Source organism: Molossus molossus, unplaced genomic scaffold, assembly GCF_014108415.1.
Source record: "Molossus molossus isolate mMolMol1 unplaced genomic scaffold, mMolMol1.p scaffold_m16_p_2, whole genome shotgun sequence".
Classification (NCBI taxonomy): domain Eukaryota; kingdom Metazoa; phylum Chordata; class Mammalia; order Chiroptera; family Molossidae; genus Molossus; species Molossus molossus.
This window is the reverse complement of record NW_023425355.1, coordinates 46,704,025-46,776,113: the sequence shown is the minus strand read 5'-3', so window position 1 is coordinate 46,776,113 and position 72,089 is coordinate 46,704,025. Positions and strand designations below refer to the sequence as shown.

Genomic DNA, 72,089 nt, shown 5'->3' with positions numbered 1-72,089 from the left:
AAATTTCATGTAAGATGATTTTATTGTAAATAAAACGAATCACTGATAATATTTTGAAAAGAAAGCAGATCAAAAAGACCTTACAGTAAGCACAAACAAAAAATGGCTATAAATATGATCTAGTTTTATTTGAAAGTGTTTATAGCAAAGTTAGAAAACATATGTACTATTCTCAATGCAGATATAAAGAGAAAGAACCATTAATATTCCATTCAAGTGGTGGCTTTTTAGGTGTATAATTAATGACACACTCCTTTCCATCTCCCCGCCCCCAGAATTGTTGTCTATGTCCATTGGTTAGGTATACATGCATATAAGTTTTTTGGTTTATCTCATCCATTCCCCTTGCCCCCTCCCCTGAAGTTTGTCAGTATGAACCATATTATTTTCTATGTCTATGGGTCTATTTGTTCATTAGCTTATTTTAGTCATTATATTTCACAAATAAGTGAGATCATGTAGTATTTGTCTTTCTCTTATTGGCTTGTTTCACTTAGCATAATATATTTTGACAATGCTTAAAAGTCTTAAATATTTTTATGCCTTTTGATCCTTTACTTCTATCATTTTCCCTTGGAAAATGAATAATTACAATTTAGCTACAAGGATGTTCAGAGCAGGGTTAAGTATAATAGGAAAAAAATCTATCTAATGATATGAATGTAGTTAAAGAAACTATGTAATGGCCATACAAAGAAATATATTATGCAGCTACTATAAAAAATTATGTAGCCGTGGCCGGTTTGGCTCAGCGGTTGGAGCGTCGGCCTGCGGTACAAAGAGACCCAGGTTCGGTTCCCGCTAAGGGCACGTACCTTGGTTGCAATTTGTCCCCGGCCCTGGTTGGTCGTGCGGGTGGCAGCCACTCAATGTGTCCCTTCACATCGATGTTTCTCTCTCTTTCTCTTCCTCTCTCTCCCTCCCGCTCTATCTGAACAAAAAATGGAAAAATGTCCTCGAGTGAGAATTAAAAAAATATATATATATATATGTAGAAGCGAGCAAATTTATTAAGATGGAAAGATGCACCCTATAGACTTAGGTAAGAAAAATTTAGTTTTTTGCATATCTTTATATTTTTAAATATTTATCTATACCAAACTATATGTAAGTGTTGAATGGCTATATACAAAAATGTTAATTGTATTTATTATTGGGTGGTATCATTGCTTTAAATATTTTTCATTCTAGTGATTAGTGGCATCTAATTTTTCTGAAGTGAATGTACAGTACTTGTATTAAATTTTTATCTAAAAAAATACCCTGAAGGTAAGGGAAATGCTTGAACAAATGAGTAATTACAACATACTTATTAACAATTCCATGCTGATTTCATCCCTGAGGCCTTAGCCCCAAGTCACTGAAATTTGAATGAGTGTATGAATTTTAAAAAAGGTTGTAGAATTCATTCCAGTTTTTCCATTTTAAAGAGAGCTAATGTGAAGATAAGGCCCTGTATTTCATTCTGGATAAATAAAACTCAGCAAGAATGTAAATAAATATATGGCACAAATATTCTTAAGTAATTAAAAAATTATTTCTCTGTTATTTGAAAATACACAGTGATTAAAAAAAAATATCCCCAGGTAACAAGATTGTCTTATTATTTTTCTGCAGTGTCTTATTTTTTCTTAAGATATGAAAGTCTTATTTTCATATCAGAATATCTACGTAGAAACAGTCAGCATGGCAATTTGACTGTGGTCTACTCAAAACACATACACACCTTCTTTGCTGAATGATTTAGTCTACTGATATGTTTGTAAAGATTTTAGGACTGTATATAAGCCTATTATAACAACAGCGCCAAATTTCTTTATTAAAAGATAAATCTATACTATTTTATTTTCTAGAAATAACATGAAATAACAATGTTTCAGCACTTTGGCATCTGCTGCAATGCAGATCTGCATTGGTTTTTAAGAAGCGAGAATTTCATGTAGCTGTCCAATTTTCCCAACACCATTTAGTAAAAAGATTGACTTGACACCACTGTATGCTCTTGCCACCTTTGTCAAATATTAATTGAGCATATTGTCTTGGGTCCATTTCTGGGTTCTCTGTTCTGTTCCATTGATCTATGTGCCTGTTCTTGTGCCAGTACCAGGCTGTTTTGATTACAGTAGCTTTGGAGTATAACCTGAAATCTGGTAATGTAATCCTTTCTACTTTGCTCTTCTTTTTCAAGATTGCTGTGGCTATTCAGGTCCTTTTTTGGTTCCATATAAACTTTTGGATTATTTGTTCTAGTTCTGTGAAGTATATCATTGTTATTTTGATGGGGATTGCATTGAATCTATAGATTGCTTTGGGAAGTATAGACATTTTAATCATGTTATTTCTTCCAATCCACGAACAAGGTATATGCTTCCATTTTTTTATATCTTCCTCTATTTCTTTTTCAATGACGTGTAGTTTTTTGTGAAGAGATCTTTTACTTCTTTGTTTAAGTTTATTCCTAGGTATCTTAATTTTTTTGTGACAATGGTAAATGGGATTGTTTTCTTAGTTTCTCTTTCTGTGAGTTCATCATTGGTGTATAGGAATGCCATAGATTTCTCTACTTTAATTTTGTATTCTGCTACTTTTCCAAATTCATTTATTAAATCTAGTAAATTTTTGATGGAGTCTTTGGGGTTTCCTATGTACAATATCATGTCATCTGCAAATAATGACAGTTTCACTTTCTCCTTTTCAATTAGGATCCCTTTATTTATTTTTCTTGTCTAATTGCTGTGGCTAAGACTTCCAGCACTATGTTAAATAAGAGTGGTGAAAGTGGACATCCTTGTCTTGTACCCATTCTTAAGGAAAATGTTTTAGTTATTGCCCATTGAGTATGATATTGGCTGTAGGTTTTTCATATATGGCCTTTATTATGTTGAAATATGATCCCTCTATTCCCACATTGCTGAGCATTTTTATCACAAGTGGGTGTTGAATTTCGTCGAATGCTTTTCAGCATCTATTGATATGATCATATGGTTTATATTTTTCATTTTGTTTATGGTGTATCAGATTTATTGATTTGAGAATATTGTACTATCCTTGCATCCCTGGGATGAATCCCACTTGGTCATGGTGGATAATTTTTTTGATGTATTGCTGGATTGAATTTGCTAATATTTTGTTAAGGATTTGGCATCTGTATTCAGGAATATTGGCCTGTAGTTTTATTTCTTTGTAGTGTCTTTATCTGGTTTTGGAATTAGGATTATGCTGGCCTCATAAAATGAGATTGGAAGTGTCTCATCTTCTTGGACTTTCTGGAATAGTTTGAGAAGAATGGATATTAAATATTCTTTGAAAGTTCGGTAAAACTCCCCTGTGAAGCCATCCAGGCCTGGGCTTTTGTTTTCTGGGAGTTTCTTAATTAGATCTTCAACTTCTTTTATTGTTATTGGTCTGTTCAAGTTTTCTATCTCTTCCTGGTTCAGTTTTGGGAGACTGTGTGTTTCTAGGAATTTGTCCCTTTTGCCTACATGCAAAAAAAAAAAACAAAACAAAAAAAAATGAAGCTAGACCACCAACTTACACCATACACAAGAATAAACTCAAAATGGATAAAAGACTGAAATATGACTCATAATTCCATAAAAATCCTAGAAGAAAATGCAGGCAAAAATTTCAGACGTCATTCATTGCAGAATTTCACTGATACATCACCTAAGGCAACAGAAACAAAAGAACAAATGAACACATGGGACTACATCAAACCCAAAAGCTTCTGCACAGCAAAAGAAACAACTATCAAAATGGAAAGGCAACCCGCTGTATAGGAAAACATCATTTCCAATGATACATCAGATAAGGGTTTAATTTCCAAAATATAGAGTACTCACAAAACTCAACACAAGGAAGACAAAGAACCCAATTAAAAAATGTGCAGAGGACCTAAAGAGACACCTCTCCAGACAGGACATACAAATGGCCAAGAGACATATGATAAAATGTTCAATGTCACTAACCATCAGAGAGATGCAAATTAAAACAACAATGAGGTATCACTTCACACCTGTCAGAGTGGCCACCATCAACAAACCATCAAACAACAAGTGCTGGGGAGAGTGTGGAGAAAAGTGGACTCTAGTACACTGCTGGTGGGAATGCATACTTGTGCAGCCACTATGGAAAACAATATGGTGTTACCTCAAAAAATTAAAAATTGAACTGCCATTTGACTCAGTGATCCCACTTCTAGGAATATACCCTAAAGAGCCTGAAACACCAATCAGAAAGAATATATGTACCCCCATGTTCATAGCAGCACTATTTACAATAGCTATGATCTGTAAACAGCTCAAGTGCCCATCAGTAGACAAGTGGATAAAAAAGCTGTGGTACATATACACAATGAAATACTATGTGGCTATAAGAAAGAAAGATTGCCTATCCTTGGAGACAACGTGGAGGGACCTGGAAAGTATTATCCTATGCGAAACAAGCCAAGCAGAGAAAGACAAATATCACATGATCTCACTTATTTCTGGAATATAATGAACTAAACAAACTGATGAACAAAATAGACCCAGAGACATAGAAGTAAGGGACAGACTGGCATTCCTCAGAAGGGGGTGGGAGGGAAGGGATTAACCCTAGAACTTATATGCGTGTGTGCATAACCGAGGAACATAGATAACAAAACTGGGAACAAGGTGCGAAGGGATAGGAAGGAGGGCATCAATGGGAGAAAAAAAGGAGAAACATCCGTAACAAAAAAATAAAATATAAAATATAAATAAATAAAATGTTAAAAAAAAAAGGAAGTGAGAATTTCAAAGAAACATAATTGCTACTGCCTGAGGGGTGATGGTTTATAATAGGGAGAAAATGGAAAATACCTGTAATGATGAGAAATGGAAGTAGAAAGAATGATACAACTGGAATCTTACTCTAATATTTATCTTTTTTGTAGAAGTCAGCATAAATTAGGTTCATGTGGATTTAAGCCCAGTGGACTATATTTTAAGGTGATTTGGCTATATAGTAGCCCCATCATAGGAATTTCAAGGGCAAACTCATATTTGGAAAAAATGCCAATTTAGATCACTGTATTTACTTTGCTTCCTTCCATTTTTTTTTCTTTCTCGTTGTTCTTTCTTTTTCCCCTCAGGGCTTGTTTAGCATCAGTTGTTGTATGAATCACACCAACTATTAATAATATTAAAGGCATCAATTTGCATATCCATAGACACTCAATAACCTGCAGAATTCAAAAGCTTATAAATTAAGCTTAAAGAAACATTTAGGTTTGAAACTGTCACATAATTAAAGCAAAAGTATTTTTCCTTGAATTATCAAAAATATCAGAATAATTATCCTGCTTTATTATTTTTTATGGCACTCACTTCCTCCAGTCTGATGCTATATCTTTAAATTTGTTGCTGTCTTTCTCTTCCTGCATCAATATAAACTCCACAAATACAAGGAGTTTGTCTTTTTCTTTGTTGTAACCCCAGGACTTAGAAATTTCCTGGCATATAGTGGGTAAAAAACAAATATCTGTTGAATTACTTTTATTTTCCTTTTTAAAAAAATAATGGATAGTAGTAGGGCTATATTTATTTTTGATTGGACCAACCTTTTAAAGTTTGATCAATATGTTTATACTGTGATTACTTTTAAATAGTGAATGTTGAATTTATCCCATTTGATGGTAGCTTACGTGGTCAGAAAATTGTGCAAATGATATTATGTGTTCTACTTCATTCCCTGAATATTTATTGAGCATTTGGTATGTTTCTGTTCATGTGATAATTGCTGGAGATTCAAGGGTGAACAAAAACAGTCCTCAATCTAGAGGTGAGCACAATCTAAGAACAGAATTGTAAAGAAATGGTTTTGATATTATGCACTATGTGTGAAAATAGGGACATGCCCAGAGGGCCTTGGGAGTACATTGAGGAGTTAACTCTGATTCTGAGGGTTGGGCATCAAGATAAATGAGACATGGTTCTTTGTCCTGAAGGTGTTCACAATCAAGTGAAGAAGATAGACACATAATTATAATATAATTGCTCTCTATTTTCTATTAAATATATAAATCTACTACTGTGACACCATCAAGAAAGTAATAGCTTTGCATTAGAAATTAGAAGACTTTATGGAACAGTTAATAATTTGCATTATGCCTTGGGTTCACTAAACACAATGAGAATAGAGGGTAGGATGGGAAGTAGCATGAGCCAATGCATATAAATTAGAGTATATGAGGTGTAGTGGAATGGTAAGGAGGCACAGAAATTAAAGCTAGAAGGGTGGCAGACAGATTATGAAGGGTATGGCCTACTATGCTAAAGAGTTTGTACATTATAACTTAAATTATAGAGATATTGAAGATTTAGGTCCCCATTACTATCTAGTTTTAGTTCTCTGAGTTGACTTGGTGGTGTTTATTCCAGGTTTATTTAGCTCTGGGAAATGAATGTTTTACCACCAAAGCATAGAGAAATGTTTAAAAGCCAATTTATCGACAATGGTAAATGTTTCTGCCAAAGTATTGGAATGCTTGTTTTCACCTCTTGCTTGAGACATCAAAATAGGGTCACAAGGTTACTTAGATAAATAAAAAGTAAAGGAAGGTTTTGTTAATTAAGGAGACAAACCTGTAATAACTAAGTAAAGTCAATGTCCTGGCAAATAGTTGTGTTCAGAATGTAGGCACAATTCTGAGGAGTTGGCTTGATTTGACTTTCCACTGAGTTAAATGACTTACTTGAGCCCTGACTCCTAATTCCCTTCTAGTATGTAATCCAAGAGTCTACATTGCATTTCTCTGTAATTCAAAAAGACTTTTGAACATTAGCAACCTTTACTGCTTTGTATAGATAATTTTTACTAGGGCTGTGAGAGGACCCAGGGTATTCATCCACTAATCATTTCAGTTTACATTTTGTTATCTTTATTGTTGAAAGTATTACAGGTGTCCCCTATTTCCCCCCCATTGACCCCTTCTTCCCCAGTCCACCCCCCTGCTTTCCCCAAACTATTTTCTGTGCCTATTGTTTGTGCACATATCCATATAAGTTATTTGGTTTTATCTCTTCCCAACAACCCCCTCCCCACTCCCTTACCCTGAGGTTTGTCAGTCTGTTCCCTGCTTCCATGTCTCTGGATCTATTTTGATTGACAGCTCATTTTGTTCATGATAGTCCATAAATAAGTGAGATCATGTGGCACTTGTCTTTCTCTGACTGGCTTATTTCACTCAGCATAATAGTCTCCAGGTCCCTCTATGTGATCTCAAAGTGTAAGAGATCTTTCTTTTTTACAGTTGCATAGTATTTCATTGTATAACTGTACCTCGGCTTTTTCATCCATTCATCCACTGATGGACACTTGGGCTTTTTCCAGATCTTAGCTATTGTAAATAGTGCTTCTCTGTTTACTTCTAATACAAAGTTGTGCATTAAGGTAATAAAAATAAAATATTAAGCAATGTCTACATCAGAGCCAAACATGCGTATTTGATTTTGAAGTGCAAAACCCAGAATTTATCTATAATCTTATGAAATCAAGAGCCTAAAATTAAAATCAATATATCAAAATTTTAAAATAACACCAAAAGTCAAGTCAATAATTCAAACTAAAGCAAAATTACAGAATATGTAAGGACATTAGAAAATAAGAACTCCAGCACAGACAAGCTGGTCCTACACCCACGTGTGGTGCATAAAAATCAGGAGGGTACCTCTGCTGGAAAGGTCCTTCCTGAGGAGTGAGGGGTTCCCGTCCCATACCAGGCACCCATCTCAGGGTTCCAGTGCCAGGAAGAGAAGTCCCCATAACTTCTGACTGTAAAACCAGCGGGAACTGAGGCTGAGGGAAGCTGCGGCTGCTGGAGTCCCAGGTAGCTCCTCTTAAAGGGCCTACACATGAACTTACTCGGACTTGCTCCCTCCAAGCTTGGAGGGGAGGCAGCTTGAGGGGCACCAGAGACATACAAGGAAGATCTGAGCTGTTTGGCCTCAGGATGAGGGCTGGAGAGGCGGCTTTCTCCTGGACAGACATTCTGGCAGAGGTTGATGTTCCTTTGGTGAGCCCTTCCCTGGGGTGGCAGACAGCCACCATATCTGGGACTCTAGCAACCTGCTTGCCCCGCCCTGGTGATTCCCTGAGGCCCTGCCCCACCCAACTTTTGGGTCCACGCTAGCTATTTCCAAGGATTGACCTGTCTTGGATCCTGCCTCAGAGTTTCCTAAAATCTCTCCAACGAACAGCATCTGGTCTCAGCGAGTCTCATACTTCTCATTAAGTTGCTCCAGGACTGGCATGAGAAGCAACCAGCCTTGGTTCACAGCGTGGCTTTTTCCTGGGCATCTCCAAGTCCAGCACAAGAAGCAGTCATATGCAGATCACTTTTTAGCTTATGCCAGGTGGCCCTGGATAGGACAAAGGCAGTGGCTGACCTTGCCCCAGAGCCAGCACACCCAGTGGACAACTTCAGACCACATTGAAACATCACCACCCAACCATATCCACAAGTGACACACTCAATGAGTGGACTCAGTGGGTACCAGAGTCCTACTGAAATAAATCTTTCTCTGTTTGGTGGGCCCGTACACAGCTGATCTTCCAAGGTAGTCAGAAGCCAGTGGTCAGTGGGCACAGCCAGTCCTTGCAGGTGATTAGCCTGAGTAAATGCCTCCCATTGACATGCCAACAGCAATCAAGACTCAATTACAACAGAAGGGTGTACAGTCCAAAAAAGAGGTGCACCTCGAGGACCCAGCTGAAGTGTTCAGGGAGGCTGTGCCACTGGATCCTACAGGACACCTACAACAATAGGCCACCCTACAAAGCCTAGGAGACGTAGTAACTCTACCTAATATATAGAAACAATCACAGGGAAACAGCCAAAATGAGGAGACAAAGAAGCATGTCCCAAATGAATAAAAAGAACAAAACTCCAGGAAAAGAACTAAACAAAATGGAGATAAGCAATCAACCACATGCAGAGTTCAAAACACAGGTTATAATGTTGCTCCAGGAGAACATCAACAACATAAAAAAGGACCAGTCAGAAATGAATGATGCACTAACTGACATAAAGAATAACTTACAGGGAATCAATAGTATAGTAGGTAAAGCCAAGAAGCAAACTATCGATTTAGAAAATAAGGAAGCAAAAAACACCCAATCAGGACAGCAAAGAGAAAAAAAAAAAAAAATCCAAAAAAATGATGATAGTGTAAGGAGCCTCTGGGACAACTTCAAGCATGCCAACATTCACATCATAGGGGTGCCAGAAGGAAAAGAGAGAGAACAAGAAATTGAAAACCTGTTTGAAACAATAATGACAGAAAATTTCTAACTTGGTGAAGAAAACAGATATACAAGTCCAGGAAGCACAGAGAGTCCCAAACAAGATGAGCCCCAAGAGGTCCATACCAAGACACATCATCATCAAAATGCCAAAGGTTATATACAAAGTGAGAATCTTAAAAGCAGGAAGAGAAAAGCAGTTCATTACCTACAAAGGAACTCTCATAAGACTGTCAACTGATTTCTCAAAAGAAACTTTGCATGCCAGAAAGGTGTGGCAAGAGATATTCAAGGTGATGAAAATCAATGACCTACAACCAAAACTAGTTTATCCTGCAAAGCTGTCATTTAGATTTGATGGCCATATAAAGCGTTTCCCAGATAAGAAAAATCTAAAAGAGTTTGTCACCACCAAACTGGTATTATATGAAATGTTGTAGGGTCTTCTTGAAGGAAAAGAACAAAAATATGAACAATAAAAGGGCAATTTATACATATCTATCAACAATTGAACCTACAAACAAAATGAGCAAGCAGAACAGAAACAGACTCATAGATACAGAGAACTTTTTGTTACTTGCCAGATGGGTGGGTGTTGGGCCACTCGGTGTAAAAGATGAAGGAATTAAGAAGTACAAATTGGTTGTTAGACTGGTGAACCTGAAAGGGAATGGGAGAGGAAGGGCAGGATGACATAATCTAAAGAAATTAAACAATGGACACTGACATTAGTGTGGGGAAGACAGGAGGGGGTCAGGATTGGGGAGGAAGGGATCAATGGGAAGAAAAGGGGGGGAGACATCTGTAATACATTCAACAATAAAGATGAGAAATAAAAGAAAATAAGAGCTCCAGATGTATCTTAGAGGGAGAGGGTGGGGGCTGGTGGGAGGGAGAAAGAGAAGAGAGAAATGTTCCTGTGAAGGAAGAGTAACAATGTTCAAAAAAGGAGATGTAAAGTTTTCAATTTTGTCCTAGGCCAGATTGCAAGTTAGCTCAAAAATGGACATTTGAAACAGCAGTTTTGTGGCTGTTAATGATATAGATTTTTTTGTTTGTTTGTTTCTTCCTTTCTCTTTTGTTGACAGGCTGAAGTGTGACATCACTGGGAGGAAAAGGAAGTATTTGTTGAAAATTTGGAAGAGGAACAAGAACAAAAATTTCTCTATCCTCCCCAGAAAGTGTGACATTGTCTCAGGTTTATAAATGTTCAAAAGCCACATTTATGTGGGAAGTGTTGAATAGCCCTTCTTTGGCTATGTAAGAAATGCTGTCCTCTTAACCAGATATTTTTCAACTTATCTAACATTTATTACTTAGTCTGACAGTATTTAAAATACCCAGAAGAAAGATAAATATGGGACCCAATTCACAAAGAGCTCTTGCAGGCATGGAAAGGCATTGCAACATTTTTTTAAACCATTTTGATGTTGATTTTCTCTTCTTCCTTTTAATTCAGCCTCTGTTTTTTGAGCGAAGTCTGTTAGCAGTAGAATGATTTATTTTGAGTTTTGTTAAGAAAGTGACCAACAATTAAAAACAAAATCTTCAGTGTTTGATGGTTTTAGTATGGCAAAGCTGCTGAAGAGGAAACTTAAGACATGGAGAAACCACATTGGAAATTTCAGTGTGGAACTATGTAAAGCAAATTGTTTATAACTCAAGTTTCATGGCTTTCAATAGTTGAATCATCCTTCTGGAGTCCTACTGTACTCTTTCATATACAGGCATTTAATAATTTATTCAGCAAACATATATTAATACATTACTACTATTTATCAGAAAACTGGAGATTCAGAAATGAATAAGATTCCACATCTTCCTTCAAGGAACTGATGGCATTAGATGGAATATAGAAAGGAAAACCAGGAAGTACAATGTAGTAAATTAAGAGCTTTGATAGGCATATGTATAGGATTCTATGGAGATACATAAAAGGACATAACTCATTTTCATTAGAAACTTAAGAAATAAATTGAGCTTGTAGGGGAGGAAAATAATTTATTCTCTACCTTTCTAGGTTCTTGGTTGAGAACCCCTCTGTAATAAAAAATAGACTAATGGGAAGAACAGAAGTTTAGCAACATACCTTCTGAATATATGGAAGAGACACAGGAAAACTGTGTAACTCCCTGAAATGGCCCAAGAAACCATCTTAAATACTATTTTCAACCAGACAAAAAAAAAATATATATATATTTGGAGGGGTCGGGGGCAGTCAATTATGAGAGATTACCAGGGAAAGTACAGTAAACAAGGATAAGGTTGTTATGCAGATTTAAATCATTGCTGTCTTCACTGACTGGAGTTTATAGAGATTTAATCATCTTCCTCTCCCTGGTAGAGAGAATGACACCCTTACAAACAGATTTCCCTCATATTGCTTGGCTGGTATGGCTCAGTGGTTGAGTGTCGACCCATGCACCAAGAGGTTGCCAGTTTGATATCTGGTCAGGGCACATGCCCAGGTTGTGTTTTAACTCCCCAGTGGAGGGCATGCAGGAGATGGCCAATTGATGTTCTGTCATTGATGTTTCTATCTCTCTCTCCCTCTCCCTTCCTCTTTCTCTAAAATCAATAAAGAAAAAAATAAAAATAAAAAAGTAAGTATCCTTTACAAAAGAGTAAGTTCTACTCAGTTTTCAAAACTGTCCTTTGCTGTTTCTTAATAACTAGCTCAAAATAGTCCTTATGCCAAAAAGGCATATTTTGGTGTGATTTATTCTGTTCCCTTTCAGAATCAGAAAATTCAGAGGGAAGAAGATACTCTAGGCAGAATAAACTGCATATGTAAAAGCATGGACATAAACAGGGAACTGCCGATATATTATGTGACTGGAGGGCAGGTGGTATCTTGAGAGGATGAATAAAAATGAGGTCAGAGAGTTAGAGAGGCATTAGTTACATCATGCAATGCACTGTGTGCTATTTTGGGAGATTTAAAGTAAAGTCACAGATCTATTTTATTTTTGGCAATGTTTCTTTGTAGGTTTTCATTGATTGAGGTACCATTTTTTCCCCACCAATTTTCCCTGTGATTGTTGCCTTTTCCATAGTAGTTAATTATTAAAGCTTCATTGACTTTGAACCTCATGGCAGGCCAGTTGACTGAAAATGTGGCCCTGAAATAGAACAAAGATAATGGAGTTATTGAGTCTGGGTTGGAAAATGTGCTTGATGTCATTAGTATGGGCCCCATGAAATAGACAGTAGCTATACTGAGGTTTCTGGTAAGGGATGAAATGATGCTAGTGAGGTACTGTCCATTTCAGGCTAAGTGGAATGGGTGAATGTCATTCTTGATAAGGTTACTCCAGATCCTGGGTTTGTGTCTTAGTTTTTCAGAATGGAAACTCATTTTGATCAGTTTTCCCATGCTAATCAAAATCAGACAAATCTGATCTTCAGAGATCCATTTTCTTAATTTATGGTAAAAATTGTATTCAGCAGTATAACTGGTGTCAATCTTTTGTACAAGTCACCCCCAACTGATTGGCAAGTTCATTCTGGTGATAAAATGATATATCAGAATATTACGTTGTAAGCATAGATAGAGTCAAGACAAAGGGAATCTGATGTTCTCTGGGGACATTTTCATCAAGCCACGGTGGCCTGAAAGACTTTTTCTCCCCTCCAGAAATAGTCCTCTCTAGAGAACTAATATTTGTTTTTAGACTCAGAGCACTGATTTTCCTAGACAGAGCCCACTGACATATTCTCACACTTTGGTTCTCCCTAGAATCTTCAAAAGCACTTTCCCACACCCACCTGTTATGACATTGTTAGCTTACATAATCATAGTTTGGTCTAGATAGAAACTGGGTTGACATTGGAAACTCATCAGCAGCACATTTGCAAACTATCTCTCAGGACGGAAAGAATTTTTTTAGGTAACTTGCTTTAACCATTATTTTGTTTTACTTTTGGAAAGTAACAATTTCTAGTTTGATAGACAATTATGGAGAATAGTCCCCATTTTGAACCTCTTGCATCCCTAGATCCTTGTGCTAACTTAGCCATTTAAGATAGATCCAGAAACATGGAAGCATGGAACACACTGACAAACCTCAGAGGAAAGGGAACGGTGGCATGGGAAGAGATTAACCAATTAATTTACATGCATATATGCATAACCAATGGACACAGACAATAGTGTGATGAAAGCCTGAGGTGGGGTGGGAGCAGGGAGGAGGATGTCAATGGGGAAAAAGGGGGGGGGGTTGCTAATATTTTCAACAGTAAAGATAATTTAAAAATAAAAAAAGAAAGCACATAATCTTGTTAACTATTTTTTTCTATTTGATTGTTTTTATGACTTTTAAGAGGTGAGCATGGAAATAAAACCTTTATTTTTCATTATTATCCACCAATAAAAGAAAGTTAGGTTCACAGTTTTAATTCTTGACACACAGTGAAATAAAAGGCAAATTTATATCCACCAGATACAACTAATGGACCGACTTTTTAAAGTTCAGGCTATCTTGAAAGTTTGCAACATATCTGATATTGCTGTGTATTTTCTAGTGACAGAATGCCAGCAATGGTTGACAGTGGGTGGAACTTGTACAGTGTTTTTAATAGCCTGTGTTTTCTATATGTTGCTAGAAATCAAGAGGTTTATAAACACGTTACATGTCCAGAAATGAATTAAGATACTTGCAAGTTCAAACACACTAACTTAGGAGGGATCAACAGTCCATATGGACTAAATTAATACTTGTCTCTGGGTAGCAGATATGTTTGTAAGTATAAAATTATGTTAGACATTAGCACCAGTACAGAACACTCCCAGCATCATAAGATCCAAAACACCAGCACAAGTTATCCATCATTTAAAACCAATTACCTCCTTCCTAAGATGTCAGACTAGTAGGTAACTAGATTAATAACTCTAATTCAAATGATTAACTGTTGTACTGTACAATCCCTCTTTTGGAACTATATGGAGAACTAATCAGCAAGTAGCAGACAATTTATGATTTAAGATTTCCAATATTTTAAAAATTGGACCTTACCACACATAGGTAAAAAATAACTAAAAATTAATGAGTGACAAAAAATTTTAAAACTGTAAATAAAATTCCTTTTTCTGCTTAACAATAAATATGACAGAAGACTAAAAAAATCCTAGAAAACCTATTTATTGACCATTCTCTCCATGTATATTTTACTAAGTGTGTTGACACTCCCATTCAGTAATCCATTACTAACCTAATTTTCTAATGAAGGAAGAGGTAAAAGATACTTGTCACCTTCTGTGGAACATTCAAATGTCATCTTAAGACCAAAACTAATAGCAATATAAGAAATTCACAAACAATGAGAGTTTTGGTTTATATTTCATGTATGGTGCTGCTCCAAACTTATAAAGTAAAGCTGTCTGCTTTCCAAATTCCAAAAATTAACTCACTCCCACATCTTACAATACTAACCAGGCCTTTTGGTTTCTTTAGAATAGTAAGGGTTAAAGGGTCATTGATTATGGGTATACAATTTTGATTTGGGACCTTTCACACACACAAATCATACTGAATAACCAGACATAGTTTAAATATTATGCATTAGCCAAATCAACTTTGTTATACCCACCGTGTTGGAGGGGAAATAGCCCAATATCCATCAAACTACTTCACCTAAAAGGATGTGTTTATCAGCAATAAGTAGCTTAAACAACTTTCTAATAGACAGTAAGGTGTCTGTTTGGTTTTTAAAATGGGAAAGTCACACACTTTAAAATATAGTTGAAAGTCAATCAATTACCATTTGAACGTAATGAACTATGCAGGAACAAGGATTAATAAACCAATATGCTTTGAATTTGTTCAAGTCTGATATTTCTGTATAAAGATTTAGCATATAAGTATCATGAGAAGTGAAAAAAAATTTTCTCCAGAAATGAAAATATTAAAACAAAGTTAAAATATATAAAGTTGTTAGTATTCCACACCACTTAAATTTTGACAGAGTTTACATCTCCCATTTGACCATGTGTATAAATGCAAAGCAGGTATTAAAACTGATATTATGTCCAATATTTAATACCAATTTGTAACTGGCAGAACATCTAAATTCTTCTTTCTCTTATTAAATTTTTTTTATTAATTTATTTTTGTTACAGATGTTTCTCCTTTTTTTCCCCATTGACACCCTCCTCCACATCCCCCACACCCCATCACCGGCTTTGTTGCCGGTGTCCATTGGTTATGCGTACATGCATGTAAGCTCTGTGATTTATCTTTTCCCTCCCCGCACCACCCCCTCTTCTAAGGGTTGTCAGTCTGTACCCTACTTCCACATCTCTGGGTCTACCCTATACCTCAGACTGTGATGTTCATTATATTACCCAAATAAGTGAGATCATGTGGTATTTGGCTTTTTCTGCTTGGCTTGCTTTGCTTCGGATAAGACTTTCAAGGTCCCTTCATGTCGTCTCAAAGGATAAGAGATCTTTCTTTCTTACAGCTGCATAGTTCTCCATTGTGTATATGCAACACAGCTTTTTTATCCATTTGTCTATTGATTGGCACTTGGAGTGTTTCCAGATCTTAGCTATTGTAAACAGTGCTACTATAAACATAGGGGTACATATATTCTATCTGATTGGTGTTTCAGGCTTCTTAGGGTATATACTTAGAAGTGGAATCACTGGGTCAAATGGTGATTCAATTTTTAATTTTTTGATGTAACACTATATTGTTTTCCATAGTGGCTGCGCCAGTCTGCATTCCCACCAGCAGTGCACTAGAGTCCCCTTTTCTCCACACCCTCGCCAACACTTGTTGTTTGATGGTTTGTTGATGGTGGCCATTCTGACAGGTGTGAAGTGATACCTCATTGTTCTTTTAGTTTGCATCTCTCTGGTAATTAGTGATGTTGAGCAATTCTTTATATGTCTCTTGGCCATTTGTATGTCATGTTTGGAGAGGTGTCTTTTTAGGTCCTCTGCCCATTTTTCAATAGGGTTCTTTGTCTTTCTTTTGTTGAGTTGTATGAGCACTCTATATATTTTGGAAATTAACCCCTTATCTGATGTATCATTGGCAAAGATGCTCTCCCATACAGTGGATTGCCCTGCCATTTTGATGGTTGTTTCTTTTGCTGTGCATAAGTTGTTAGTTTGATGTATTCCCATGTGTTAATTTTTTCCTTTGTTTCTGTTGCCTTAGGTGATGTATGAGTAAAAATTCTGCTGTGTATGATGTCCAAAATTTTGTTGCCAACATTTTCTGCTAGGATTTTTATGGATTCACGGGTCACATTTAAGTTTTTTTTTTTTTTTATCTATTTTGAGTTTATTCTTGTGTATGGTGTAAGTTGATGGTCTAATTTTATTTTTTTTGTATGTAGCTGTCCAAATTTCCCAACACCATTTTTCAAGAGGCTGTCTTTCCTCCATTGTGTGCTCTTGCCTCCTTTGTCAAATATTAATTGAGCATAATGTCTTGAGTCCAGTTTTAGGTTCTCTGATCTGTTCCACTGGTCTATATACCTGTTCTAGTACTAGTACCAGGCTGTTTTGATTACGGTAGCTTTGTAGTATAACCTGATAACTGGTATTGTCATCCCACCTACTTTGTCCTTCCTTTTCAAGATTGCTGTGGCTGTTCAGGGTCTTTTTTGGTTCCATATGAACTTTTGAAGTATTTGTTCTAGTTCTGTGAAATATATTGTTGGTATTTTGATGGGGATTGCATTGAATCTATAGACTACTTTGGATAATATGGGCATTTTAACAATGTTAATTATTCCAATCCATGAACAAGGTATGTGCTTTCACTTATTGATATCTTCCTCTATTTCTTTTTTCAACATCCTGTAGATTTCTCCAAATAGATCCTTTACTTCTTTGGTTAAGTTTATTCATAGGTATCTTAGTTTTTTGCCACAATGGTAAATGGGATTGTTCTTTCAGTTTTTCTTTCTGTGAGTTCCTCATTGATGTATAAGAATGACGTCGATTACTTGACATTAATTTTGTATCCTGTTACTTTGCCAAATTCATTTATTAAGTCTAGTATAATTTTGATTGAGTCTATAGGCTTTTCTATGTATAATATCATGTCATCTGCAAATAATGACAGTTTAACTTTCTCCTTTCAAATTTGGATCTCTTTTATTTTTCCTTCATGTCTGATGGCTGTGGCTAAGACTTCCACTACTATATTAAATAAGATTGTCAAAAGTGGGCATCCCTATCTTGTTCCTGTTCTTAAGGGAAATGCTTTGAGTTTTTGCCCATTGAGTATGTTGCTGGCTATAGGTCTTTCATATATGGCCTTATTATATTGAGATATGATCCCTCTATTCCCACATTGCTGAGCGTTTTTATCAAAAATAGGTGCTGGATTTTGTTGAATGCTTTTTCAGCATCTATTGATATGATCATATCATTTTTATTCTTCATTTTGTTAATGTGGTATATCACATTTATGGATTTCTGAATATTGTACCAGCCTTGCATCCCTGGGGTGAATCCCACTTGGTCATGGTGAATAATTTTTTGATGTGTTGCCGGATGCGATTTTCTAGTATTTTGTTCAGGATTTTGGCATCTATGTTCATCAGGGATATTGGCTTTTAGTTTCTTTCTTTGTTGTATCCGTTTCTGGTTTTGGAAATGGAATTATGCTGGCTTCATAAAACAAGTTTGGAAGACTTTTCTCTTCTTGAATAATTTTGAAATAGTTTGAGGAGAATGCGTATTCATTCTTCTTTGAATGTTTGGTAAAACTCCCCCGTGAGGCCATCCGGACCTGGGCTATTGTTTGCTGAGACAGTCTTGGTTACTTCTTAAATTTTCTTAGTTGTTATTGGTTCGTTCAAGTTTTCTATCTCTTCCAGGCCCAGTTTTGGGAGACTATGTGTTTCTAGAACATCACTCATTTTCCTTAGATTGTCGAATTTCTTGCCATATAATTGTTCATAGTATTTGTAAACGAGCTTTTGCATTTCTGTGATGTCAGTTATTACTTCTCCTCTTACATTTCTGATGTCGTGTATTTGGGTTCTCTCTCTTTGTTTCTTGGTGAATCTAGCTAAGGGTCCATCAATCTTGTTTACCTTTTCAAAAAAACAGATCTTTGTTTCATTGATCCTTTGAATTGTTTTTTTAGACTCCATGTCATTTTTTTCTGCTCTGATCTTTACTATTTCCTCCGTTCTACTTGCTCTGTGGTTTTTGTTTTGTTTGCTTTCTAGTTTTTTATGTTGTGAGGTTACATAGTCTATTAGGGATTTTTCTTGTTTTTTGAGGTAGGCCTGTAGTGCTATGAATTTCCCTCTCAGAACTGCTTTCACTGCATCACATAGATTTAGTGTTCATTTTCATTGGCTTCCAGGAGGTTAATTTCTTCCTTAATCTCATTGGTAACTCATTCATTGTTCAATAACATGCTATTTAGGCTCCATGTGTTCAAATGTCATTGCATGTTTTTATTGTAATTGATTTCTAGTTTAATGCACTGTTATCTGAGAAGATGCTTGATATGATTTCAATCTTCTTGAACTTGTAGAGACTTAGTTTTTGTTCTGACATGTGGTCTATTTTTGGGAATGTCCCATGTACACTTGAGAAGAATGTGAATTCTGCTGTTTTGGGTGTAATTCTCTGTAGATATCAATGAAATCCATTTGGCCTAGTGCTTCATTTAGAGTCTCTGTTTTCTTGCTTATTTATTGTCTAGAGAAGTTATCCAGTGATGTCAGCGGGGTGTTGAAGTCTTCTGTTATGATTGTATTGCTGTCGCTTTACCTTTGAAGTTCACCAGAAGATTTTTAATATATTTTGGTGCTCCTATATTGGGTGCATATATGTTTACCAAAGTAATATCTTATTGTCGGATAGTACCTTTCAATAGTATGTAGTGGCCTTCTTTGTCTCTATTTATGGCCTTCATTTTGAAATCTATTTGATCAGATATGAGCATTGCTACCCAGCTTTTTTTTCCTTTCCATTTGATTTAAATATTTTTTTCTATCACTTCACTCTCAACCTACCTGAGTATTTTGTTGTGAGGTGGCTCTCTTGTAAACAACATATATGTGAGTCATGCTTTCTTATCCAGTCAACTACTCTGTATCTTTTATTGCAGCATTCAATCTATTTACATTTAAGGTGATAATTGATATTTACTTATTTATTGTCATTTTTGTTTACTGTGGTTCTATTTTTCTTCCTGTTTCTTCTACTAACTATAGAAGCACTTTTAACCTATTTTGCAGTCCTGGTTTGGTGCTAATGTATTCCCTTAGCCTTTTTTTGTCTGGGAAGCTCTTTATCTAACCTTCTATTTTAAATGATAGCCTTGCTGGATAGAGTAGTCTTGTATTCAGATCCTTGTTTTTCATGACCTTGATTACTTCATGCCACTCCCTTCTGGACTGTAGTGTTTCTGTTGAGAAGTCACCTGATGGCCTCATGGGTTTACTTTGTAGATAACCTGTTGCTTATTTCTTGCTGCTTTTATGATTCTATCTTTGTCATTAATTTCTGGCATTTTAATTACTATGTGTCTTGGTGTGGGCTTGTTTTGGTTCTTCTTACTTCGGGCTTTCTATGCTTCTTGAACTTGAATGCCTTCTTCCTTCACCAAGTTAGGAAAGTTTTCTGTTAGTATTTCTTCAAACATATTTTCTAACCCTTGCCCATTTTCTTCTTCGGAGATTCCTATGATGTGAATGTTATTACGTTTCCAGTTGTCCCACAGTTCTCTTAAGGTGTCTTCTTGTTTTTTAATTATTTTTTTTTTCTTTTGGTTTTCTAATTGGTTGATTTTTTTCTACCCTGCCTTCTAATTCACTGATCCGGTTCTCAGCTTCCTCTACTCTGCTGGTTAGTTTTTCCAATGTGTTCTTAATTTCTGCTATGTTATTTTTCATTTCCACTTGGTTGGGTTTTAGTGTTTCTACATCTTTACTCATGGTGCTGATGTCCTACTAATGTTGTTGTGCTTCCTCAGGATCATGGCTCTAAACGCTACCTCTGATAATTTGCTTAGCTACATTTCATTGATCTCATCTTCAGTAGCGGTCGCTTGTTCTTTTACTTGGGGTTTGTTTTTTGTTTCATCATTTTGGCTATGTCAGAGGGTTTTGGAGCATGCCAATTTTTTTTTCTGTGGGTGTTGCTGTTCTGCTGTTTGTGGCTCCCTTACCTGGGTTTGTATGAGCCTGAGTGGGCCCATGTTAAACACCACAGTCAAGTCTTACTTTCCTGGGTAGATTCTCAAGCCTGGGAAAGGTTCAGTTATCCTTTAGCCTTTTCCAGATGGCTCCTAGTCTGTTACTCAGTGCCTTGGAATATAGCCCTGGTGTTCTGCATAAGAAGGTTTTCAGAGATTCCGAAATGGAAGAGGAGTAAATGGAAGCAACAGAGACCATCTTCCAGGACCAAATGTGGATTATAACAAAAATAATGACAATTTGTCAGGAAAAAGCAATAGAAAAGCAGCTTGGAGGACCATATGACAAGCGACTCTGTCTCAATCCTGGTAGAACTGTGGAGGTGTGAGAGGGGGGCAAGGAGCCAATGGTTGACATTGGCCTTAGCTGTGGGCAGTGCCTTCGGGGGTACACTGACAAGTGGATACACAGCACAGAAGCAGGACAGACACTAAAATAGCCACAGCATTCACCTTGGGCGCCAGCAGAGGGAAGGCAGACTGGAATGGAACTGTGTGGGGACACTCTGGATTTGGAGGACGCTCAGAGCTTTTGATGGATTGTGGCCACACAGGACAGTGGTCATCTTACGCCTTCCCAGGGCTCTTAGGAGAGGCAGTGGCTCTTCCCTTGAAGATTCAACTCCACCCAATGTCCACTAAATGCAAATTGAGGCCCATTATCAACCAGCATCTGCCCCACACTCACAAACCCCCTTACTCTGAACACTTAAGGGAGATTTCCATTCAACTGAGAAGCCAAGGCTTTTCAAATAACCAGTATGGATAGCCCCCAAGCAAAAAGCTAGAAAATAACTATACCATTCCAGGGCTAGCTACTCTGACACGGAAAGTAAGACTTGACAGTGGTGTTTAATTTGAGTCCTCCCTGGTTGTCCAAACCCAGTAGAGGGATCTACAAACAACAGAACACCAACACCCACAGAAAAAATTTGGCAGGTGCCAAAGCACACTGTGATAGCCAAAATGATGAAACACAGAAACAAAGCCAAATAAAAAACTAGAGATCTCTACTAAAGATGAAATAAATGAGGTGCAGTTAGGCAAGTTAACAGAACGAGAATTCAGAGCCATGATCTTGAGGAAGCTCAACAGCATGTGTAAGGACATGAGAACCATTAGTAAAGACATAGAAATATTGGAAATCAACCAGTTGGAACTTAGAATGCACCAAGAAAAAATGAAGAATGACATATCTGAAATAAAGAACACATTGAAAGTTCTAAACAGCACAGTAGAGAAAGATGAGGATCTGATCAATGAATTAGAAGACCAGGTAGAAAAAATTAACCAATCAGAAAACCAAAAGGAAAAAACAATTAAAAAACAGGAAGAGAGCTTAAGAGAAATATAGGATGACTGGAAACGTTATAATATTCTTATCATAGGAGTCCCCAAAGAGAAAGAAAATGAGCAAGGGTTAGACAATATGTTTCAAGAAATAGTGACAGAGAACAGCCCTAATTTGGTGAAGAAAGAAGGCACTCAAATTCAAGAAGCACAGAGAGCCCCAAGTAAGAAGAACCAAAACAGACCACACCAAGACACATAGTACTAAAAATGCCAAAAATTAAAGACAAAGAGAGAATCCTAAAATCAGCAAGAGATAAGCAACAGGTAAACTACAAAGGAACCTCCATAAGGCTTCAGCTGACTTCTCAACAGAAACACTACAGGCCAGAAGGGAATGGCATGAGGTAATCAAGGTCATGAAAAACAAGGATCTGAATTCAAGACTACTCTACACAGCAAGGCCATTATTCAAAATACAAGGTCAAATAAAGAGCTTCCCAGACCAAAAAAAAAAAAAAAAAAAAGGCTAACGAAATACATTAGCACCAAACTAGCACTGCAAAAATGTTAAAAGGACAGCTGTAGTTAGCAGGAGAAAAAGAAGAAAAATATAACAACACTAAACAAAAATGACAATAAATAAGTACATATCAATAATCACCTTCAATGTAAATGGATTAAATGCTCCCATAAAAAGGAAGAGAGCAGCTGATTGTATAAGAAAGCATGACTCATATATGTTGTGTGCAAGAGACCCACCTCACAACAAAAGACTCACAAAGGTTGAAAGTGAGGGAATGGAAAAAAAATCTCTCAAGCAAACAGAAAGGAAAATTAAGCTGGGGTAGCAATAATCATATCTGATCAAATAGATTTTAAAATGAAGGCCATAAATAGAGACAAAGAAGGACACTACATAATATTGAAAGAATCTATCCAACAGGAATATATAACCTTGATAAACATATATGCACCCAGTATAGAAGCACCAAAATATATTAAAAATATTCTAGAGGACTTCAAAGGAGAAATTGACAGCAATGCAGTCATAGCAGGGGACCTTAACACCCTGCTGACATCACTGAATGGATCCTCTAGACAAAAAAAAAAAAAAAAAAAATGAGCAAGGAAACAGACTCTAAATGAAACACTAGAACAAATGGATTTAATAGATATCTACAGAGAATTACACCCCAAACCTACAGAATTCACATTCTTCTCAAGTGAACATGGAACATTCTCAAAGATAGACCACAGGTTAGGACACAAACTAAGTCTCAACAAGTTAGAGAAAACTGAAATCATATCAAGCATCTTCTCAGATCATAATGGCATGAAACTAGAAATCAATTGCAACAAGAACATGCAAAGACATTTGAGTACTTGGAGGCTAAATAGCATGTTATTAAACAAAGAATGTGTTACCAAGGAAATCAAGGAAGAAATTAAAAACATCCTGGGAACCAAGGGAAATGAACACACAACTACACGAAATCTATGGGATGCAGCAAAAGCATTTCTGAGAGGGAAATTCATAGCAATACAGGCCTAACTTAAGAAACAAGAAACATTTCTAATAAACTATTCAACTTCACAACTTAAATAACTTGAAAGCAAACAAACAGAAAATCCTAGAGGAAGTAGAAGGAAAGAACTAGTAAAGATCAGAGCAGAAATAAATAACATGCAGACCAAAACAAACAAACAAACAAAAACAAACAAACAAAAACAAAAACAATTCAAAGGATCAATGAAACAAAGAGCTGGTTTTTTGAAAAGATAAGCAAGATTGATGGACCCTTAGCTAGACTAGCCAAGAAACAAAGAGAACCCAAATATACAAATCAGAAATGAAAGAGGAGAAGTAACAACTGATACCACAAAAATACAAAAGATCGTTAAAAACTACTATGAACAATTACATGGCAACAAATTGGACAACCTAAGCAAAATGGACAAATTTCTAGAAACACATCGTCTCCCAAAACTGGACCAGGAAGATATAGAAAACTTGAAGAGACCAATAACAACTAAGAAAATTGAAGATGTAATCAAGACTCTCCAAGCAAACAAAAGCCCAGACCCAGATGACTTAACAGGGGCGTCTTATGAAACATTTAAAAAAGAACTAACACTTATTCTCCTCAAAATATTTAAACAAACTAAAAAGAAGGAAGACTTCCAAACTTGTTTTATGATGCCAGCATAATCCTAATGTCAAAATTAAAAAAAAAAAAAAAAAAGGCATTTCAAAGAAAGAAAACTACAGGCCAATATCCCTGATAAACATTGTGCCAAAATCAAAAAAAAAAAAAAACTATCAAACCGGATTCAGCAATATATCAAAAGAAAATTATTCACCATGACCAAGTGGAATTCTTCCCAGGAATGCAAGGCTAATACAATATTCACAAATCAATAAATGTGATACACCACATAAACAAAATGAAGAATAAAAACCACATGATCATATCAAAGATGCCGAAAAAGCCTTAGACAAAAGCCAGCACCCGTTTCTGACAAAAACGCTCAGCAATCTTGGAAAAAAGGAATCATATCTCGACATAATAAAGGTCATATACGACAGCCCTACAGCCAACATCATACTCAATGGGCAAAAACTGAAAGCATTTCCCTTAAGAACAGGAATAAGACAATGATGCCCATTTTCTCCAATCTTTTTAACATAGTACAAGAAGTCTTAGCCACAGCAATCAGACAGGAAAAAATAAAAAATAAAAGGGATCCAAATTGGAAAGTAGGAAGTAAAATTATCATTATTTGCAGATGACATGATATTATACTATACGTAGAAAACATCAAAGACTCCATCAAAAATTTACGAGACGTAATAAATGAATTTGGAAAAGTACCAGGATAGAAAATTAATGTCAAGAAATTGACTGCATTCTTATACACCAATGATCAACTCACAGAAAGAGAAACTAAGAAAATTCCATTTACCATTGTGGCAAAAAAATTAAGATACCTAGGAATAAACTTAACCAATGAAATAAAGGACCTATTCACAGAAAATTACAAGTCATTGAAAAAAGAAATAGAGGAAGATATAACAAAGTAGAATGAACCCTGGCCGTTTTGTCTCAGTGGGTGGAGCGTTGACCTGCGGTCCAGAGAGACCTGGGTTCAGTTCCCGCTAAGGGCGCTTACCTTGGTTGCAGTTTGTCCCCGGCCCTGGTTGGGTCGTATGGATGGCAACCACTCGATGTGTCCCTTTCACGTCGATGTTTCTCTCTCTCTTCCTCTCTCTCCCTCCCACTCTATCTGAACAAAAAACAGAAAAATGTCCTCTGGTGAGGATAAAAAAAAGTGTAATGACATACCTTGTTCATGGATTGGAAGAATCAACATCACTAAAATGTCCATACTACCCTAAGCAATCTATAGATTCAATGCAATCCCCATCAAAATACCAACGACATACTTCACAGAATTAGAACAAATAAGTTCATATGGAACCAAAAAAGACCTCGAAGAGCCATAACAATCTTGAAAAAGAAGAGCAAAGTAGGAGGGATCACAATTACCAGATTTCAGGTTATACGACAAAGCCTCTGTAACCAAAACAGCCTGGTACTGGCACGAGAACAGGCATATAAACCAGTGGAACAGAACAGAGAACCCAGAAATGGACCCAAGGCAATATGCTCAATTAATAGTTGACTAAGTTGTCAAGAGCATACAGTGGAGTAAAAACAGCCTCTTTAATAAATGGTTTTGGAAAAGTTGACAGCTACATGCAAAAAAAAAATGAAACTAGACCATCAAATTATACCATACACAAGAATAAACTCAAAATGGATGAATGAATTAAATGTGACTCATGAATCCATAGAAATCCTAGAAGAAACTGTAGGCAACAAAATTTCAGGCATAATTCTCAGCAGAATTTTTACTGATACATCCCCTAAGGCAACAGAAACAAAGGAGAAAATGAACACATAGAAATACATCAAACTCAAAAGCTTCGGCACAGCAAAAAAAAAAAAAAAAAAAAAAATCTTCAAAGTGAAAAGGCAACCCACTGTAGGAGAGACCATAATTGCCAATGGTATGTCAGATGAGGGGTTAATTTTCAATATCTATGGAGTGCTCATTCAACTCAACAACAGTAAAGCAAAGAACTCAATTAAAAAATGGGCAGAGGAAGTAAATAGACACCTGTACAAACAGGACATACATATGGTTAAGAGACATATGAATAAATGCTCAACATCACTAATCATCAGAGAGATGCAAATTAACAATGATGAGGTATCACCTCACACCTGTCAGAATGGCCGCCATCAATCATCAAACAACTGTTGGCGAGAGTATGGAGAAAAGGAGACTCTAGTACACTTTTGGTGGGAATGCAGACGGGTGCAGCCACTCTGAAAAACTATATGGTGTTACCTCAAAAAATTAAAAATTGAACTGCCATTTGACCCAGTTATTCCACTTCTAGGATTATATTCTAGAAGCCTGAAACACCAATCAGAAGAAATATATGTACCCCCATGTTTGTAGAAGCACTATTTACAATAGCTAAGATCTGGAAACAGCCCAAATGCCCATGTAGATGAATGGATAAAAAAGCAGTGGTACATATACACAATGAAGCGCTATGCAGCTGTAAGAAAGAAACATATTTTATCCTTTGAGATGACATGGAAGGACCTGGAAAGTATCATCCTAAGTGAAACAAGCCAAACAGAGAAAGACAAATATCATATGATCTCACTTATTTGTGGAGTATAATGAACATAACAGTCTGAGGAATGGGGTAGTCCCAGAGATGTGGAAATGGGGTACAGACTGACAATCCACTTAAAAGGGGGTGGTAGGGGAGAGATAAACCACAGAACTTATATGCATGTGTGCATAAACAGTGTACATGGACAAGAAGGCTGGGGACAAGGTGGGAAGGGATGGGGAGGGCGGAATCAGTGGGAGAAAAAGAAGAAACATCTGAAACATCTGTAAATATATTAATTAATTAAATTTTAAAATAAGAAAAGATTGCCAGAGGGTGGGATATATGCTGGTTATTGATAAGTCTCAATTTGCATTTCTTTTATTCACCTTGGGAAGGCTGAATCTCTGATGGGGTTGGCTGTTTTTATTCCCCACAGCTTCGGGAAGGAGCACCCTGGCCACCTTCCTATGTGACCACAACTCAGCAGAAACTCCGAGTGCCCTCCAAATCCCAGGTGTCCCCACAGACTTCTCGCCCTGTCTTCCCTTCTTCTACCATGGCCCCCAGGTAGTGGCTGTGGCTATTTTAGTGCTCGGTCCTATCCCTCTGCACTGTGGAGGAGTCTTGTATTCCCCAAGAGTGCTGCTCACATCTAAGACTGCTGCTGTCCTTGGGCTCCCAGTCCACCACCTTCTAGTGCATCCGTAGATCCTACCAGTGTTTCTCGTTATATGGTCCTCTCCTGCTGCTTTTCTGTTGCTTTTTTCTGAGGATTTGTCTTTATTTTAGTTGTAATTTCTGTTTGGTCCTCGGAGATCATCTGTGTAGCTTCTATTCACTCTGCCTCACTTTCAGATCCTCTATACCTATCTTATGCACAGATGGGTCACACAGGCCTTTCTGGGGGCCCTGCACCCTGGAGATCCAGCGGGTAACTATTGCACAATCCCTTTGGGAACCTAGGTCTATGCCTATGTTATGGGCCGTTGGGTCTTACAGTCTTCTCTGGTGCTTCAGCACACCACAGGTCCTGCAGGTATCTGGATGGCACAGTCCCTGCTGGGTCATGCAGGCCTCTTTGGTGCTTTAGCACCCCACAGGCCCCATGGGTAACTAGATCACGCAGTCCCTGCTGAGTCGCACAGTCCTCTCTGGTGCTTCAGCACCCCGCAGGTCCTGAGGGTATCTAGATTGCACAGTCCCTGCTGGGTCACACAGGCATCTCTGGTGTTACAGTACCCTGCAGGTCCCATGGGTAACTACATCGCACAGTCTCTGCTGGGTCTCACAGGCCTTTCTGGTGACTCTGCACCCTGCAGATCCAGCGGGAAACTAGATTGCACAGTCCCTGCTGGGTTGCACAGTTTTCTCTGGTGCTACAGCACCCCACAGGTCCCATGGGCAACTGCATTGCACAGTCCCTGCTGGGTCTCACAGGCCTTTCTGGTGACTCTGAACCCTGCAGATCCAGCGGGTAACTCGATTGCACAGTCCCTGCTGGGTTGCACAGTTCTCTCTGGTGCTTCAGCACCCTGCAGGTCCTTAGGTTAACTAGATTGCACAGTCCCTGCTGGGTCGCACAATTCTTTCTGGTTCTTCAGCACCTCGCAGGTATCATGGATAATTGGATAGCTCAGTCCCTGCTGAGTTGAACCGAACTCTCTGGTGCCCCCACACCCTGCAGTTCTTGTGGGCGGGCAGCTGGATCACACCAGTCTCTCTGGGGCTCAGGCTTTCCACTGCTCTTGTGAGCTACTGGACCACACAGGCCTCTGTGGAGCTTCAGGTTCGGCTGCTGGCAGCTGGAGAATGCTGTTGCCCTCTGGAGCTCAAATCCTGCTCAGCTTTTGCTGTAGTGTTTGGGGATGGGGCTCAGCTGTTGGTCTGTACTTCTATTTCCTGGGGATGGATGTCTGCTCCCCAGCCTCTGTTTCTGGGAATATATCTGGACTCTGATTGGGCTGCTACTGTGAGGATAGTGCTGGGCTCCAGGCTGTCTGTGGCTTTCAAGACCAGCACCTTGGGAGCTCCACTGTTGTGGACTGGTCTGTGTTGACACAGAATGTCCACTGGTCCAATGGTGCCAGGTGTGGTGGTGGGCTCAGGTTGCTGGGCCCTAGCAGCTCCCACTGCCTCCTCCCAGGGAAAAACCAGGATCTTCCAAAATTGTGGGAGATCCCTGCAGTGCAAGGAGAAGCACCCTGAAGTGCAGCTTACCATGGTAGCCAGCTGCTCCCATTCACAGCACAGGAATCTTCTGCTCTGTGTCTCTGCACTGCTTGGGTCTGGTCGTTCATCTTAACATCCACTCAATCTCTCTCACAGAATCATCCTCCCTCCAGTCGTACGTGCCACCAACTTGTCCTGTCTTCCTGTTTTTTAATTGTTTTGTCATTTGGTTTTCTGAATTGTTGATTTTTTCTACCCTGTCTTTCAATTCACTGATCCAGTCCTCAGTTTCCTCTACTCTGCTGTTTGACCTTCCAATGTGTTCTTTATTTCTGCTATGTCATTCTCATTTTTTCTTGGTGGTTTTTAAAATCCAATTGGTTGATTTTCAATGTTTCTATGTCTTTCTTTTTTAAATTAATATATTTATTATTGTTACAGATGTTTCTCCTTTGCCCTCACTGAATCCACCCTCTCCCACCCTCCCTGCCCTGTCCCCAGCTTTGTCATCCATGTTCATTGTTCATCACACATGCATATAAGTTCTGTGGTTTATGTCTCCCCCACCAACCCCTCTTCTGGGAATTGTCAGTCTGTACCACACATCCACGTCTCTGGGACTATCCCATTCCTCAGGCTGTTACATTCATTATATTCCACAAATAAGGAAGATCATACGATACTTGTCTTTCTCTGTTTGGCTTGTTTCACTTAGGATAATAGTTTCGAGGTCCCTCCATGTAGTCTCAAAGGATAAGAGATTTTTCTTACAGCTGCATAGTATTCCATTGTGTTTATGTATCACACCCTTTTTATTCATTCTTCTACTGATGGACACTTGGGCTGTTTCCAGATCTTAGCTATTGTAAATAGTGCTGCTTCAAAAATGGGGGTACATATATTCTTTTTGATTGGTGTTTCAGGCTTCTTAGAGTATATTCCTAGAAGTGGGATCCCTGGGTCAAATGGAAGTTCAATTTTTAGTGTTTTGAGGTAACACCATGTTGTTTTTCATAATGGCAGCACCAGTCTGCATTCCCACCAGCAACATCCTAGAGTCCCCTTTTCTCCACACCCTCGCCAACACTTGTTGTTTGATGATTTGTTGATGGTGGCCATTCTGACAGGTGTGAGGTGATACCTCATTGTTGTTTTACTTTGCATCTCTTTGATGATTAGTGATGTTGAGCATTTTTTCATACTTCTCTTAACCGTTTGTATGTCTAAGAGAGGTGTATGTTTGGAGAGGTGACTATTTAGTTCCTCTGCCCATATTTTAATTGGGTTCTTTGTCTTCCTTATGTTGAGTTGTATGAGCACTCTATATATGTTGAAAATTAACCCCTTATCTGATATATCATTGGCAATTATGCTCTCCCATACAGTGGGTAGCCTTTCTGTTTTGATGATTGTATCTTTCGCTGTGCAGAAGCATTTGATTACCTCACATTATTCCCTTCTGGCCTGTAGTGTTTCTGTTGAGAAGTCAGCTGAAAGCCTTATGGGGTTTTCTTTGTAGGTAACCAGTTGCTTATCTCTTGCTGCTTTTAGGATTCTTTCTTTGTCTTTAATTTTTGGCACTTTGTTTACTATGTGTCTTGGTGTGGGCCTGTTTTGGTTTTTCTTACTTGGGGCTCTCTGTGTTTCAACTTGAATGCCTTCTTCCTTCACCAAATTAGGGAAGTTTTGTGTCACTATTTCTTCAAATATACTCTCTAACCCTTGCTCATTTTCTTCTTCTTTGGGGACTCCTATCATGCGAATTTTATTACGTTTCCAGTTGTCCCACAGTTCTCTTAAGCTGTCTTCCTGTTTTTTTAATTATGTTTTCCTTTTGGTTTTCTGATTGGTTGATTTTTTCTACCCTATCTTCTAATTCACTGATCCGGCTCTCAGCTTCCTTTACTCTGCTATTTAGACTTTCCAATGTGTTCTTTATTTCTGATATGTCATTCTTCATTGTTTCTTGATGGTTTTTAATGTCCAATGGGTTGATTTTCAAAATTTCTATGTCTTTACTCATGGTGCTCATGTCCTTACACATGTTATTAAGCTTCCTCAAGATCATGGCTCTGAATTCTAGTTCTGTTAACTTGCATAACTGCACCTCATTTATCTCATCTTTGGTAGAGGTCTCTTGTTCTTTTATTTGGCTTTTGTTTCTGTCTTTCACAATTTTGGCTATCACAGTGGGCTTTGGATCCTGCCAAGTTTTCTCTGTGAGTGTTGGTGTTCTGTTTCTTGTGGCTCCCTCTCCTGGATTTGGATGAGGCAGGGAGGACCCAAGTTAAACACCACTGTCATGTCTTACTTTCCTGGTTAGAGTTGCTGGCCAAGGGAATGGTAGTTATCCTCTAGTTTTTTGCCTGGAGGCTATTAGTAGTGGTCACCTGAAGAACCTTGGTTTCTGAGTTGAATGAAAAACTCCCTCAGATGCTCAGTGTAAGAGGATTTTCCCAGGGTGGGGCAGATGCTGGTTGGTAATCGGCCTCAGTTAGCACTTCAATGGCCACTGGGTGGGGTTGAATCTTTGAGTGTGGGGATGCCACCTCTCCCTAGGGCCCTGGGAAGGTGTGTGATGACCAGTTTCTGCGTGGCTGCAACTCAGCAAAAGCTCTGAGCGCCCTCCAAATCCTGAGTGTCCGCACACAGTTCCAGTTCAGTCTGCCTTCCCTCTGCTGGAGCCCAAGGTGACTGGCTGCTGCTATTTTAGCCTCTGTCCTGGCTCTGTGCTGTGGAGTCACTTGAAAGTGTAACCAGTGGGCGCTGCTCCCAGCTAAGGCCGTTGCTCCTGGCCGAGGTCGCAGGTCCCAGTTGAGGCCACCACATCTCACCACAGTGGGCGTAGTTCCCAGCTGAGGCCACTGCAGACCGTGGACTCCAGGTCCCCTCTTGCAGCTTCTCAAGCCTTCCAGATTTGAGTCAGTGTCCCTTGTTATGTGGTCCTCCAAGCTGCTTTTCAGTTGCCTTTTCCTGACGATTTGTCTTTATTTTTGTTGTAATTCCAGTTTGGTCCTGGGAGATGATCTGTGTAGTTTTCATTCACTCCACTGCCATTTTCAATCTCCAATGTTTCTATGTCTTTACTCATGGTGTTGATGTTCTTACTCATGCTCTTGAGCTTCCTAAAGATCATGGCTCTGAATTCTAGTTCTGTTAACTTGCTTAACTGCACCTCATTTATCTCATCTTTGGTAGAGGTCTCTTGTTCTTTTATTTGGCTTTGGTTTCTTTGTTTCACCATTCTGTCTATCACAGTGGGCTCTGGTGTCTCCCAAATTTTCCCTGTGAGTGTTTGTGTTCTGCTGTTTGTGGCTCCCTCTACTGGGATCAGATGAGTGTGGGAGGACCCACATTAAACCCTACTGTCATGTCTTACTTTCCTGGGTAGAGTTGCAAGCCCAGGAGTGCTTCAGTTATCCTCTAGCTTTTTGCCTGGAGGCTATTTGTTACTTGAAGAGCCTTGGGTTCTCAGTTGAATGAAAAACTTCCTCAGGTGTTCAGAGTAAGGGGATTTCCAGAGGGTGGGGCAGATGCTAATTGTTAATGAGCCTTAATTTGCATTTCAATGTCCCACCGGGTGGGGTTGAATCTATGATTGAGAGGCCGCAGTCAACTCTCCTCAGAGCCCTGGGAAGGAGTAAGATGACCACTGTCCTGTGTGGCCACAACTCAGCAAAAGCTCTGAGTGCCCCAAATCACGAGTGTCCCCACACAGTTCCAGTCAGGTCTGCCCTCCTTCTCCTGGGGTCCAGGTTGAGTGGCTGTGGCTATTTTAGTGCTGTATCCTGGCTCTCTGCACTGTGGAGCTGCTTGGGAGTTTAACCCCCAGAATTCTGCTCACAGCTAAGACAGCTGCTGTCTGTGAGCTCCCAGCCCCCCTCTTGCACCTCCGCAATCATACCAGGATTGATTCAATGTCCCTGGTTATACGGTCCTTGCAAGCTGCTTTTCTGCTGCTTTTTTCTGATGATTTTTCTTTATTTTAGTTGTAGTTCCAGTTTGGTCCTGGAAGTTAGTCTGTGTAGTTCCCATTCACTCTGCCACCATTTTGGAATCTAAATCTTTAATTAAAAAACACAAATGAAGTGAAAGATTTAAACTGGTACACATGTTCACTGTTGCAGTGGGGGTCTGCGAAATGAACAAAAAACACAAACACACACAAAGACAGAGAAGACTGCAGCCCTGAGGTCCTGCAGCAGTTTACTTTTATAGCCAAGGATATAGGCCGCCATGGTCCCAGTTCCTTTCAAGATAACTAATATAATTATCACCCCTGCTGGTTCTTACCAACCTCCATTCAAAGGTTAGTGCTGATCTTAAGAACAACTGGTCCTTCCTATTTGCAGGCAAGGAGGAGGAGCAAGCCTGTGTGAAGGACATGCTCTGAGTTGTTCTTAAGAGTTGAGCAGCACTCCAAGGCATCTGTGTGCAGAATAACCTTGTTAACCTTTGCGTGAGTCCATCCGTGTGTGGAATAAACTCACATACACACTACATTTCCCCCTTTTCTATTTTATTTGAGATGTTACATGCTGTAAGGTTGCCAGCATATTTTGATTGTTGTTATCTACTGCTCGCTACTGAGACCATTAGCAGAAGACTAGAAAAGCAATAAACAAAATTATAAGCAAAACAATGGTATTACTAAGAGTTGTGCTTAGAAGAGTCTTGATTTGTCCAAAGGGATTTAAATTTGCTATTCCATCAGCCAAGCTTTCTAAAATATCACCTCCCATGAGAGATGGCAAGTTGTTGCTATAAATATTTCAATTTCTTTCTCTAGAGCTATAATTTCATTGGTCAAATTAGCATGACCTATGAATGTTCTCTTAATCTTATCCCAACCCTCTGATACATTGTAAGGCAAGGGAGTGACACAAATATGGGAAGAGTTCCAGTCGCAATTTAACATAGATTTTGTGGATAGCACAGAAATCTGATCTCCCAACCACTCAACAGTATGTTTTAAGTTTTGAATGTCCACTGCCATTTGAAAGTCCAATTCTTGTTGTTGTTTCCATAATAGATGTGAATCCCGATGCCAGTTCTTTTTATTTATTTATTTATTTATTTATTGAAATTTTTAATGCACTTGGTTTATTTATTTATTTTTGTTATAGATGTTTTTCCTTTTTTTACCCCATTGGCACCGCCCTCCCCACCCCACACCTGCCCCATATCATCCCTGGCTTTGTTGTCCATGTCTATTGGTTATGTATACATGCATATAAGTTCTGTGGTTTATCTCTTCCCACCCCCCCACCCCGTCCCCTCTTGTGACAAATGTCAGTCTGTGCCCTACTTCCATGTTTCTGGGTCTACCGTATTCCTCAGACTATTATGTTCATTATATTCCGTATATAAGTGAGATCATGTGGTATTTGTCTTTTTCTGCTTGGCTTATTTCACTTAGGATAATACTCTCCAGGTCCCTCCATGTCATCTCAAAGGATAAGAGATTTTTCTTTCTTACAGCTGTGTAGTACTCCATTGTGTATATGTACCACTGCTTTTTTTATCCATTCTTCTACTGATGGACACTTGGGCTGTTTCCAGATCTTAGCTATTGTAAATAGTGCTGCTATGAACATGGGAGTACATATATTCTTTCTGATTGGTGTTTCAGGCTTCTTAGGGTATATTCCTAGAAGTGGGATCACTGGGTCAAATGGAAGTTCAATTTTTATTTTTTTTGAGGTAATACCATATTGTTTACCATAGTGGCTGCACCAGTCTGCATTCCCACCAGCAATGTATTAGAGTCCCCTTTTCTCCACACCCTCGCCAACACTTGTTGTTTGATGATTTGTTGATGGCGGCCATTCTGACAGGTGTGAGGTGATACCTCATTGTTGTTTTAATTTGCATCTGATGCCAGTTCTGAAAGAACTCTGCAGTTTGGATGCTCTGATGTAGAGCCACTCCGGCAACAGTAGCAGTAGCACTCACAGCAGCAAGTCCAAGAGTGGCAGATACAATCAATCCGATGACATGACCCAAACAGCATGTCATCCATGGGCTGAGAGTTGCTCATTATCTCCACTTTAGCCGACGGGTGGGTAGCTTCTCCTGTGGAAACATAAGCAAATCTTCTCCCCAAATGTAGAAGTTATCCCTCTCTCCAGGCTCCATCTAGTGTCTTGTACCAGATAGGGCGAGCCAAGTCTTTATCTGTCAGCATTGTTTGCTCTTCCGCAAAATGTTTTTTCTGCCACAGTCATGCCAATTTGATCCCAATAATTTAAAAAATTGAGAGTATATAATACTTTATGGAGACTATCTTTAGGTCTCATACCTCGTATTCCCCCTTTTTGTTTTTGTAAATAAGATCTTAGAGTGTGATTTGCACATTCGATAATGGCTTGTCCTTGACTATTAAAAGGGATACCTGTACTACGTGAGATTTTGTATTGGTTTAAAAAGTCAGCAAATTTTTTAGAACAATAAGCTGGGCCATTATCTGTTTTAATGTGTTTTGGCTTCCCCATGACTGCAAAACAGATTAATAAATGAGAAATAACCAAGTCAGTTTTTTAATTAGACATAGCAGACTCCCAGTGGAAATGGGAGTAAGTGTCAATGGTATGATAGATATATTTTAACTTCCCAAAAGGCATATATTGGACAATGTCCATTTGCCAAATTTGATTAACGTCTCAACACCGAGGATTTACTCCGGGGGGGTAGAGCACATAAATTGTGAGGAGCACAAACATCGCAGTTGCGAAGGATCTGTTTTGCTTGTTTACAGGTTAGATTATATCTTTTTCTGAGCCCTGAAGCATTAGTGTGATGTAAAGCATGCTCTTCAGTGGCCTGTTGAACAGAGCCAATAAGTAACTTATCAATATGTTGATTCCCCTAGCTTAGGGGACCTGGCAAGTCTGAATAAGATTGAATATAAGTAATAAACACTGGCATCTGTCTTTGGGTAATACATTGAAACAACATAGAAAACAACTTTTCTAAGGAAGAAGAGGGCACCAAAGAAAGAGACACTTGTGGAATTAACTGCGTGGTCAGTACTGCATATTGAGAGTCAGAGACAATATTAACAGGTATCTGGGCATAGTCTTGTAAAATTAAACAAATAGCCCACAATTCTGACTTTTGTACCAAATCCCACAGCAATTTTTGAACATTTGTTTGATTCTTAGTCCAATAGCCAGCATAGCCTTTGCTGGTAGCATCTGTAAAAATTGTAGGTCCTTCTACAGGAATATCAGAAATTAGGTTACAAGGTAAAATGGCATGTTTCTATAGAAAACTGAATAGCTTTGTGGCGGGATAATGATTATCAAATTGTCAGTTGTCATAGACACCTCAGGCCTTTGTAGATAAGATAAACAATCTTGTCTAGGTAGGTAGTTAACCTTTTGTTGAATTTGTTAGGCAAAAACAACCACTCTAAAACTTTGGCATCTTGCCCCAAGCAGGCGGTGGGAGAATGAGAGGTGTGAAAAATATAGATCTGCATTGGCTTACTAGGGTCATAAAAGTCTAGCTGTGCTTCCAAAATTCTTTGTTCTATAAACTCTAGCTCTTTGAGAGCTTTTGGAGTCAAAGTTCATGGACTGTTGAGGGCAGCATCTCCTTATAATGTTGCAAAGAGATTTTGCAAAGCACTGGTAGGGATTCCTAAAGCAGGCCTCAGCCAGTTAATGTCTCCTAGTAATTTTTGGAAATCATTTAAAGTAGTTAATTGATCTGTTCTGATAGTGATCCTTTGTGGTTTTATCTGTCACTCCCCAAGAGTATAGCCCAAATAATTAAATGGAGGATTTAATTGTATTTTTTCAGAAGCTATACATAAATTAAATTGTTGTAAAACTTCTTTAAGCTCCTTGTAGAAAAGATTTCTTTCAGTTAAAGTAGGAGCTGCTAGCAGTATATCATCCATGTAATGATACAGAATAATTTGAGGATACTTCTCTCATAAGGGCTGTAAAGCTCTGCCCACAAATTCTTGACACAAAGTAGGGCTGTTCATCATTCCTTGGGGTAAAACCCTCCATTGATATCATTCAGTAGGTCTGCTATTGTTATATTCAGGGATAGTAAAAGCAAATTTAGCTTTGTCCTGTTCTTGTAAAGGAATCATGAAAAAACAATCTTTCAAATCAATGGCTAAGATTTTGTAGGACTCAGGAATCATGGATGGCAATGGAAGGCCAGGCTGAAGAGGCCCCATAGGTTCTATACATTTAATAACTGTCCGAGAGCCTGGGAACTGGCGCCAGGCAAACTGCTCAGCCGTTACCTCGCTTACCCAACCTAAACTCTCTCCCTGTTTCAGGAACTGTTTGCCCCAAACTCATAGATGAACTCCTGTTCCATTCTCCTGTCCTAGTCCAGGAACTGTTTGCTCCAGGACAATAGACTCACATTCCAGGGGCCCCCATGCGTAGCCCCTCAGGACCTAACCCTAACAACAGGTTCCCGCTGCCACAGGCGCAGATATAAAAATCATAAACCCCAGCATGGGGCGCGGCTTCTCGGACTCGACCCCCGGAGTCTGTGAACCCGCCCGGAGTGTACCCAATAAAGCCTGATTTCTGCTTATTCGGCTGTTTGGCTCTTCAGTTTCTTCCCACCTCCCACCGGCGACACCTGGCTACCTTACAATAACTTCTCTTAAATCTATTAAGAATCTCCATTTGTTACTCTTTTTCTTAATTACAAAAACAGGAGAGTTCCATGGAGACGTGGTAGGCTCTATATGACCATCCTCTAACTGTTGTTTAATTAAAAGTTTTAAAGCCTTGAGCTTTTCTTTTTTCAGAGGCCACTGTTCCACCCATTTTGGTTCTTCAGTTAACCATTTAAGAGGTAGGGCTCGAAGTTGTGAAACAGTGGCTACAAGTTTTCCAAAGGCACAGGGTTAAAATTCATATTAAGCATCATGGTTTTTACTGATTGAGGCAAATGTGGTATCTGTAAAAATGTCCCAAATTGTTGCAGTAATTCTTGGCCCCAGATATTTATAGGGATATCTACTATGTAAAATTGAGTTTGGGCAGTGTGCTCATCAGGGCCATAACACAATAATTTGTGTGCACTTTGAAATACCTGATTAGTGGTTCCTATTCCAGACAAAGTGACAGACACAGCTTGATAAGGCCATGAGGTGGCCAAAACTTAAGAGCTATGATAGAAACATCAGCACCCATGTCCACGAGGCCCTCAAACTTCAGAGATGGGCAAGAGTCACTGATTAATGTTTCCCAAAAAAACCTGTTTTCCTGTACTTCCGAAAGTGCCCTGTCGGTCAACATTCTGAGTTTTAAAAGAATGATAAGGTAAAAGTAGCAGTTGAGCAATGCATTCCCCAGCGGCTAAACTCAAGGTTTGTGATACTTGAGCCATAATTTTTATCTCTCCCTTATAATCTGAATCAATAACCCTTGGATGGACTTGAAGGCCTTGGAGAATAGAACTACTCCTCCCCAGTAGAAATCCAAATGTTTCTCTGGGAAGTGGCTGGAAAACCCCAGTAGATAATTTATAAACTCCTCCAGAGGGGGAGAGAGTGTAAGGTTGGCTAACAGGCAAATCAGCCGCTGCACTGCCCCTCATAGCTGCCCTTAGATCCTTTACCCGAATGATTGCTGGTGTTGCAGGCCATTGTTGATGGGAAATTGCAGAGACCCTGTATTCTGCTGGGGGCCCCAGGGTTGTGGGCCCCTCTGGGCATTTCCCGACTGCGGGGTGTTTATAGGTGCAACAGAATTAATCCAATTCCCATCTTTGTCCTTTTTGAAAAAACATTCATTAGCCCAGTGACGGCCTTTTTTACACTTAGGACAAAGGCCTGGAGGTTCTTTATTAGTATCTTTAACCTCCACTTTTTTATTTTTTCTACAATCCTTTCTGAAATGTCCCAGCTTTCCACAATCGTAACATGTTTCTTTATTATTAAGGGCTGAGGCTAAGGCAGCAGCGAAAACATTAGCATGATGCTCTGGGCCATCTACTCCTACACAGGCTCGTATATAATCATCTAAGGGGGCACCCTGCCCCTTTAAGGGACTTAGTATATGCCTACATTCTAAATTCATGTTCTCAAATGCTAAAGACTGCAAAACTATTCTAGCAGCTTCTCCTTGACCAATTCCTCTCATCACAGCATTTGTTAACCAAGATAAGAAATTAGTATATGGCTCTGTAGGGCCTTGCATAGTTCTTACTACCTGCTTCCATTTCTTCAAATTAAGTTGCACTTTATGCTGGCTAGCAAACCAATAACATTTCTGATTTATATACTTAAGTAATTTCTTAAAGTGTTTGTCAGTTGCTTCAACTCCAGTGGAGTGCAACAAACCTTTGGGGAGCTTTACATACTCCTGTTCCATTGATGAGGAATTCCCCATTTTTATCTGGAAAGTTCCCCTGTATTTACTTTTCGTTCCAGGGTACTTACCCTTTCGGTTTCGCTATCCCTTCTTTCCAACTGCAGGAAATTTCTCTAGTCCCGTATTTCAGGTCCCTGTTCGGGCACCACTTGTTGCGGTGAGGGTCTGCAAAATGAACAAAAAACACAAACACACACAAAGACAGAGAAGACTGCAGCCCTGAGGTCCTGCAGCAGTTTACTTTTATAGCCAAGGATATAGGCCGCCATGGTCCCAGTTCCTTTCAAGATAACTAATATAATTATCACCCCTGCTGGTTCTTATCAACCTCCATTCAAAGGTTAGTGCTGATCTTAAGAACAACTGGTCCTTCCTGTTTGCAGGCAAGGAGGAGGAGCAAGCCTGTGTGCAGGACATGCTCTGAGTAGTTCTTAAGAGTTGAGCAGCACTCCAAGGCATCTGTGTGCAGAATAACCTTGTTAACCTTTGTGTGAGTCCATCCGTATGCGGAATAAACTCACATACAAACTACAGTTCATACCTGTATTTCAAGGTTGGAAATGCATATTTGCAAGCAGCAATACAAAATATTTGTGAAGAGTGCATAATCTCTGAAAATTATTAAAATATCCCTGCTAGTAATACATTTCTAAATACAAAACTGACTATCATATTTTTACTTTTGTGTAGCGAGAGAAGTTCATTTTCAAAACAGATAAAATTCAGTCTGTAGGTGTGAATGGTATGAATAACAGTCTTTTTTTTAATTTCTTAGTTGGTTGGGATCCTTAAGCATTCAAAACCTCAGAGAAGTAGGGTCCACAAAAGAACCAGTGTTGTCTTATGGCATCCAGTTAAGCCAGAGCTGGGAATGCCTCTGGGTCATCTACATCAGGAGCAGAAGCACTTGATTTGTCAGTCCTTCTGCCACAGTTTGGACATCCACAACGCCCACGGCCATCTCGCCCTCCCCTGCCACCTTTTCCTGGTTGGCCAAGGTCTCCAAAATTGATCTCCAGCTGGAATGTTGTATCATTTGTTGGCTTCCGGAAATGATGGTCCATAACCGAACCTTCAGCACGAACCTCTTCACTCTTTGACTTATGAAGAACAAATCCCTTCTTCCACTACCCATCAGAACCTTCATTTGATTTTCGGATATTAAATTCTACTTTTGCCCGGTCCTTATTTTGAATAGCCTTCTACTCATCCAAAGTAATTTCTTTTGGACCCTCTTCCTCTACTTCTTCAACTTCGTTCTCCTTATTTTCAGTGTCTGCAACAGGAGGTTCTTCACCTTCAGGTGTTTCCGCAGTCACATTTGATTGCTCCAAGTCAGTTAATTTATCTTTGACAGTTCCCCAGTTGTGAGATCCTCTACCTCCACATTTATCCTCATGCTTCAGGCCAGATCTATTACTTCCACTATGCCCATCAAATTCACGTTTGCCACGAGAATCAAATTCATCTCCTCAGCTCATTCCACATCCACGGCTTCCTCGACCTCTCCCAAGACCACCAACAGCTTCGAATAGGCCAGTCAATAATCGGTCTATGAACTGAAAATTCTCCTCCTTCACCTTTTTCTTCAAGTGGCTTTTCAAATCGTCGTTCATGAAGTGATCGCTGTTCTGGTCTCCTATCAATTATTTTTCCCTCACCCTGAAGTTGTTGATTAGGTCTTCTACCAACACATATTATTCCTTCTTTCTTAAGTGCCATGGGTGGCTGAGTCTCCTCTTTCTTGTCAGCCACACCAACGTTGGATGGCCGTGGGTTCTTAAGATCTTTCTGGGACTCTTTAGGCAGCTGTTTGCCTGCCGCATTGGAGTTGGTCTGGGCTGTGGTCTGAGCTGTGCTCTTGGCCCCAGAGCCCCCAACACCACCCCCGCTGGCTTCTTTTTTCTTGTTCTCTGCTGCCTTCAACACCTGTAGGGGTCCGATTCGTCATCAAATAACTGGCCAAATTGGTTGGTGACCATGCAGCCAAAGCCTTCCTATAAATGCACAGGCATGATGGTGGCTTGGCAGCGCGTTTCTCCATGGATTGCAGCAGGCCCCATGGATCCAAGAGCATGTTAACTATCTTGTAATTCAATACCTGCCTCACTATCTCCTATCGTTATGTAATCTTCCTTAGTTCCCTCCTTCATTCCAAATGCATAAAAAAAAGTACAAATTTTCATTCTAGGAAGCATTTTTCTCAGTCTGTTTAGATCTTGCTTCCAGTCATAGTCTTTGGCTCAAATGAATTTTTATAATAATTCTCTATAGGTTTGGACTTTCTTACATGGACAGTACCTACTATGTGCTAGGGAGCAACCTTGGGAAAAAGGTTGCTTCTGCTTACCCCATCCCCGGTTCTTTACCCACCCTCCTTTTTTAGCAGCTGCCTTTAGAAACTTCTCCACACTCTAATGCTAGCCACAGTTAAATATCCAGAGGATACATAGCTTTTCATTACTCTGAGCTCAGAGAACATTTCCTTTCAGGAGAGTTCATGTTTCAGCAGAGAACCAGAAGGGTAGCCTTATACTAAAGTAGAGTGCCAAGTTCTGGAGTACAGGGAGATTTGATGTAGGGGTGATGTATTCCAGATAAAAAAAAAAAATTCATAGAGCTCTGGCTGGTTAGAGCTTTGGCCCCTAGACCAAAGAGTTGAGGGTTTGATTCTGGTCAAGGGCATCACCTTGGTTGTGGTTCATCCCCAGCCCTGGTCAGGGTCATGCAGGAGGCAACCAGTCGGTGTGTCTCTCTCACACTGATCTTTCTCTCTCTCTCCCTCTCTCTCTCTCTTCCTCCCTCCCACTCTATCTAAAGATGGATGAAAAAACATCCTCAAGTGAGGGTTAAAAAAAATATTATAGATTGTTAAGCAGGAAAAAAAAATCATAAAGAATTCCAGTTCAATAATCTTTGAATATTTTAAGGTATTAGCATTCTTTTTTTTTTTCACAAGTGAAATTATATCCTGAACATATGTAAAAGTATTAAAGTAGGGCTCTAAGAGAACACTGATAAATTTTTATTTCTTCATTTTTCAAATGTGGAAACTGATGCTCATAGAGTGGAGTAATTTTCACAGGACAGTGCAGCTGGTCAGTGGTGGATTCAGGACTAGAAGCTCCTAACTCCTAGTCCAGGGGCTATGTTTACTTCATCACTTACTACTCAAATATATACAAAGACATGGGTAGAAAAGCAAACTGATGCCTGCATTGAATGTTCTCTACAAGATATTCATTGACAATTATATCTAAAAAAATCCCCATTGAAACCTTCAAACACTGTTTTAATGAGAAAATATGACAAATGGGAAAGATTATATTTTCTGTTGGAAATTTCTACCAGTGCCTCTGTATACCAGCATATCTTCTGACCATTTTTGTTATTAAAACAGCCTACTCCAATGTCATTTATTTGTTTGTAAAAATGCACATTAAATACTATTAACATAAACATAGAATATTTATATAATATTATCAATATAAATATAGAACACCTCTATCAAAAATCCTGAGAAGCCTAATATAGCATCAATGCTATTATTTGTGCAGCAGGTGGTTGACACTTGTTGGGAGTATTGACAGAAGATATTTTTATTATTGCATAGGGACAGTTTGAGCTGGGTGGTTTTTAAGGGCTCTTTCCATATCTAATTTTATTTTACTTTAGGTTCTGTAACTTGAACTGGCCCTGATGTCTAGGTAGGGTGACCTTAGAAAACAGGTAGTAGGTTCTGAGGAACAATTTTGAATTCCCCTTAAATGCGGTGGTTATCTTACCCTGTCTGGTTGTTAAGTCAGAAAGGGAGCTGTTAAATGAGGGAAAGCTCTTGTGTGTTCAGCTTGTGTGAATGGTAAATCCTAGCTTCTGTTTGGATCTCAAAGTCTGCCCCTTGAAAATAAGAGGAGGATAAGACTATCTCTTAGATCCCTAGTAGTTCTGACATTATATGATTATATGATTCATTGATTTAGTTGGCTAATGTTGAGCATTTGACTGTCATTCAGAATCTATAAATGATACAGCAACTAAGTTGTTGTACACCATGTGCTGGCTGTGCTAGTATTTCTAGCTCTTACCCTTTATCCTAGGCATGTACCCTTCTCCTGGCCCTCACCCCTCTGGTCCATGATGATGACTACCTGTGTGTTTTTCACTGTATCTGTATCTCCTGTTTTTTTAATCATTTAGGAAATTCTCTTTGACTGCCTACTAAAGGTCAGGTATTATCCTACACACGAGACACAAATATGAAAGTTCCTCTCCTCAAGTGAAAGCAAATAGGTATCTAGTCAGTGGCATGAATTGTGATAAGTGTTTTAGCAGTGGCAGGAATGTGTGGCATCTGGGGAAAGAGAAGAGTAGCCACATGGCAAATGAGGGGAATTTATCAGAGTCTGAGAAGGAAGTAAAGACTGAGGTAAACTTGAAAGGAAGAGAAGGTGAGGTGGAGGAGACAGAATATTTCAAGTAGAAAGTACAGGTCAAAGACTTGCTGCAAGAGAGCACATTGTATGTACAGGGACTTGTAAGTGATTTCTTCAGTTATATAGTTTCTGGAGGTAGTCAGCACTTTGGAGCACCTAGCTCAGGCTTGATTTTGAGTAGAAAAAAAGTACAGAAAGTTGGTAACTCATATCTGGCTTGTGTTCTAATGTTATTTGTGAGTCAGATCCTTGAAATTTAGAATGCATTTTCCCCATAGAAAAAAATTGTCTCCATGTCATGTTTCAACTGTGGAGGCAGAAAGGGAAGCATAACTGGAAAAGTGTGTCCTTGCCCTGGGTGGCACTGGGGAATGAGGGAAGGAGTTAGCACTTACTGAGTTTCAACTGAGTTCCAACAGGCCTCAAACATTTACACAAGTATTTTTTAATCCTTAAAAGAAATGTCTTAGTATTCCTGTTTTCAGGGGAAGAAACCTAAACAACAAAAGACTTGTCCAGGGTCATATACCTAGTAAGGGGCAGAACTGGGATTCACAATCAGATTCCATGAAGTTCCTATAAAGTACATGCTTATGGTAAGTAATATGTATAAACTGGGGTTGTATTCTCATTTTATTGTTGAAAAATTGAGGCAAAAACTTTAAGAATGATTCTTTCAAAATAGCACCACTGTATAGAGATAACACCATTGGAATAAAACTATGGTATCCTTACTCTTTGCCCAGTGAAGTTTGTTGCATAGAGAACCTACTGTGGGCAAGGTAATACGTATACTTCCAAGTCATGAGCTTACTGTTTAATTATTTTATATATAAATGTCTCATCCAAGTAGACTAAGGCAGCCTATGGTAAGTGTCAGAGCAGAGGCATAAATAGAGTACATTAGATGATAGAGACTATAATTCTGACTCAAGGGATCTGAGGAGGCTTGTGAAGGATATGGTTGTAGTATCTGGAGCTGGAACTTGAAGGATTGATAGCAAGTGATAGATAAGCAGACATGGTGAGATGTTCTAGGAAATGAAGCCAGAGGAGCACATCATAAGCATAGTACCCATTTAGCGAACACTTAACTTTGTATTAGGTACTAACTATATGTTTTATGTAAATTATCTCATTTATGCATCAGAGTAATCCTATTAAGTGAGTATAATAATTATTCCCATTTTATAGATAGAAAACTAACACTCAAAATAGGTTGCTTGTTCAGTCTACATGACTAATGAGTGGTAGAATCTAGAGTCTGCAAACTTAGTTTACATACATATTCATTCACTTGAGTGATTGTATGTGGTATAGTGGGAGTTTACTATAGATTGAATAGTGTTCCCTCAAAATGAATATGTTAAAACACTAACACCCTATGTGATGGTATTTGGACATGAGGCCCTAGGAAGATAATTAGGTTTAGATGAAGTCATAAGGATGGAGCCCTCATAATGGCATTAGTGCTTTATTTATATAAGAGAGACCAGAGAGCATGTTTTCCCTTCCCCTCTCCCTCATCTTTTCCTCTCTCTTTCTCACTCTGTCATATGAGAAAACAGCAAAAAGACACCAATCTACAAGCTAGAAAGATAACTCACACCATGCCAGTACCTTCATCTTGGACTTCTAGCTCCTAGAACACTGAGAAAATACATTTGTATTGTTTAAGCCTCTCAGTTTATGGCATTTTGTTATGAAAGCCCAAGATAACAAAGACAGAGTCTGAGAGTCTTGTCAAAAATTGGCAAGGTAGGCTAGAGACACTTTGGAGGGCTTTGAATGTTATGTTAAAGATTTTAGACTTTGTTCACTGGCTCCCCAACACCAATTAAACATTTTTGGGTTGAGTAAATATGATTTTATAGATGCTACTATTCTGTCCACTCTTTGCATGAAACCAATAAAGAACACTGGAAAGAGAATCTAGGTGTAAACAAAATCAAGTAGCAAATTCAGTGGGAGATGATTAATTCAGTGGATAGGTGGAAAAGAGAGAAATGTTGGCTCAATTCTCTAGGGAGGGCTTCACAGAGGAAATAGAAATTGAAGTGGGTCTAGATAGGGTTTGCATGGGGGAGAAGAGGAAGAAAAATATATTACAGAAGAAGGGAATGACATGTTGGAAGCAGAAGGAAAATACACATAGAAAGGTACAAAAGGGAGAAGGAGTGTGGTGTGGTTTGTGGAACACAGTCCTGCTTAGCTGGATCACAGTAAAGTATAAAGGAGGATAACAGAACATGGGTTGTGAATTCTACATAGTGAATTGCCTGAGAAAAGCAATCTATAGATTCAATGCAGTCCCCATCAAAATACCAAGAACATACTTTACAGTACTAGAACAAATACTCCAAAAGTTTATATTTAAACAAAAAAGACCTTGAATAGCCACAGCAATCTTAAAAAAGAAGAACAAAGTAGGAGGGATCACATTACCAGATTCAGGATATACTACAAAGCCACTGTAATCAAAACAGCCTGGTACTGGCACAAGAACAGGCAGACAGATCAATGGAACAGAATAGAGAACCCAGAAATTGACCAAAGACAATATGCTCAATTAATATTTGACAAAGGTGGCAAGAGCATACAGTGGATTCAAGACAGTCTCTTCAATAAATGGTGATGGGAAAATTGGACACCTACTTGCAAAAAAAAAAATTAAGCTAGAACACCAACTTACACCATACATGAGAATAAACTCAAAATGGATAAAAGACTTAAATGTAACTCTTGAAGTCATAAAAATTCTAGAAGAAAATGTAGGCAACAAAATCTCAGACATCATATGCAGCAGAATTTTCACTGATATATCACCGAAGGCAACAGAAACAAAGGAAAAAAGGAACACATGGGACTACATCAAACTCAAAAGTTTCTGCACAGCAAAACAAACAACCATCAACACAGAAAGAGATCCCACTATATGGGAGACCATAATCACCAATGAGGCATCAGATAAGGGGTTAATTTCCAAAATATATAGAGTGCTCATACAACTCAACAAAAGGAAGACAAAGAATCCAATTAAAAAATGTGTGGAGGAACTAAATAGACACCTCTCCAAACAGGACATACAAATGGTCAAGAGACATATGAAGAAATGCTCAACATCACTAATAATCAGAGAGATGCAAATTAAAACAGCAATGAGGTATCACCTCACACCTGTCAGAATGGCTGCCATCAACAAATCATCAAACAGCAAGTGTTGGCGAGGGTGTGGAAAAAAGGAGACTCTTGGACACTGCTAGTGGGAATGCAGACTGGTGCTACCACTATGGAAAACACTATGGTGTTACCTCAAAAAATTAAAAATTGAACTGCCATTTGACACAGTGATCCCACTTTTAGGAGTATACCCTAAGAAACCTGAAACACCAATCAGAAAGAAGATGTGTACCCCTATGTTCATAGAAGCACTATTTACAATAGCTAAGATCTGGAAACAACCCAAGTGTCCATCAGTAGGTGAGTGGATTAAAAAGCTGTGGTACATATACACAATGGAGTACTATGCAGCTGTAAGAAAGACACATCTCTTATCCTTTGAGATGGCATAGAAGGACCTGGAGAGTATTATGCTAAGTGAAAGAAGCCAAGCAGAGAAAGACAAATATCCCATGATCTCACTTATTTCTGGAATATAATGAACTTAACAAACTGCTGAACAAAATTAATGCAAAGATATAGAGGTGGAGTACAGACTGACAAGCCTCAGAGGAGGGGGATTTGTGTGGGAAGAGATAAACCACAGAACTTACATGCATGTTTGCATGACCAATGAACATAGACAACAAATCTCGGGATGGGGGGGGAGGAAGGAGGGTGTTAATTGGGGAAAAATGAGAAATATCTGTAACAAAAACAAATTAATAAATAATAATTTATAAAATAAAAATAATCTTTGTGTTATGAAAAAAAAATAGATGGAGGTATGGGCTACATGGTTTTGTTACCTTTTTAAAATGTAAAGGATGTCAGACAGTCACAATTTTTGATCTCTCTATTTATGCAGGTGCTGAACACTGATTTTTGTATATTCAGTATTCTCTTGGTTGTGTGAGAGATGCCTGCCCTTAAGGAATTTATAATTTAGGTAGATCAAATAGTCATGTTTGAAACGTCATAATATATGAAAATAATATATATTTCAAGCTGAGTATAAGCTGAGAGCCAAATAGCAAAGGCTCTAACTATTTAATCTAAAATAGAGTTAGGCAAAGAGAAAAGAAGATTGGAGAACAGAAGTGAAGATGTACCCTTGAACATGAGGGGGGACATTTCTTGCTCTAAGCTGGGGTGGTAAATGGTACAGATGGAGAATGGGATCGATCAGGTGGGGGAGGGAGGTGAGTTCTAAAATTGCTTTTACAGAAGAGAGAAGATTCCTTATACATATAATAAACACTTAAAATATTTGCTTTATGGCACTTAAAACTTCATTGAAATTTCTTCTTAGGAACAAAATTGAGTTATTGATGATATGTTGCATGTAGACTGTGGATTAGTGGCACATTTTAGAGGTATGTCCATGGAAAGTTTATAGTTCGTGCTGCGTTCATATACTTTTATTGAACATTTATTGAAACAAGTATCTTGACTTTCCGGTTACTTGATTTTTCTTTAGCACTTGAAATACCACAGTGACACTGTTAGTGAAAAATTTCTAGACTTAGAACTTTATTATTATTTTTAAAAAGGCTATTTCTCAAATATTCCAAGCATCTATCAATACACTATCCTTTGAAATCAATTGGACTTATTATGTAGGAATCACAAGACAGAGAATTAGGCATCTGGAAATAAACTTCGCTGCAAGTTTGTATGTTGATGCTATTTTTTAAATAAAGAATATTTACATTTTAGAAGACAAAAATATGGGGGTATACAGCAGAAAGAAAAGGAAGCTGGCATGGTGGACTTACACGTACACATTTTTATGTTCTTATCTACTCATTTATTAGCTTACATTATAAGTGATTTATTTAGTCCAGCTCTGTGCTATATTATTAAGAGCTGTATATGGCTGCAAAATGAACACAATATTTTCTCTGTATCCTTAAGGAGTTTGTGGTTAAAGATATATCTATTATTTAAATCATACCATATATCATAAGACTGGTATAATTTGGAGAGAGGTTTAGGGTGGCTGATGGAAGCTTTGTAGAAGAAAAACTTGGCTGAGACTTGAGGAATAGGTAGATGTTGAAAAAATGTGGGAATTAAAATGAGACAGGCAACATTAAAAAATATGTAGAGGGCAGACTAATCGTGGCTTCTTCAGAGGGCAGTGAGGAGACCACATTGACTACAGAACAGGATTTGGGTAAAGGCATGAGAGATGCCTTTGAAAGAGCCAATTGGAACCAGTCTGAGGAGGGCCTTGTATGTCAGGCTAAGGAGATTGGACTTTATCCTCTAGGCAGTGGGAAGTCATAATACCATGGCTTAGCACCTTATCTTTCAGACAGATATTAGACTAAAGACTAATTATATCTTTATATATGTATCATATCACAGAGCACCAACAGTTGATATTCAATGTTGTAGTATAAGTTAAATAAGATTTAGAATAAAAAAGCACAGGGGATGGTACTATATGAGAAGAGGAATAAAAAAAGGGGCATCAATAATATTCATACCCTGTCACAGTTGCACTTCATTTCTTTGTTCTATTCTTAATCTACTTTAAATATATTTTTTTACCATTACCTACGCTATGTAAGGATTTTAATGAAAAGTTAGGACCATTGTGCACTTGGTATCAAATCTTCCAACATTTTAATCATTTAAATAGAATCATTTGAATCCACTTTAAATGGATCGGCTAAGAGAAAAAGATGACTTTAAATCAACATAGCAGGATGACTAGTATAAAACTGAAGGCAAACTAGGTGAGTAGTTAATATAAAAAATCCAATATATCCATGATGTAGCACACATTTCCTCTTTAAAATCAGTGAGGTGGTAGAGACTCCAGCAGAAATGCTTGGTGGTGTAATTGGCAGCCTGCTCAATGATTTGGTGTGCCAATAAGTTGAGTAACATTGAGTCTACACAACGCTAGTTTCTCTGTTTTATGCTGAGGAAAACAGAACATTGGCCCACCATCCAGGTATTTCTGGATATTTCTAAAAGCTTAATGCCAAGTACACATTATTTCTGGTGAATATTTTTGTTTGTTTCAGTTAGATGCTTGGCATCATGTAACCAAAAGTATTCAGGCCCGGCCTGTGTGGCTCAGTGGTTGAGCATCGACCCATGCACCTAGAGGTCGCCGGTTTGATTCTTGGTCAGGGCACATACCCAGGATGTGCGTCGAATCCCCAGTGGAGGATATTTCGATGTTCTCTCTCATCGATGCTTCTCTCTCTCCCTCTCCCTCCTCTCTCTAAAATCAATAAAGAAAAAAAAAATTAAAAACTATTCATTATGATAAAACTTTCTATACATAAGTTTCTTATGAAAATTTTTTGTGAACTTTGTATCTTGGTAGAAATGTACTATTATTACAAAACTGCTGAAAATCCACTTCTGTTCCCTCTTATTCCATACCATTCTCTTTAAAATGCAACTGTCTATTAAACAGGAGATGACAATATTCAATGGGAAAGGCATATACATTCCCAAGAATAGCCCATTCTGTGGTCATCTCACTAGATTTATATCACTCTAGAAAATAGCCTACTCTCTCCCTGCCTGATTCTAAAACACAGCATTTTGGGCTTTACTCTAGAACCTGGAAGACTGGCCACATTATATTCTCAAGAAATTTTTACCTCTTAAAAAAATAAAACAGAGTGTAAAGCCACATATTGGGGTTCTTAGAAATTCCTAATTCTGTGACTGTTATCACCTTCTCCCTTTTATTTCTAGTGTACAACCTCTTCCTCTTTGCCTATGCAATTCCCACCCATCATTTAAGGTACAGGTTAATATCCCATTCTTTGGGAAGCTTTTGATGATTATACCAGAAGGAGAACATCTCATCTTCCTCTGCACTGGCAACTTGTTGACAAACACTCATATGGCACTTGTCACACATAGCCTTGTACCAGAGTAATTTGGTTATATTTTATAAACTCCCAAAGGAAAAATTTCCAAAAGTATGGAGACTATATCTTATATATCTTTATATTTCCCCACAGAACCTACACAGTGTCAGACACATAGCAGGCCCTCAGTAAATATTAATTTTATCAATTAATTTATGTTATGTATTTGACTATAGATATTTAAGAAGGGAAATTACATCTTTAGGGTGTTAGGCAAAGGCAGCTCTTGTAAAACAATGTAATTACCCAGCTAAGGGCTTCTGTACTGAATCCTACCATAAATGGGTTTGAGGAAATATAGCTGAATTGAAGGGTTAATCTTGTTTTGGAAGACCAAGGGAAACCTGATTCTGGGGTAGAAAACCTGTTACAATTCAGTGAATATTGAGTCTAACTTTCATGTCAGGTACAGAATTCTTGTCTTTAAGATATTCTCAGGAGCATCTGAGATCTTGCTTCCCAGAAATTTTATTAGTTTATCTCAAATAAATGAATAAAAAATTTCTACAGTTTGTATATTTCTTACATTGGCAAGTATATTTGAGCAAACGCTTATTGAATGCCTGCTCGGTAACAGGCACTGTGCTTGGCAGGGAGGAGACAAAGCTTGTGAAGTCATTGGGAGTGGAGTAGGTGGGGCACAGCAAACCATTATTTTCAATATATAAATGTGCTAGAAGAGTACTCAGGTAGCAGTGCAAGCCAAAAGTAGAACTTTCAGTTTGGAAGTTCAGAGAAGGTTGTCCTAGGGCCTGAGTCCAGTCTCAGAGGATGAATGGGAGTGGCAAGCAAAACTGACAGAAGGATAGGGGGAAAAAGATGCTCACAGTTAATTAATGTGGAATTAGGGAATGTGAGAAATATCACATAAGAAACAGAATGAAAAGCCATTCTACATTACTGATACCAGTTAGACAATGGAGACAGCTAAAATGGGAACAGATTCTTGAAGGTCCAGTTTCCTACCATCTTGCTGCATGTTCTTGGTTTCTATTGATCATCCCAAAGGCACACTATAAAAGAGCAAGAAATGTCAACCACAGATTAACTTTCTTGACAGGAAAACCACATTTTTCTCACCTACTATGTCCTGGTACCTCTCCTTCCCACCAAATGTAAGGCCAAAAATATGGTTAATAATTTCAAAGAATAGAAAGGACAGTCATATGACAGAAAGACCAAAGAGAATGATGACAGGAGCCCATTTCTATTATTGCCTTTGAAACCTTCCCTTGACCTACACATATATACAAGCTAGAGCATAGAGCTTTGCATGCATACACACATATACAACCCATATTCACATGTACTCACACACATATAGAGAGAGTGACAAAAACATATGTACACATGCACACAAACACATTTACACACTAGGAAAGTCTTGAACCCCACCACTGGTACCTGCTGCTTTCTGTCCTCCAGGGAGTTTGGATAAGGTTATTATATGAGGTTGAGTTTAATGGCTTACCCCGCCTCCTCCATTTTCACTTTGTTTCTAGATTTTTTAAGTGTCAGTTCTCCTTAGAAAACTCCATTCTTGTAGTCTGAACATACATCCCTAGGGCAGCCAGACAAAATAACCTATTCCCTTCACCTCTTCAACACTGAGTGAGTTTCTTTTCATGGAAGGTTTTGTTTTCTTTTGTTTGTTTGTTTGTTTTTTAATCATAGGGAAAAATGTTTAAAAGGAACACAGAGAGAAGTAGATGCACTGACACTGGCTTGCAAACATGAAGATCTTTGTTCTATTTATGGTTGATAGAGAACTGAGCCTCAGGTTGCCGGTTGGTTCGGATTTTGAGTTTTACTTTATAGCTTTGACCAAGTGGCAATGATTGCATATCAAACTGACTGACAGCTTGATATCCATTACTTTAAGGAGCATTCTGCATGGCTATCATGGGATAATTCACCTAGAACCCAAATCTCTTTAACTAACAATGAGAGTTACAAAATACTTTTCACACGACCAGGATTTATGACATGTGAGATTGATGAACTTGACATGTTTTATGAGGACCAATAATACAATTTAGATTTTTGCTGTATTTCAAACTCAGTGGAACAATATTAATTCAAACCATAAATACCACTAAAGAAATTTAAATGTCAAAGTTTTTTTAATGAGACATGAATCGATCAGATTACTCTGTTCTCCCATACAAAGCAGCAATTTAGCTATTTTTAATTAGAACAAGCTAAATATAGCTCTTTATCTTTATGGACTAGAGATGTGGTTGACATTTTGCTAAACCTTTTTGAAAATACAAGGTTTATTAATGTTATGTTAGTTTCTGAAAAAGAAGAAATTAAATATTCAGACTTTTAACTGACCTAATTTTGAGGTCCAAGTCAAAGAAAAAGTTAATGGGAAGCAACCAGAAGTGGAAACACATGGGGTTTGTCACTTCTTCATAATAGCCTAAGACGAGAATGAGAGAATGGAAGTGTCACCATGGCAGGAATTTTTGAGAATCATAGGACTAAAATAGCAGTAAAAAGTCTCAGTAAAGAAAAGTAATCAGCCCTGGCCAGTTTGGCTCAGCGATTAGAGCAATGGCCTGCGGTCCTGAGAGGCCCAGGTTCGGTTCCCGCTAAGGGCACATACCTTGGTTGCAGTTTGTCCCCGGCCCTGTTTGAGTCGTGTGGGTGACAGCCAGTCAATGTGTCCCTTTCATGTCAATGTTTCTCTCTCTCTCTCTCTTCCTCTCTCTCCCTCCCTCTCTATCTGAACAAAAAATTAAAAAATAAATAAATAAATAAAAAATGTCCTCGGTTGAGGATGAAAGAAAAAAAAAAGAAAATTAATCATATTCATATGGAGATCACCCAATATATCACACTGGAAACATTGTGTTTTTGTCCCAGTCAGCTGGGTTGTCATTGTTGGGCACCCACAGCTGCCAGCTCCCCTCATATGTGGGGTCAGAACAGAAATAGGTTTGTTATTGCATCTTTGATTAGCCTGTCTACCTGGACTCTGTGTTTACCTGCTGTTAATCCAAATGTTGGCCACAAACTCCCAGGCTTGCTTGATCATGGAGGAGATACAGATTATGGTTGACCTCAGTGATCAAGCCACAAGACATTTAGTCTTGTAAGTGAGTAAAATGCCAAGACTGCTGAAGTGTCATTTGAGATGGCAGGTGAGTGATAATTTTCTAAACCAATCTCCCATTTTATGAAATAATGATCTCCACTCAAATTTTTAAGCCAGACCCCATATGATAATCTTTTTCATCAATTTTTTGTTTGTTTTTTGTTTGTTTGTTCCTCTGAACAGTGCTAAGCAACAACGATTTTGGATGAAACTTAATTTTTCATGTTGATTCTTTGAGGGGTAGAGAGAGTATCAAACCTTCCTATGTTATTGGGTACTTAAAAATATATTCTTAGAGCATATTTTATAGCTCTCATCCCCTATTCTCACTTTCCTGCATTATCCACCTGCTAAAGATTAATGAAACATTTGAAGGAAAGAAGTTCAATTAGTTTGTAAACATTTTTTTATCATCTAAGTGATATTTGAGTGTTGTTGAAAAATCAGATAACGTAAATAAGCAAAAACAAGAGGAAAATAATGATAACCCTTAATGGGTACCTAGGTAACCATTGCTTTATACTCTATATTTTTAGTGCTTGTGTATGTGTTTATGAAAAATATAGAATATAATAAGTAATATATAATATATAGTTATATATAATATACTAAATATAGTATATAACACAATATATACTATAATGCAATGTGTGTGTGAAAAATGGGTAACATGATGTTTTATAATCTACTGTTTTGCTTAATAATACTGTTTTCATAATTACGTTTCTATAATCAAATAATGCGCTTAGGACATTTCTCTTCCTTGAATCTTCTGTTCTCTTTCTCATGTAGCCCAACCAGATAGATGTTCAGCAGGATGCAACAAGCAATATGTGTGTGTACTAGTTGTTTATAGCCAGGGTCTGATTTTTTGAAGCTGGAGTACATTATGATTGCATGGTGTTCATCCCATACTGATTCTTTAATTTAAAAAAAATTATTGATGTTAGAGAGAGAGAAAGGGAGAGGTAGAGGGAGATAAAAACATCAATGAGAGAGAATATTGATTGGCCACCCCCTGCATGTCCCCCACTGGGGATCAGACCTACAACCTGGGCATGTGTCCTGACTGGGAATTGAACTAGTAACCTCTTAGTGCATGGGTCGATGCTCAAGCACTGAGCCACACCAGCTGGGCACTATACTGATTCTTAAATATTTCAGTATTACACCTGAATGTCATAAGGAATCTTAAAGTGGTTTTTCTCCAACAAAAAAGCATATTTACTAGGACCTCAGAAACATGTACTCTGCCTCACATCCTTATACTGCAAGCAGAAACAAACTGTTTAAGCCACAATATAGGGTACCCTAAAGCTCATTGGACTTGGAATCTTTGGGTCAACCTGATGCCAGAGCATTAAATGGAAAAATTCAGAAACAAACAATTGGTAAGTTTTAAAATGCTCACTGTTCTGAGTAGTGTGATAAAATCTCATCTGTGACCCAATCCCACAACCTGCAGGGTGTAAATCATCCCTTTATCCTCTGTATGCATGCTGTACATAAAGTACAATAAGATACTTTGAGAAAGACCACATTCACATTCCTTTTATTACAGTACATTGTTAAAATTATTCTGTTTTATTAATAGTTACTGTTATTAATCTCTTGCAGTGCCTAATTTATAAGTTAAACTATCACAGGTATGTAGGTATAAGAAAAAACAGTATATATAGGCTTTGGTACTGTCTGTCATTTCAGGCTTCCACTGGAGGTCTTGAACCTTATCCCTGTGAATATGTGTGTGTGTGGGGGGGGGGGGGCTATTGTATGTTAATTACCAAATGAATAGTGTGGTCTACAAGGATACTAGATTTAAGAAGCCTCCGGTAGTCAGAGAAGACTTCACAGAAGAAGTCATATTTGAGATAATAGGAGAAGGAAATACAATTCAAGTGAAAAGAATAAGGAAGAGGTATAGTGAATCTGGGAAGCTGCAAGGTTCATTTTGCTTTTAGATTCATTTGCTATCCTTACCTTGCTATAGGAGGGTTTAGACCATTTCAAACTATATTTCCTGGGCTTCTTGATGACATGGCTCTGGTTAGGTTTGACCAATAGAAGACATTAGTCAGAAATTGGAGGGCAGGAGAAGCGGAGAAACCATGATATCCCATGCCCTGCTTTACTTTGGGTTTTTGGCAGTTGGCAGTGTCTCCTCTGTGGCTCTAGTTCTTTCTGGGAAGCTTCAGGGTCCCAATTTCTGTTGAGTGGCTCTTCTTGGAAGTTCCAGCTTCTTCCTGCTAGCCTTGGCTCCTTATTCCCAGGCTCTGGTAATATTATTTCCTGCCTTTGTCTCTCAGCCCTACGGTTGTTAACAGTGATCAATAAATATCTGGAAGAGAGGAAGAGAACAATCAAGATGGAGTGAAATTTAGCTTCTGGTGATGAATTCTGTAATATAGAGGGACATACACCAAGCAGTAGGACCTTTGAAACCTGGGTCTGTCTCAGGAGATATCAAAGCCTTTCATAACAAGGTGATATCTAAACTAAATCCTGAAAGTGTGCAGATTAGTGTCCCATTGCTGCTGTAACAAATTATTCAAGTGTAGTGCCTTAAAACAACACAAATTTATTTTCTTACAATGATGGAGATCAGAAGGCCAATATATGTCTCAGTGGGCTAAAATTATGGTGTTGACCTGACTGCATTTCTTTTGGAGGCTCTAGAGCACCGGTTCTCAACCTGTGGGTCACGACCCCTTTGGGGGTCAAATGACCCTTTCACAGGGGTCTCCTAAGACATAACAGTAGCAAACTTACAGTTATGAAGTAGCAATAAAAATAATTTTATGGTTGGAGGTCACCACAACATGAGGAACTGTATTAAGTGGTCATGGCTTTAGGAAGGTTGAGAACCACTGCTCTAGAGCATAATCATTTTCTTGTATTTCTGTATATGCATTTCTTTGGCTCATGGCCCTCTTCCTTCATCTTAAAAATCTACAGCACAGCATTTTAAACTCTTCTTTTGCGCGCTCTCTCTCTCTCTCTCTCTCTCTCTCTCTCTCTCTCTCCTCTCTCTCAACTCTCTTGTCTTCCTTGTAATGATACATATGATTTCACTGGAGAATCCAAGATGATCTGCCCATCTGAAGATGAGAATCACATCTGAAAAGTCCCATTTGCTGTGCAAGGTAAAATTCACAGGTTCTGAGGATTAGAACATCTTTGTGGGAGAAAAATTATTTTGCCTCCCACAGCAGGGTAGAATTCATTAAATGAGAGAAAGAAGGGAAAGTTTAGTATCACAAACAGGAGCAGAATGTACTGGACATTGGCATAGAAGGACATACCAATCTCATTCATCCGTAGACACTTACCGTCATTATCATTTCTCCAGCAAAAAAGTATATTCACTAGGACCGAGAAACATATACTGTGCCTCACATTCTTACATTGCAAGCAGAAACAAGATGATTAAGCCAAAGTATAGACTACTCTAACGCTCATTGGACTTGGAATCTTTGGTTCCCATTAGCTTGTTTTGACTTTCTCACCTGCCCATGTCCTTTTGGGCTACTATAACAAAAATGCCATATAATGGGTAGCTTATGGACAATAGAAGGTTATTTCTCACAGTTATGGAGGCTTGGAATTCCACGATCAAGGCACTAACAGGTTCAGGTCCAATGAGGGTCTACTTTGTGATTCACAGACTGCTGTCTTCATACTGTGTGTTCATGTGAATGAATGGGGCAAGGAAGCTCTCTGGGGTCTCTTTTTTAAGGACACTGATCACATCTATGAAGGATTTACCCTCATTATCCAATTATCTCTCAAAAGCCCCACCTCATAATACCATCACATTGAGAATTAGGTTTCCACATATGAATTTTGGAGAAACACAAATATATTTAGACCATAGCACTACCAAATAGCTATGTAATTTTGAGAGTCTCTTAATCCTCTTTTTGCCTTAGCTTCTTTCTCTGTGAAATGGTGATAGATGATCCCAGCTTCATGCACCATTGCTATAAATCAGGAAGAGAGTTCTTATGGAAGCTCCCAGCACACTTCCTAGCACACACCTTCCACTTTATTTAAGAATCCAAGGGCAGCCCTGGCCGGTTTGGCTCAGCGGTTAGAGCATCGACCTGCGGTCCTGAGAGACCTGGGTTCGGTTCCTGCTAAGGGCGCGTACCTCGGTTGCAGTTTGTCCCCGGCCCTGGTCGGTTGTGCGGGTGGCAGCCACTCGATGTGTTCCTTTCACATCGATGTTTCTCTCTCTCTCTCTCTCTGTTCCTCTCTCTCCCTTCCACTCTACCTGAACAAAAAAATGGGAAAATGTCCTCGGGTGAGGATAAAAAAAAATTAAAAAAAGAATCCAAGGGCAAATGCACCATTTTTAGAGGCTGAAGATCCTCTGGTCTGGTAGTTAATGGGCTGATGTACCAAGGGAGGACAGAACTAAGGTCGGAAATACAGAACTGGCAAATAATACTGAAAAATTCTCTAAAAAAAGACCAAGTAAGTGGAGGAAACTGATTATAGGGTATTTCAGAAAAGAACACATGGCAAATGAGTCAGCTGGGACTGTAATTGGAAACTATCTTTAGGGAACTTTTACTTAGAGTGTTAAGATAAGTAGGAAAGTGCCAGTGTAAATCCCACAGATAGCAGGGTGTAAAGGCTGGTGACTATAGGAAACTTTAAGACATCTTTCAGATATCTAGTAAAACTAGGGACATGTTTATTTTATTTTTTAATTTATTTTTTATCCTCACTGAGGACACTTTTCCATTTTTTGTTCAGATAGAGTGGGAGGAAGTGAGAAGAAGAGAGAGAGAGAGAAACAACAACGTAAAAGGGACACATCGAGTGGCTGCCACCCGCACGACCAACCAGGACCAGAGACAAACTGCAACCGAGGTACATGCCCTTAGCAGGAACCGAACGCTGGTCTCTCTGGATCACAGGCCGACGCTCTACCTGCTGAGCCAAACTGGCCAGGGTGCTAAGGACATGTTTAAAAGGGCCAGCCATCACTCCAAAACATAATCAAGATAATTCAGTCATTCCTCAAATCACAATGTTTAAGTACTTTAGCAATTAGATATAAAGGGTCTTTAAGAATTGTGTTTCCATGCCCTGGCCGGTTTGGCTCAGCGGTTGGAGCGTTGTCCTGTGGACCAGAGAGTCCTGGGTTCAGTTCCCACTAGGGACATGTACCAAAAATAAATTATGCTTCTTGCCTCTTACTACCTAATACTGTGTGAAAAGCAGGGACCAGGACAGGATTGGGTGGTAAGTGGATGCAATGGAACTAAGCATTTGTCCCTTGTTTCTCCACTAATATCATAAGAGTCTCTAACATATAATGAACACAAGCTACATAGCAGGTGATCTTCCCAACAACATTCTGAGGAAGGCACTATTATAATAGCCATTTTATAGGTTAGAAAACTGAGGCTGTGAAATTTAAAGTGATTTAGTCAAATTCACAAAGATAGTGAGCAGTCCAGTTAAAAAGTGAACCTAGTTGAACAATGTTCTTTTTTTAATATTCACCCAAGGACATTTTCCATTTTTGTCCAGACAGAGTGGGAGGAGAGAGAGGAAGAGAGAGATAGAGAAACATCGACGTGAAAGGGACACATCAATTAGCTGCCACCCGCACAACCCAGCCAGGGCCAGAGATAAACTGGAACTGAGGTACGTGCTCTTAGTGGGAACTGAACCTGGGTGAGCTGATGCTCTAATCACTGAGCCAAACCGACCAGGGCTGAACAATGTTCTTAATGACTACATTATGCTACTAATATACCATACATCAGACAAAACCCATCTCTGTCATTGTGGAAATAAATCTTTATTTTTTTTGTTTGTTTGTTTGTGTTTTCTTTGTCCCCTTCCTGTACGCTGCTCTTCTCAGTCTAGGTTTTCCTTGAATTCTACCCTGCTTCTATCCCTAAACCAACCTGTTGGGACAGGACGTGAAAGTAGAATACTCTTACACTGTGTGACTCTAGGAGGCTAGAAACTTCTCTAAGTTCTTGTCTCATCCATAAACTTAAGATAGTAAAACACAGTTCTTTTATTTTTTAAAATCATATACAATATGTACAAGTCCCAGCATTTTAACAATACATGTGAAAGTCCCTAGCATTTTGTAGTATCCACCAAATATATAGTCTCTCCACTCATAGATTTCTTTGGGGATTTGAATTCAAGCTCCGTCACTTACCAACTAAGACCCATAGCAAGTAGCTTAGCTATTCTGTGCCTTAGTTTTCCAATCTATAAAATTGAAATAATAATAGTACCTACCACATAGAGTTGTAAGATTTAAAGAGATGTAAAGTGTCTAATAGAGCCTCTCTCAAAGAAAGTTTTTAATAAATGTTAATTATTATATTTAATCTTCATAGGCATTCAGGTATGCTAAGTTCCTAAATATTCTTTATCTCTTTGCTGTTCCTTAAAGAATACTGATATGTTAATACTAATCACAAATATATCCTTCCTAAGCAAAATTCATTTTTTTATCCTAAATTTCCTCAACTATAAAATGAGAATAATTATAGCATCTCCTGCATTGTAATACTCATGATGATTAAGTGCAATTAAACTTGTAAAGTACTTAGCAGTGTGTGGCATGGTAAGTTTTCAATAAATGTTAGCTGCTATGATTCTTTATCTGGCCAACAAATATTTATAAGCACTTTCTATACACTGCTACTGTTGGAGGTGCTAGGGTACAGTGGTGAACTCTGTCATCATAGGGATTACATTCTAACAGGGAATAGTGATGTAGTACTAATTGCTATGAAGAAAAATGAAGAAAGATAGGGCAGTCAGGTAACTACCATCTGAGGACCTTGAATGAATATGGCATTGGAGTATGCTGATGAAGGGGCAAAGAAAGGACTGGCTTGGCAGATCACAACATTGACCATTTGTGTGGGGTGCTGCATTTGAAGCTTAGAATGGCATATAATAAAAAAGACTGGTGATTGCTGACTACAACTTGACCAGCTGCTGTATCATTTGGCAGCAAGCCCCATTGACAATTAACCAAAGTCAGCAGTGAGGCAAAGAGAGATAATGTATTTTCTTTGTGAAAATCTGAGGATATATCAGACTCTTTAATTGTTTTTTCCTGTTTTGGACAAACTGGTCCACATATTCACATTTTAAAAACTTCATAAAACTAGTTATTTATTGCCTTGTATTAGATTTCAGAATGAGGACTAGATTGCTTCCTAGAGGTTGCATGAAATGTTTGGATCTTTATGGGACCTCATTTAGTCTATGCATAAATCATACTTATGGTGCTTTCAAAAAATATAAGTAATAGCTAGCCAATAAACATCCTTATGCTGTAATACTGCCTGATGAATGGTAGATTTGAAAATAACTAGTCTCTAATTTTAGCAATACTTCTCTATTTAGCCCTACAATCGAAGCTCTATTACTAAATATACTCAGTGGAATAATGTAGAGTCACTAATTTCTGCCTTCTATTAGAGGAGCTAAATACTTTTAGACCAGCCCACTGTGTCAAAGAGATATGTACAAGACCAGAAATAGTTAAAGATACTAAATATTTAAACTATACTTGTATTTGATAGCTTCTTCGGGATTTTACAGGAGGAAAATGTTGAAAATTTGGGGAGAGTGACAGTGACGATAAATTATTATCTTGATGACATTCAGTAGAAACAACTCAATTGGCTCACTCTTTTACATCAAGATTAACTATCGTTCAGATAATGGACGTTGAGTGGTTAAGGTGTCACTAAAGTGCCATTCAAACCACTCATATCTCAGGTATTTAAAAATTTTCCAAGAAAAATCTCAGCATTTTGATTGAACAAGAAAAAATAGTGGCATTGAGTTTGACAGTTAAGAAAATTAATTAACAGGGATACATTGACAGATGAGCAGAAGAGCATGATAAAATTTCATTGGGAGGTGATATTAAGACAGACTTGCAGGCAGTTAGACAATTAAATCTTGTCAGATAACTGGGCCCCAGTTATTACGAGAGATTAAGAATTAGGTCCCTAATCTCAGGATAGGATCTAGAAATAATTATGTTTTAAGTAACAAGATATGTCATATTTACAAAATTCCTGTGGTGTACCAGATGCTGTACTAGACACTTTGGAATACTAGCCTTTCCTGTAGAAGCTATCTACTCACAGGGAAAGGCAGATATGTAATTTAGTAAATTAAGATCTATGATAGAACAGAGTACTATGGAAACACATAGGAGTGAAGCTAAAGCAAAACTGGGAGTGAAATGGTTAATCTGATGAGCAGGAATTAGTGAAGAAAAGGATAGGTAAGAAATATACAAAATTCTGGAGAATTTGGCCTACTATGTAAGTGGTTTCAGCATAGTGATTACAAGGTGAACCATTCTGAGCTGGTGGTTACCTAAATCTGTATTCACAGCTTTTTCTTGTACTCAGATATTATGCCAACCATTTCTCTTTCTGTGAATGATTAAATCATTGCTTGTTTATATTGAAAAGTTCTTTGATGAATTTCTTGCCCATGATTTTAGTTAAAATCAAATCAATTTCTCTCTTTTATGAATCCTTTTTTTTTCCTATCTTGTCATCTCTGTTCTCTTCCTATGATTTTGACAATTGATGAGATTGGAAATATTACGCTATAGAATAAACCACCTTTGCGTTTACCTGTTTTTTCTTGTGGTGTCACTGAACTTTATTCCTTATTAGTCTGAAAACTGAAATTTAAAACTAAAACCTATTGGATTCAGGTTAAACATTTTCCATAGGACTACCTCATAGTTGAGGTTGTGTGTTAAGTATTACATCACACTGAGAGACATACAATGTGTGGTTGACTTTGTATTAGTGATAGGATCACTAGTTAATATAATAATTGGGTAAAGATTATGACTTCCAGCTTGTTCTATTGAAAGTTAACCTTTTCCCCCTTTTCAGCAAGAAAGCAATGCATGGGGGATGAAATTTGGAACTATGTGAATATGGAGTTCCCTATCAACCTATCACCTAAAAGTCTTCATTTTCCTTAGTGATCCTTGTCAAGTACATACTTTTAATGGGGGTTTCATCACGGCCTATTGTTACATATTTTGAAGGGAGACTATGGTTTTTCTGAAATCTTTGCTTGGTTCTGGAGCTTATGAACTTGCTGTATCAGGTTATATATGCATACAATTAAATAGTTTTTCCATTTAACTGATCATCCAACCATATCTTCTCATTACTATTAGTTGCACTAAATTTAGTAGCAATTGGTAAAGACAGTCATTAAGTAATTTTCAGTAGGGTTGAGTTACCTTTGAGGTATAGTTTTCAATAAGAAATATTATTGGGATAGGGGTAGGAGCAGAAAGCCAAAAGTCAAATTGTCAGTGCTGGAAATGTTTCTTAGACAAGAGATGTGGTAGGACAAACAAGGTGAACGTTTGGTCAGAACTCGACCAGAATGAGATTCATGCTTAGTCTGAAAGTGTGACTAAGCCGTGAGTCACAAACTGAAGTACCTATAGAGACTGAGAGGTAAAAGGAAAGAAACAAGAGAGGTGTAAAGAACAAAAAGGAGTGATGAAGCCTATGAAAGAAATGAAGTTCCTATGTCCTATCTAAAGATGGCTTTTGTTATTTAGCAACATCTAATGTTGTAATGTGGAAAATGGATCTAGTGTTGCCAGATTTTTTGATATTGCAAAAAAAATTGGAAATCTGAATTAAAAAGTGCAACTAAACAATTTAAAAATGGAAACAACCAATTTGAAGAGTAAATTAAAAATATTACAATGTGCCCTGGCCGGTTTGGCTCAGCGGTTAAAGCGTCGGCCTGCGGTCCTGAGAGACCCGGGTTCGGTTCCCGCTAAAGGCATGTACCTCGGTTGCAGTTTGTCCCCGGCTCTGGTCAGTCGTGAGGGTGGCAGCCACTCCATGTGTTCCTTTCACATTGATGTTTCTCTCTCTCTGTTCCTCTCTCTCCCTCCCACTCTACCTGAACAAAAAAATGGAAAAAAAAAAATTACAATGTAATAAATCTGTTCCTGGGCCTCATTTGGCTTGTAGATCATAATTTTGCAAAATTTGATTTGAAAAGCCTATGTTTATATATACTAAGGTCAGAAACTAAGTGAATAGGTTGGGATTGGGTGTGTCTACATTATACAGAGAAGAGATCCATAGCTCAGAAGCTAGATAGTGCCTGATAACCAGGGATACTTACTAATCAACTCTGATACAATGCTTTCATGTTTGTCTATACAGCCTTTTTTTCTAATTTGATTTGAAGTTTTTTAAATGCAGACATCTTATCTTTATACCCACAAATTCTTACACATTACCCTCTATATAATAGGTCTTTAATAAAGGGATAAAATAATAAAGATGGTGATGATGGTTTCTACCCAGTCAAAATCAAGGTATTTCATGTTCTTCTCATCATAGATAAGTAAGAATGATGAATTTTTCACATAGCATTAAATACTACAGAGTTAATCTGGGAACTGATTTTGCCACTTAATGTTATTTTCAACAAAGCATTCATAAAATTCATGGCTGCAGCTGTTCCACATTATTATGTTCTGTATTGCAAATTTTCTTAACTAAAAGCCATTCTCATTTTTATGTTGTAATGTTTGAGAAAGTAATGAATGATTAAGGTAATCAGAAATAGATGAAGTTGGGGGAAGACACACATATATATATATATATATATATATATATATATATATATATATATTTAGTCATATTTGAAGTTTAGTAATTAAATGACAAGATACTATCTCTATCGGGGAAATTTATGTTGTATGTCTGGGTCTGGCTCCATTTTCTAAAAAAATAAGTTCTTAAATATGTTACATCTATCACCTGACTTCCAAAGTCACAAATCTAAACTAAATATTGGATTTTTTTTCTTTGTTTCATTTCTACCTAAGAATTCTCTCATATATCTCTCTAAAAATGTCAATTTAAGGACAAAAAGACATTAAAAGAGGAGTCTAAATGTAGATGTTCAAGGCAAATTATGTATTTTGCAAAGCTGGCTAGAAATGATTCAGTTTAAGTGAGGAGTTCATTAACCCAAAGAAGTAAATTTTTAATGATAGCACTTTGACAGAAAGATTTTTCATTAATAACTTCATTTACTAAATGTCTTCTATGTGCTAGGTATTGTCATAGGTAGTTTTAGTACACATATCAGGTTATTGTCTCTAATTTTTACAAAAACCTGGTGAGGAAAGTAGCATTAGCCCCACTTACAGAGGAGGAAACAGAGACTCATACAGTTTAAGTAACTTGTTCAGTGACAAATATCTAGTAAGTACTGGAGCTGGGATTAGTACATTGGTCTGCAGCAAAGTTTATTTTCTTGTCTTATACCACATTGCTTCACACCACTGGTATATAACAGTCCTGAGAAAAGTAAGGGCCCTATATCCATGTTATATAGTAATGTTGTCCTTACCTTCTACTAAACAAAATATATGTTTTACCTTGGGAATGGCATGACATGTGACCATAATACCCTCAGATCCCAGTAATTTGAAAATGGAAAAGCAAAAGAACTTGCTTTGTAATTGACTTTGGTTAGTTAACTAAATGGTTTCTATTTGCTGTTTTCATGAGAAGAGGGATTGAAGGGTAGGAGCATTTAAGTAATGTCCTGGCTCAAGAGGGATCTAGTTCCCCTAAACTCATAGGTACATGTGTGAAAGCTTTCCATCAACATGACTGCAGTGCCACCCCCACTTCTCTTGGGTTCCTTCTATCCTTGGACACTCTAAAGAAGTTGTCTGTATTGACTGTCAGCTGGCCAGACAAACATCACACCTGGTAGTCACTGGGCCGAGTACTGGTGATTACTGAAAAAATTTATAAGAGATAATAGGGAAAAGGACTGGTAGGTTATCCCTTGTGTGAGGTTAACAGACTGTGATTGCTAAGGTTAAGTATGGGCAGAATACTCCCATGAAACTCCTAGACAGTGGAATAATGCTCTTCAGAACAGCCCTTTGCAGTGCAATCCTTATTTCTGTTCTTGCCTCCTCTATCTCTACCCCACTGACTTCATCATTCATCATACCAATATCTTGTCCCACCTCCCCCTAGTTTGGGGATTTTCTTTTGGCCCTTAGAGGGTACTCCTAATTTCTAAAAGCCCTGCTGTTTCTTTGCAAACTCCTGTCTATATCTGGAGTTTTCTCTTTACTTTCTAGGATCTCAAGAGGCAAATCTAGATTTTGTTTCTACTTTCTGTCACATCTTTCACATGAAGCAGTGACCACAGAACTGTCTTGCTATTTTAAGCATGTATGATGGACTGGTGGTTCTGAATGACAGAAGAAAGGAGCTACAGTTAACATTTTAAAATATTATACTGCCACCTATCTATAGTCTTACCTATAGTGTGACAGGCTAGGAAGGCCTATCTTTCCTTGATTATGTGGGCCTGCATTATATGGTTCATGCAATTTTATTCAGGTTAATTCTATAATACTCTCTCTAGAATATTCATGGGAATGTAAAATGATGAAGCTGCAATGAAAAACAGTATGGAAGTTCCTCAAAAATTAAAAACTATCATATGGTCCAGCAATTCCATTTCTAGGTATATATTTAAATGAATTAAAATTAAAATCTTGAAAAGATTTTAACACACCATTTTCATTGCAACATTATTCACAATTGCCAAGATGTGGAAACAACCTAAATACCCATCAATAGGTGAATGGATAAAGAAAATGGGGTACATACATATAATGGAATTTTATTTAGCCTTAAAAAGGACATTCCACAATATGCAACAACATGGATTCACTTTGAGGACATTATATTAAGTGAAAGAAGGTAGTCACAGAAGAACGAATACTTCATGAATATAAGGTATCTAAAGGAGTCAAACTCTTAGAAACAAAGTGTAGAATGGTGATTGCCAGGGGATGGGGGGTGGAGGGGGACAGGAAGTTGCTGTTCAAGAGATAAAAAATTTCAGATAAGCAAGATGAATAAGATCTACAGATCTCCTGTATAACATGGTGCCTATAATTAACAATAATATATTTAATACTGAAAAATCTGTTAAGAGGATAAGTCTCATGTTAAATGTTCTTACCATAATAAAATAAAATGAAAAAGATTAACATTATGCTGAATGAAAGATGCCAGGCACAGAAAGAGCATACTGTACAGTTTCATTTATATGAAGTTCTATTTTTTTAGTTAATTTATTTTTGTTACAGATGTTTCTCCTTTTTCTCCAATGATCCCCCCCTCCCTCCCTGCCCTGTCCCCAGCTTTGTTGTTCATGTCCATTGTTTATGCATACATGCATATAAGTTTTGTGGTTTATCTCTCCCCCACCACCCCCTCTTCTGGGTATTGCCAGTATGTACCCCACTTCCATGTCTCTGGGACTATCCTATTCCTTAGACTGTTATGTTCATTATATTCCAGAAATAAGTGTGATCATATGATACTTGTCTTTCTCTGTTTGGCTTGTTTCGCTTAGGATAATAGTTTCCAGGTCCTTCCTTGTACTCTCAAAGGATAAGAGATCTTTCTTTCTTACAGCTGCATAGTACTCCATATGAAGTCCTAAAACAAAGAAAATCTGTGGTGATAATAGAACAATAGTTCTCTTGTGGGAGAGGAATGACCAGAATGGGACACCACAGAACTTCTGGCATGATGGCAATATTTTATATTTTGATAGGGATGTAGGTTACACAGTTGTAGCATTTTTTTAAAAGTTGATTGGAGTGTATAGTCAAAATTAACACATTTTGCCATATGTAAATTATACTTCAATAAAATAATAAAAACAATCATTTAGAGGGCAATAGTAATAGCTTAGTGTGAATTAATTTAATCATATAAAGCACCTAAGGCTAAAACAACTTCTTGTCCCCAGAAAAGACTCTTTTACAGCAAACCTGCAGATGATTTCCAGAGTCATCTTGGATATTTAAAGACTTTGAAAATTCATTACCGTAAGGTATATGTACAATATAAAAATGTATAGCTGTACTGTGTTCAATTTAATTTTATATATTTATACTTGAAATTGCATCAAATATAAATAGAATAGTAACTAACATTTACTGATGGTTTTCCAAGTACCAGACACTGTTCTAACAGCATAGCTGAGTTTTGTCTGTTTTTGTTTTTTGTTTTTTTGTTGTTGTTTTTTTATCCTCACCCGAGGATATTTTTCCATTTTTTGTACAGACAGAGTGGGAGGGAGAGAGAGGAAGGGAGAGAGAGAGAGAAACATCGACATGAAGGGACACATCGAGTGGCTGCCACCCCCACGACCAACCAGGGCCGGGGACAAACTGCAACCGAAGTACGTGCCCTTAGCGGGAACCGAACCCGGGTCTCTCTGTACAGCAGGCCGACGCTTTAACCGCTGAGCCAAACTGGCCAGGGCAAGTTTTGTCTGTTTTTGTACTTTTTATAAAATATGAATGCATATTGGAAAGAAAAAAATTATTCTACCAAAAAGTACTAGAAATAATAATTGAGTTTAGTAAGTTCACAGGTTTTAAGCTCAAATGCACAAAAATTAATCATACCAAACCGGCAAATTTCATCAATGCTGTTAGAAAAGTACTGGACACTTTCCAAAATATGTCTCTCATTTACTTTTTTTGTCTTACTGCATTCTCTAAGACAACAGGTACAGAGTTGAATAGAAGTAGTTAGAGTGGACTGCCTTACAGTCTGACTTTGGGGAAAAGCATTTAGTAGTATTTGACTAGTAAGAATGATGTTAGCTGTAGGTTTTTTGTAGATGTACTTTTAAAAAAAAAATATCCTCAACCGAGGATACTTTCCCATTGATTTTTTGGATACAGTGGAAGCGGGGAGGGAAGGAGAGAGAAACATTTATGTGAAAGAGACTCATTGATTAGCTGCCTCCTGCACACGACCTGAACAGGGCCAGAGATGAACTTGAAACCCAGGGACATACCCTCAATCAGGAATCAAACCTCTGATACCACGATGCACAGGCCAATGCTCTAACTGCTGAGTCAAACCATATATAGCCAGATGTCCTTTTTGAAGATTATTTTTGAGGAACCTTCTTTCTTAACCTTTTTCTATTTTTTGGAGGTAGATACTCGTGTTATTTATTTTCTTATTAATTAATTAATTAATTTTTGTTACAGATGTTTCTCTTTTTTCTCCCACTGATTCCCCCTCCCCCTACCTCCCGCCATGTCCCCAGCTTCGTTGTCCATGTCCACTGTTCATGAATACATGCATATAAGTTCTGTGGTTTATCTCTCCCCCACCATCCCCTCTTCTGGGGATTGTCAGTCTGTACCTCACTTCCACGTCTCTGGGACTAACCCATTTCTCAGACTGTTATGTTCATTATATTCCACAAATAAGTGAGATCATATGATACTTGATTTTCTCTGTTTGGCTTGTTTCCCTTGGGATGATACTTTCCAGGACCCTTCATGTCACCTCAAAGGATAAGAGATATTTCTTTTTTACATATGCATAGTATTCCACTGTGTACATGTACCACAGCTTTTTAATTCACTCATCTACTGAAGGACACTTGGGATGTTTCCAGATCTTAGCTATTGTAAATAGTGCTGCTATAAACATAGGGGTATATATATTCTTTCTGATTGGTGTTTCAGGCTTCTTAGAGTATATTCCTAGAAGTGGGATCACTGGGTGAAATGGAAGTTCAATTTTTAGTATTTTGAAGTAACACCATATTGTTTTCCATAGTGGTAGCACCAGTCTGCATTCCCACCAGCAGTGTACTAGAGTCCCCTTTTCTCCACACCGTCGCCAACACTTGTTGTTTGAAAATTTGTTGATGGCAGCCATTCTGACAGGTGTGAGGTGATACCTTATTGTTGTTTTAATTTGCATCTCTCTGATGATTAGTGATGTTGAGCATTTCTTTATGTGTCTCTTAGCAATTTGTATATCCTGTTTGGAGAGGAGTCTATTTAGTTCTTCTGCCCATTTTTAAATTGCATTCTTTGTCTTCCTTTTGGTGAGTTGAATAAGCACTCTCTCTATATATTGGAAATTAACACCTTATCTGATATATTATGGCAATTATTCTCTCCCATACAGTGGATTGCTTTTCCATTTTGATCATTGTATCTTTTGCTGTGCAGAATCTTTTGATTTTGATGTAGTCCCATGTGTTAATTTTCTCCTTTGTTTCTGTTGCCTTAGGTGATGTATCAGTGAAAATTCGGCTGCGTATGATGTCTGAAATTGTGTTGCCTACAGTTTCTTCTACGATTGTTATGGATTCATGAGTCACATTTAAGTATTTTATCCATTTTGAGTTTATTCTTGTGTAAGGTGTAAGTTGATGGTCTAGTTTCATTTTTTTTGCATGTAGCTGTCCAATTTTCCCAACACCATTTATTAAAGAGGCTGTCTTTACTCCACTGTATGCTCTTGCCACCTTTGTCAAATATTAATTGAGCATATTACCTTGGGTCCATTTCTGGGTTCTCTATTCTGTTCCACTGGTCTATATGCCTGTTCTTGTGCCAGTACCAGGCTGTTTTGATTACACTGGCTTTGTAGTATAACCTGAAATCAGGTAATGTGATCCCTCCTCCTTTGTTCTTCTTTTTCAAGATTACTGTGGCTATTCAAGGTCTTTTTTGGTTCCATATGAACTTTTGAAGTATATGCTTCCTCTTTTTTATATCTTCTTCTATTTCTTTTTTCAATGACCTGTAGTTTTCTGTGAATAAGTCCTTTATTTCTTTGGTTAAGTTTATTCCTCGGTGACTTAATTTTTTTTTTTTTTTTGCCAAAATGGTAAATGGGATTGTTTTATAGTTTCTCTTTCTGTTGAGTTCATCATTGGTGTATAAGAATGCCATCGATTTCTTGATATTAATTTTGTTCCTTCTACTTTGCCAAATTCATTTATTAAGTCTAGTAAATTTTTGATGGAATCTTTGGGGCTTGTACATAATGTATTGACCCGTCCTGCAGGTTGAGCAAAGAGGACTCTAAAGGGGGAGTGAGGATGAGGAGGGACAAGAGACACAAGAAATGGAGACAAGACTGTGTTCTGATCAAGTCTTGTTTATTCTGGGGAGATCCACACAATATATAGGGCAAGAAGCAGAAAAACAAGAACATTTGTTGCCAAGCGATAAATTTGTGGTAACTACCCCGAAGCAATTTCAAGTAAATATCATGGGTGGAACAAAAGATAAACAGAGCATAACTGGCTGAGTAAATGGTTACTTAAAGGAATGCAGAAACATTGTATACAGAGATATCCTGCCTTGGGGCAGGAGATGGCAGAGCAGATTTTAACAAAATGGATGCCATGCAAAAAGTCTCCCACAGGTCCCCCTTTTCTTTAATTTTAAGGCCGAAATAATACCTGGAGGGGACTGTGCCTGTCTTAGGTCAGGAAATTTGCACACGGAGCCAACCTGTCTGAACCCGTCATTGGAATAGCAAGGCAGCATAAGGCCTTGTTCCTGTCTTAGGTGGTGGTTGGTGATGCATGTGAGTTTCAGTTACCCGTCTCTGGCTATCCAGTCCAGCACACCAAGGTAACATGGTTTTTTGAGACTATTTGCCATCTCGGGCATAGTCATAGCTTACTGACTCAGAGCTAGAGAGAGCTTCTCTGTCGGCCATTTCAAGTCTATGATAATGGACCTGTATTAATTGCATCTTAATTTCATCTATCTGCTGCTTGATGAAAGCCATCACCTTATTGAAGAAGAAAGGTCCTAGTGACACAATCAGTAAAAGGCCAAGTAAGGGGCCCAACAGAGGGAGAAGATAAGGCAGCACCCCATTTAGCCCCCTCCAAAGGGTGTTATCAAAAAGCTCTTTTAAGCAGCAGCGTTCCTGCAAGGCAGTCGCATGGGGGGCCAAATAAGGCCCTCAGGAGCTCGTCAGGGTTTGGAGGAGGCCCAAAACCTCCTTCCACAAGCAGGCAAAGATGCAGTAGTATCCCTAGCAGTAAGATTTCAGCCTTCCGGTCCATTCCTGAAATAAAGAAAAAAAAAAAAAAAACAGGAAAAGGCTCTCAGGGCGAATTTTCGTCCCTGGAGTTATCTATATGGTTATCTGTTATTCCTTTAACTTGATCAGTCTGTTTAACCAGACGCTCTGGTAGCCATCTGGCAGATTTTATTTTCTTAGAGTAAATGTATATAGAACCTCGGCCCTAGATGAGGACTGGATCTGGGCCATGCCAAGAGTTGGTTAGCGGATCTTTCCATAGTACTGATATAAATTGTTTTTGAGTTTCTGTATGCCAAAAGCAATTAGCAGCAGATCGCCCGTCAGTAAATAAGGCATGAGAGAGAATATTTCTGGGTGACCCCCTCGTAGGGTACCATTCCCCCTTTTTTCAACATTTGGGTAGTAATAACAGCATTCGGGCTTCCCATTATTAATCCTAATTGGGATAAGAGGTCTCTACCCCAAAGAGTTATAGGCAATCCAGCTATAACATATGGTTGTATGGTGCCCTGGTTACCTTCCTGATCTTTCCAAGTTAATAGCTTTGAACTTCT

The 72,089-nt window shown here is 38.2% G+C and overlaps 1 pseudogene; it reads right to left on the bottom strand.

The window, feature by feature from the left end:
- Positions 1-39,809: 39,809 nt before the first annotated feature.
- On the bottom strand, positions 39,810-40,978 carry LOC118636352 (annotated as a pseudogene).
- Positions 40,979-72,089: the final 31,111 nt, after the last annotated feature.